The sequence below is a fragment of the Mustela erminea genome, chromosome 3, assembly GCF_009829155.1.
Source record: "Mustela erminea isolate mMusErm1 chromosome 3, mMusErm1.Pri, whole genome shotgun sequence".
Lineage (NCBI taxonomy): Eukaryota > Metazoa > Chordata > Mammalia > Carnivora > Mustelidae > Mustela > Mustela erminea.
Window position 1 is genome coordinate 40,787,962 of NC_045616.1, and position 72,089 is coordinate 40,860,050.

Below are 72,089 nucleotides of genomic sequence, written 5' to 3' on the forward strand. Positions count from 1 at the left end.
ACTCTAGGAAATAATTTGGGCATTGGATGGACAATTTCTTAAAGGTTAAACATAAATTGATCATACAACCCAGCAATTTGATTTCTACACATTCTCCAAGAAAAACAAGAATAAATATCCAAGAAAAGATGTGCAAGAGAATTTTTAGAGTAGGCATTTTTTTCTTTTTGGCTTTTTTTTTTTTTTTTTGAATGGCCAAAAGTGGAAACAATCTAAATGTCCAACTAATGAGTGGTTAGAAAAAATACACATACAGCATATGTATAGTCAGTAATAAAAAGGAACAAAAGAGTAATACATATTACATACTAACATGCACTGCAGCATGGATGAACCTCAAAAATATTATGCTGAATGGATGAAGAAAGATGCAAAAGATGACATGTTATCATTTCATTTGTAAGTCCAGTCCTGATCATGCCAGTTCATAAAGAGAGAAAGCAGAGCGTTGCTCCTCTAGGGCTGGAGGTGATATGAGAGTGGCTGCAAATAGGCCTTTTGAGGGGATGAAAATGTTCTAAAACTGAAATGAGATAATGGTTGCATGACCTTGTACATTTACTAAAATATCATGGAATGGTGGTGCCCTTAAAATGGGTGAATTTCACCCTATAGCAGGTATACTTCAATTAAACTGTATAAAAGAGGGTGTGTGTTAAATGTAATGAACTGCCTTTTAGTAGGTAGAACTAGGTAATGCTATTAATTTAATGGGAAATTTTTGTTCCCAACCTCTTAGCCAACTTTACTTCCCACATGAAAAATCACTAGGCAGATTTTTTCACTTTAAATATAAAGTTTTGAATATTAAAACATATCTATTAGTATCTGGTATAATTGATTTTAAAAAAATCTGGTATAATTGATTTTAAAAATCAGGTGGACAACTCTAGAGCTTCAAGCAAATTATCCCAAAGATAAATGATCATGTAAGGAAATTTTTGTTTGGTTGATGCTCAAAAAATTGAAGGAAAAAAATCATTTCATGTCAAATGTTAATAAATGCATGTAATTCTGATCATTTATGTTACGGCTTAGAGTCTATTGCATTTTTCTGTCCTCTCTTATTAGAGCAAGATGTTGAGAAGAGAATACAAGTTAAATGATGCATTAAAAACATGGAAACACAAATAATAGGATTAAATAATCAGTTTTCTCAATTCACTGTTAAACAGGTTTTTTTGAAAAGGTAGTAAAAAATTGGGGAATGCATGTGGTTGTATTACTGCACTAGTTTAGCCAGATCTTAGTCAGAGTATATTAAATGATTTTTTATTATTTTAAGTAAATTAATAATACCACTGTACTTTTGTAGTATAGGACACTGTTCTTAATTCAGAACTTCTTAGGACATAACCTTATGGTGCCATTTCCTATAGTGTTTGTTTTATTTTGAGATTTCTGTCATTTTTTGATTTTGGGGTAGGTTTAAGTTTCGACTGGATAAGAGGTGGACAAACTTTTTTTGTGAAAGTCCAGAGAGCAAACATTTCTGGCTTCCTGGACCCCGTGGTCTCTGCTGTAGCTACTTAACTTTTCCACTGATCATGGACAATATGTAAATATACACCCATGTGTGTGCTCCATTAAAATTTTATTTATAAAAACAGTTAGCAGATAAAGTTTGGCCTCTGAGTTGTGGTTTGCAGAACCTTGGGTTAAGTTAGAAACATAGGAAATAAGTAAAGAAATATTTACAAATATAGTTTTATTTTTTTAATGCCGAACTATAGCAAAGTAATACCACCCTCCCATTGTTATGGTTGTCCTAAACTGCCCACCAAATACACACACACACACACACACACATATGTATTTATATGTCTATGTAAGTTGAATAATTATTTAGCAAATTGGAGCATTCGAGAAGCACATTTCAGTTCTGAAGGAAAGAGAAGAGAACAAAGTATACCTTACAGAAATGTTGAGGAAAGGACATTTTTAATGCTCCTTCATAGGTTTAATGGCTTTAAGATCCCTGACCATCGAGAACTGATTAGCCGCTATTTTTGCTACTTTCCTTATATTAATGGATAACTTAAAGGACCCAATCATCATAACAAGGACCTCACCAGACCTTGTTCTTGGCGAGTAAGCAATAAAATTATCTCTATTTTGTGGAGGACATGATCCTGTATGTGGAAATCCCTAGAGATTCCACAGTAAAACTGTTAAAACTGATAAATTCTGTGATGAATAATTAACAAGTCAATTTGCCAATCATGTCAATCTCTTACTGATCCTCTTCCTCTGGAGAATCCTGACTAATACCATGGGTCCCTCGTATTACTGCATGTTTTCTGAGCAGAAACTGACAGTTTTTATTGAGTTCTTTTTTTTTAAGGATTACAAATAACAGTAAAATATAGAGTTAGTGCCTCCATCTGGAATAGCAGAGGGCAGATCTGTTTACTGTCTAGTATAATAGAGCTGCTCCAGTACAATAAAGCTAGTTTGCCCAGCTACAGGGTAAAGAGCATGTTCATTTGCAAATGTATATGAGAGGCTCAGGTTTCCTCTCCTGTAACACAATCCGCTCCATGAGCAGTATTTGCCTGATAATTATGGGATCATCACATCATTCTGTGGACTCAGAAAAACAGAGTAAGAAAATAATGGTACTCTGAGTATTGCTATTTCTATAAGCAATAAACTTGCTTTGTCTCTGACACAAGGATCTCTTGCATTCTTTCAGCATCCATGACACTGTACAAGGTTAATTTGTTAGTTTGGAAAATAGTGCAGGGGCGCCTGGGTGGCTCAGTGGGTTAAGCCGCTGCCTTCGGCTCAGGTCATGATCCCAAGGTCCTCGGATCGAGTCCCGCATCGGGTTCTCTGCTCATCGGGGAGCCTGCTTCCTCCTCTCTCTCTGCCTGCCTCTCTGCCTGCTTGTGATTTCTCTCTCTGTCAAATAAATAAATAAATAAAATCTTTAAAAAAAATAGTGCAAATAGCTCAGATGCTTCACAATTCTTGATATGACCTACATTTAATTGTTTTTATAACTGAACATAGCATATCATTTTATGCTATTGATAAATCTGAGGTAAATTCCCAATATAATAATAAATAAAAACTGAATATCATATCCTCTGAAAATAATGAGGACAGCTAATTTAAATTAGGTAAGGGTCTCATAGAATGTATTGTTGAGGGAGTGTGATATACATAATTTTTATAATATACATTGTTAAGCATATTCGAATATCTCAAGTAAAACAAAATTTAAGAAGCCAAATAAAATTACCCTTATAACAAAAGTTGAGCATATTAGAAGGTCAAAAGAGTTGTCATGCACTTGGATAAAACGTCTACCTTCTACCTTTTCTTTTGTAGTTGGGAAGTGAGGATAAACCTTTCATGAAATGTTCCTCCACATAGAAAGTATTGGTTTTTATTTTTTGCAGAGAGTTCCATTGCTCTATCGTGCCTCTCACAAAGTTCCTTTAATTTGATAAATGTGTTGTGTCTATTGCAAAATAGTTAAAATACCTGAAATCCTTTATCCTCTGATCTGTTCTGAATTTACAGAGGCTTCTAGAAAAATACTGCTCGAGGCTGGGACATGATGAATATTTCAGTGGAACTAAAGCTGTCAAAATAGAGAGGGAAATGCCTGTTGGATATGTAGAATAAATGAATGGAACTATGACAATTGAAAATTATAACTCACCCTTCTAAACAGATTGGTTCTGTTTTGGAAAACTTACTGGGGAATGGAAATGTCAAGGCTACAGTAAGTTTGGGAAATGACATGAATTAAAGTTATGAAATGAATTCAGTAACATATGGTAAAGAGAATATTAAACTTGAAAAGATAAATACTAATATCCATTATCATATTGGAAATTATGGCTGGCAGAGGGAAAATGGATCAGTCTATTTTCCATTTCAGATTTCATGGAAGGGGGTTTAAGCTTACAATTAGCTAGAAATAAGGAGAGAAAACTCTAGTTGTATAAAATGAGAATTCTGGCAGGTACCCATTGATCTTTGAATTTGACATTTATGTAGCACCTACTTTGTGTCAGCCACTGAGGATTAGAGAGCATTATTAGCATTGGAGATGCAAAGAAAAGTGGGACATAAGGATATCCTGGACGTGAAGGATAGATAAGAGTTATGTATCCTCTCTGTGTTAAGTACTAGATAACATTCAGCTTATCTTGCTAAGAAGACACAGGGAAGAAGGCTCTGACCAAGACTGAAGTAACAGGGATCTCCTGACCTGAGATTTTAGGGCAAGTGGAGCCCACATGAGCACAGTGTAGTTGAGGGCAGGGGGAGAGGGCAGAGAAAAGAGTAAAGACAGAATCCAAACTGAGCTCTGCGAATAGTTACTTATGATTACACTGAGGAGCACAAGTGACAATGAAGTAAAACTTGATCCAAAACTTGCTTCTGACCTTGACTTAGTTACTCAGCTTTATCTGGTGTCCCCTGTCTTGTCTGAAAAATGACGTGAGTAAATCAATTCTTTCACATTTTTTCCAAGTCCAATTATTTGTGATTCTTTGGATTTAAATTTTTTTTTTTTTCTTGAAACTCTCCTATGGCCCAAAACCCTGTCCTGAAAATGCTGCTAAGAAATGATTATCTCTGAAGTTAAAAACCTGTACAAAATCTTAAGGCTAGTGTATATAATTTCATCAGCTTTCCTGTATCTTTACTTAGTTTTCTCCATGAAGCCAGAACCTTGTGTTATCCAGGAACCATTTGATGAAACCTCTTTTGGATACACTTACTGAAAGGGGAACCTCTAAATCCTTAATCCTTTTGTTTTCTTCTGCCCACCAAAAGAATATCTGTTCTATTGCTTATATCAGTATTAAGTAATTAACTCATAATCACCAATTAATTCATAATCATCAATTAAGTATAATAATCATATGAAGAGGTTACTTTTTACGACTGCATTTTGGGGATTCCTAAATAAACCATGGTTTAACCTAGGCTGATATACTGTTAGTGGTGGAGTGAAGTCACAATAACAGAGGGTAGGAAAAAGATTGAAAATGTGAGAGGCTTTTAATGGTCTCCATTTAATGGGTCATGAAAACATCCTTCTCTCTACCTACAGTTAAGGCAAGTTCTGATGTTTTTAACATTTGAAAGACACAGGCATAACTCCATGGGGTTTGAGTTCAAACATAAGAATAAGAGATTAGAATAGGACAAAGAGTCCTAAGACTGGGCTTGTGTTGGCTCTCATACTCACCAGCTGTGTGTGCCTGCAATGAACTGAATGTTTGTATTTTCTGAAATTATGTTGATATCCTAATCCTAGTGTGATGGTATTTGAAGGTGGAACCTGTTGGGACATCAGGTAGTGAAGGTGTAGTCCTCACACATGGGATGAGCGCCTTCGTAAGAGGCCAGAGAGTGAGCCCGTCATCTTCCTGCTAGGGAAGAGACACAGAGAAGTCAGAGGTCTGCATTCTGGAGGAGGGCTCTCGCCAGAACCTGGATATGATGCAGGCATCCTGATCTCAGACCTCCAGCCTCCAGAACATGAGACATAATCTTCTGTGGATCAGCTTCCCAGTCTCTGGGACTTTGTTACAGCAGCCTGAACTAAGACAGTCCCTCAGCAGTCCACTTTCCTTCCAGATTCTGTTTCTTCTTCTTTGACAATATAAAATAAATCTTTACTTCTGTTGTAATAATCACATGAAGGAGTATATCTGAAAGCTCACTCTAAAGTTTATAGAAAAGTATAAATATAACTTATTTTTTTTTCTTTCAGGTAATAACAGACAAATATATCCAATCATTTAAAAAAGAACAAAACACACACAAAAAAACCAATACAGTACTGTATGAAGGACTATAGCTGAGAGGCTATTGTGCCAGAGGGAAAATTTTTCCCTGGGAGAAGTGTGCTTCGAATGATGAGATGAGCTATATAACCTCACTGAGGAAAGAAGAATCTGCCAGATTCTGTCACAAGGACAGCAAATAGGTGAAAAAAAGATGGCTTGGGAGGAGTTTATTTAAAGAAAAATAAACACTGCTTCTACTGAGGAGTAGCACATACAGGAAGTGGTGGAAAGGGGGGCGTGGGTGGGAGTGGGGAGTGTTAACATCGGGAGCCAGATACAGGACTGTGAAGGTCAAGTGAGATCATCCCCAGAGCTTATCCTGGCGAAAAAGTGATTGGCTCTTTAAAAGATACATGAATTGATGAGCAACTAGTATTTTTTCAACTGCCAGATTTTAAAGTGAGACCATTGAAAAATAATGAAATGGATTGAATATGTCAACCACATCCATTTTTTCCCAGAAGAACCAGTGTGCCCTCATAATGATGATCTCCTCCTCCAAGATTCATTTGTCATACTTATGCAAGGCATAAATAGTCACAGAGGACCTAAGGGAACAGGAACAGGCCATTGCCCCACACATCCTACAAAGCCTCAGTTAATTCCTGAAGATTATTTGGTAACCTGAGGACCACTCCTTCTCTGATGCTGTCATGACATATATTTACCCTCTCAAAACCTACACCATTAAAATAAGTCTAACGTCTTTTAGTCCTTTTGTGTTCTGAAGGCAACAAATACTTCATTTTACAAATTTACTTATGCCCATGTATGCTGTTACTCACAACTCACTCAGCCCATGTTGAATGGGACTTTTATAAAAAAGCCTATGGGATCTGTCCAAATTGCAATACAACAGACACTCTCATTAATGTCTGTAAGAAACTTTTTCCCTGTAAGGGATTTGGTAACATCCTCTCATGCCTTTTGGAGTTTCTGGGTAACCATGGTGACCATATGTGGTTCATTGGCTTCTGATGAAAGAAACTGCCTTCCTCAACCTCACACTGTATGGCATTAGAATGACAAGTGTTGATCATATGCTCCAAGCTCCTAGAATAGAGTCTCTCACAGGCCCCGAGCCTGTAACCCTCCATACCCAGATGTCTATTATGTCTTGGTTTATGCAGGCAGAATCTTGCGAGCTTGGCAAAATCACAGAGGCCTTCTTGCCTAAAGGAAATTGTGTCTGTGAGACAGAGTGAAACCTAGTTCCTCTGGTGTACCATACCCTCTCAGCAGGACGTAGGCTTTCCTATCCTCAGTCACTTGACAAATGTGTTGCTGGAGGAGGTCGTCCCTCTTTGCACCTCTTGGCTATCTGGGGAGCCCTCTGGAACAACAAAGTGAAATGTTTATGAATGGCAATGCAACCATTACAGGTGATGCACCTTCTTGGAGAGCTGCTGCTTTTCAGTTCTTAACTAGGATGTTCCTGAAAAAGGATGGAAGCCAAAGGTTAGCACAACTGCCTAAACTTGCAGCATTTATCTTAGCACAGGATGCCCTGGAAAACGGTAGGTCCCCTCCAAACATTTTTATAGACCCTCTGACTGTTATCGCTGGTCTGCACAAAATATCTAGCCAATGGAAGCAACAACAACTTTTTATACCCAAGGTTACCTCTTTTAGGGTAAAGAATTCTGGAGTCTCTTGCCTCACAGATTTTGAAAATAAAAATCAAAGGCATACATGTCTCCACACAGACTAAATCCCTAAGTCCTAACCAAGGCATTCCTTATTCCTTTCAGACTTTGGTTGTTACTGATAGTGACCAAAGCACTCATTTCATGTCTCAAAATTTACAATGCTGAGCTTTTGAACAAAAGATTTAGGGAGCCAGTGAAAACTCCACAGCATGATAGCCCTGGCTCTTATGAGCCATAAAACCCAAGCCATCACCCTCCCTAGTTACTCTGGACACCAACTGACCCTATATGCACGTTTTTGGACCTACTGGGGAGACTTCCTTGCATTCTTCCCCAAAAGCCTAATTATAGGAGTATTAAATTTTTCATACCCTCTTGAGGCAGAGTGGTATCCTAAGTCTGACTATCTGAATCAAATTTGGGGTCAGGTGGCCCATCTCTCCTCTGCAGAATGATAGCAATAGCTTACTTGGAATTTTCAGTATCCCTTCCAATTAAGATTGCCAGATGTGGCTAACTTTGAAATGAAGTGACTTGTGCAACTTTGAGATGTACGCAGCTAGTAGCTGGCATATTTCTCCCATACCTCACTTTCCTCTGTTATACAACTGTGTGGCTGTGTTTTACAGTTGGCTTAACCAGATATAAGACTTAGCAAGGACACCTGATCTGCATCAGACTATAAAAAGTGAGAAATCAACTATAAAATAAACTTACAGCTAAGCCATAGAGATTTGTTTGTCAGTCTGTTAGGGCACCTAGAGTAGATTACTTTAATATACAAGATGATGGTGTTTGTTGCCTTCTAGATTCATCATAATTTTTTTTTTCACATATTCTCCCTTTATTGCATGTTTGGACCAGCCTTAATGGTATTCCATCCTTTGTGTAGTCTGAACAGATAATCATTTTGCTGCTGGACCAGAAGAAACTTCTTCTTCTTTTTCTTTTTTTTTTTTAATTTTTTTATATTTTATAAACATATATTTTTATCCCCAGAGGTACAGGTCTGTGAATCACCAGGTTTACACACTTCACAGCACTCATCAAAGCACATACCCTCCCCAATGTCCATAACCCAATGTAGAAGAAACTTCTTAAAGGTCTTTTGTTAACAGCCATTGTGTGTGATTTCCTTGCTTTTGTTTCAGAATTAGAGTAGTCTTATAGCTTTGAGGAGTGGAAAATCATATTTGGTAGCTGAGATCCAGTACTTAGCTGTGGCCTGACCTTAGTGACAGACATTACATTAAGTTGATAATAGGAGATCTATATCTGTATCTACAGATACAGATATATATATGTATATATATATATATATATATACATATATATATACATGTTGTATCTATGAGATATATGAGATTATCTATGTATATATAAATAATGTCTACATACACAGGGTTTATATGAGATAGTGGTCACTGCCAATTTCAAAAACACTGACATTGCATTTCTCCTCATTATTATTGTTATATTGTTGTTATTTTTCCTTGTTTTTAATTAATCCCTGATCTAGAAATACCTTAGCAATAAAGGATTTGATGGACTAAATAATATGCTAAGAAGACCTTGATCGAATGGGATGTGGCTTTAGCCAACTAATGCTGAGACGGAACTGAAGAAGAAGCAACTTTTGATTTGGATTTCCTGCCTTGAGGTCAGGGTCACAGTCAACCTGAAATTAACATGACAGCCCTAGGTGGGAGTGGGAATGGAGTATTGCAACAAACCTAAGGGGCTCCGATGAAGAAGTACTAACCAGATAGTAATTTTTATAACTCATACTATAATTTCAATTGACATCTATAACCTTTATCTGTGTTTCTACATTTGTTTCTTATAATTAAGTAATTTACTACTATTACTGCTACTACTACTACTACTACTACTAATAATAATCTTCTGTTTACAGGAGAGCCATATGAAGCTCAGACAAGTTATATGACTTAGGTAAAACTCCTTAACTAGTGAAAAAAGGAGCTGGGTCTTCTGACTCAAGAAGCAGTACCTATCCTTTTGGTGACCCCTCCTTTCAGAGGAAAAAAATCTCCTTAAACATTTTTCTCGTGTGTTTTGTGTGACATATAAAAGATGAGTCCATTTTATTTAGAAAAGCATAATTTTCCAACAGCTTACTTCATTCTATTCCTCCTTTGTCTCGAACAGAATAGTAAAATCAGCATGTAAGCAGGGAATTGGAAATGGCAGGCTACGGGCCAAATCTCATTAGGGAGTATATTGAGATCAAGATAGCAGAATATGAGGAATCAATGACTTCTTCCTCAAAATATTTGACATATGTGATCTTCTACTCATTTCAGTTTTCAAATGTTGGGTATTTTATTTTTCCAAAAGATGACACAGGTTCTGCAGTGTAGGAAGATTTCAGTGTGGTTTGAGGTAATAAGAGGTGAAAATACTGTTTTGTGTGTGGTGTGTGGCACTGCATGGGAACTTGCTTATTATTCTGTCAGACTTGAAGTGCCTGGGTACCATGATATGGTGGAGGTGAACCTGGCATTGGTTCTCATTTCTGAGGACAATTAACACAACAGGTTTTTCGCTAGCCTGTTGTGTTCATAAATTAAGTAACTCTTCTTCTGCCACAGACATCAGCATCATAAGCTTAATGTTAGAACTGGTCCTCTCAGCTAGATGTCACTTTTCCACTTCTTCCTCTTAATTCCCTCATTATCAGTGAAACCACATCTTCATGTGGCGATTTCTTGCTGATGAAAACACAAGGATTTCTATTAACTGAAGCAAAATAAATGCCAACTAACCTATTACCATGATACTCAGACTATTCTGTCAATTCCTTCTTAACAGAAGTTGTTAGTGATATGAATAAAAAAACCAGAAGCAAGTAGTAATTTGTAATTACCAGGATTGGGTAATGAGGGGTGTTCAAATGTATGATTCCGAAGATGCTCTTTACTGAAGCAGCATGGGGACTTCATTTGTATTATCTTTTATTGACCAGTTATACCTAGGATGGTAGTTGAGGAGGTGAGACCAAAAAAGTGGATTTATAATGAGACTCTCATATATATTTGGCCATAAATCAGGAAATAAGCTTTAAAGGTTGAGTATAGAATAAAAATGAGAATAAAGTTTATCACTATCCTCTGAATCCTATATAAGGCAACTAGTTTGCTTAAATGATTGTTGTTAATTTTAATTTAACAGATGAGGTGTGTGGCTGACGGAAGAATAATGCTTGTCTTACGTGGAAACTATTACTCAGTGCGAGACATGCGAGAAAACACCCATATTGCTAGATCTCTGATTTCCCTAAATAAATCACAAATATAAAACTTTATGCAAAATTCACCTAACCAAGGTATTTACAATGGAGCTGAAAGAAACAAACAAACAAAAAAGGCTAAAAAGAAGGAAGACGGAAGGAAAGAAGAAAACAAGAAAAATTCTTCTTGCCCCGTTTTGGATTCCAAGCTTCCATTTTCCACCTCTGATCAGGTGAGTGTCCTAGATTTTTTTTTTTTTTTTTAATTTATTTTTTATTTTTTTTTTATTTCCAGCATAACAGTATTCATTATTTTTGCACCACACCCCGTGCTCCATGCAATCTGTGCCCTCTATAATACCCACCACCTGGTACCCCAACCTCCCACCCCCCGTCCCTTCAAAACCCTCAGATTGTTTTTCAGAGTCCATAGTCTCTCATGGTTCACCTCCCCTTCCAATTTCCCCCAACTCCCTTCTCCACTCTAAGTCCCCATGTCCTCCATGCTATTTGTTATGCTCCACAAATAAGTGAAACCATATGATAATTGACTCTCTCTGCTTGACTTATTTCACTCAGCATAATCTCTTCCAGTCCCGTCCATGTTGCTACAAAAGTTGGGTATTCATCCTTTCTGATGGAGGCATAATACTCTATCCCCAGGGGTACAGGTCTGTGAATCACCAGGTGTGAAGTGTGTCCTAGATTTTTAATTTTCCAAATAAAATGCATATATGTTTTCACTGATAATATACCATCAAAGATTCTTGAGAGGAAGTAAAGTAATAGTTTTCTGGGGTGCAAATTTGAAACATATATGTTGAAAATTTGTTTCGAGACTAAGTCAATCAGCAGACGATTAAACCACGCATACAGCAATGAAATATTTTTATCTCTAATTGTTGAAACATGTCGAAAAACTCCCCTTGACGTTACTGAACTTTTGTTCTGCATGTAAAATGTTCTGTAAATAAATTTAACAACCAATGATGGCTTTTAGCCATCAACAAAAACTTACGGAAGAAAATACATACAAGAATGAAATTTGTAAATTTTTATATTTATGAATGGCTCTGAATATACAGATCATAAAAGTCACTAGCCTAAAAGATAAGATTACCTAAAATGTCATTAGGATAATAAAAGTTCATTGCGGTTAAATGTGTGTGACAAGAGAGCACTGTTAAGACTACTGACAACACCCACTCACTTAAAAATGATTTTACTAATGTAGACTATGTGAATCATGTATGTAACCGACAATCTTAATGAAACTTCAGAATACTCTGAGACTATTATTTAGTATGTGGTCTAGGATCTTCCACTGTACTGTCCCTACATATATGGGGTATTCTATTTTGGGCTTTTGTGGTCAGTTGAGTACAGCAGTATTGTCATAGGACAGATCACATGATCTGGAAGAGTCTTATTCCAGGTTGTTATAAATCAAATTGAAAAACTAAGAGGTACTTTCTGAATACTTGTTTACTGGATTGCCTGCTCTCAAATCCATGACGGATGTCAGTGAAAAGGGGGTCAGGAGCTTAGAATCTAATTGTAGATCCAAGAGAACAATTTGAGGACAAGACAAATAGTGTAGAACCAGTATTCACTTGTTTCAACGGGAAGAAAGATCCGTGTGACTTGAATAATCAGTCAGACCTTCATGGGACACAGGACAAATCAAGTTTTAGAAGATGAGTAGAACTGCAGTGAGTAGAAAGAATCAGAAAGAGCCATCAATAAGGTTAGCCTATTCGCCATACCATGGGATGAATACCAGGCTCTTATTTAAAGAGAATTTGTAGTAGAAAGAATCAGAAAGAGCCATCAATAAGGTTAGCCTATTCGCCATACCATGGGATGAATACCAGGCTCTTATTTAAAGAGAATTTGTTCTTAGAACATCATTTAAGCATTAATTTACACCCGTGTAAATCACAGGTTTTCTTGGATAATGAGCTACCAGATGGTAAGGACAACTATTTTTGAGCATTTAGAAATTGACACACGCCCCAAAGGGCACACTTTTGATAGAGGAGAAACAATTATATATCCTGGCATTTTATTGTATAGTGTATATATCATTTGGGGTTCCCTAAAGAAAGAGAATCAATGGGATATATGTGTATACATACACCCAGAGATTTATTTCAAGGAATTAACCCTGTAATTGGGGAGCTGGCAAGTGTAGCAAATAGGGCAATCAAGTCCAAAATCTTTAGGGTAAGTCCATAGGCTGAAAATTCAATCAGGAGTTGATGTCGCAATTTTCATGTGAAATTTCTCCAGGGAAAATGTTTCCCCTCTTAAGGCATTTCAGCTGATTGGATGAGGACAACCACTAACGTTCTAAGCAAATGTTATCTCCTTTAAAGTTAAATCAATGGAGATGTTAAACACATCAACAAAATACTCCCAGAATATCACCTAGATTATTGTTTGTTTAAATAACTAGGTAATAGCGCTTTGCCAAGTGGATCCATAAATTAACCATCACAGCAGATATTCAGACCCCATATTCTGAAGTCCGACTTTGCTGAACTGAATCTGAATTCTATAAGTATGTGAAGTTGAGCTTCTCAGGCACTGCTTCCCAATTTTGTCTTGAAAATAGAATGATAATAGGTTAACCTATATCATGAGGAGGTTAATGCAAATTTGTTCATCTATATTAACCCTAGAGCAGTGCCTGGTGTGTAAACATTTTTAGTAAACATTAGCTATTACTGTGATTTGTATGGGCACAATCCTATGTGGGGATAACTTCATATCACTAGAATGTGATAGGTGATACCTTGCTTCAGACCCTTACCACTTTATGACCTTAGTAGAAAGTATTAATTGTATGGGGAAAGCAAAACAAAACAAAACACAACACAATACAACAAACCAACACACTAGGGATATAGATGAATGGAGAATTAATGCACTTCATTTTAATAAAAAATCCCTCTCTGGATTTTAAGAAAACTTTATATCAAGTTATTGTTTATTTATTCAGTGAGCTAGTTAATTAATTTAGCTCAGGAACCTTTGGCTATTACCATGATTTATGATCTACAGGGGAACAGTAGCCAAGTATCTGTAAACATCTGCACTTGAGCCATCTGTTTATGCCTAAGTACCTAAGCACCAGCTGTTAAATATGTCAGAAATTTACATTTATTTTAATTGTCTTAATATTTATAATTACCCAATCCACAAAATTACAGTTAAACAGAAGAACACATATATTTGGGGAAAAAAAAAAAACCTCTTTGGGACGCCTGTGTGGCTTAGTGGGTTAAGTGGCTGCCTTTGGCTCAGGTCGTGATCCCAGCATCCTGGGATCGAGTCCCACATCGGGCTCCTTGCTCGGCAGGGAGCCTGCTTCTCCCTCTGCCTCTGCCTGCCATTCTGTCTGCCTGTGCTCTCTCTCTCTCTCTGATTTAAAAAAAAAAAAACAAAAAAAAACTCTTTAAAAAAATGAAAATATTCATGAGTCATGGGCATTCCCAAATATACTTTGGAATTATGAGAATAACTCCTTAGCAGAATATGAGATATGAAATGTAAATTCATCTGAACACTAAAGCTTCATGACTGGTGATAATAATTGAATCCTATTTGAAGGAAAGAAACTTTAAATATTGACGGACATAAAATAATCAGAAATTTTCAATTTGAAATAAATACATTGATAGAAAACTTATAAAGAGAGAGAGAGAAAGAGAGAAAGATGCTTCATTTCTACTCCTAGATTAGAGGTTCTAGAGCCATAGACACAGGAGAGTGCTTGAGAATTTCTGTAGTAAAGAAAGAAAAGTTTTAAAGCCCATATTTATGAAATACATTTGACCACAGAGTTTGTCTCCCATTCACTCTAAGACTCTAGTTCATTGATTCTTAAGGTTTGGTGGAGGGTAGAGATAAAATGAAAACCTGCTATTTCTGTTTTAAACAAGCCTCCCAGGTAAATGCCCTGTTCTTTGAAGTTTGCAAAACATCTACCTATACCATGCTATACCATGAAACAGAAAATAGGAAAGCCAGAGCTATGAAAAGAAACTTATTATATAAGGTCTGTTGGGTTGACCTCATAGAAGAGAAAGAAAACTAACTCTTTGCATCAAATAATTTTATAGTCTCCCAGGAGAATTTCTGCCAAAATCTATTATACTACCCATGTGTAATTGTTGCTTCAATTTAAGAGATTAATTTATATTATGAAGATAACCTAATTAATCCATAAGTCCCCTAAAAAGAGCTGACTATCAAGCATCACCCTAGTGTGCCTCTTTGAAAAGACCAATAACCTTAACAGAATAATGCAGGGATAATTCACTTGTTACTGGTCTTCTTTTGCATTTTGGGCACATAAGAAGTTTAACCATATTACTCTCCAAGGTTCTAATTTGGAATCCTCCAAACCACGCCCAGACAAAATATATGAATGATAATTTTCCTTCACTTTATTCTGCTGTTGTATGGGTATATGAATGCAAATAGGTGTGTAGGCATATGAACACACTTTTATATATAATATCCCACGTACAAGGACTTTGATTAACAAGGATAAAGACTGAGTCAAAACTCTATGTAACTTATAAAATCCTACCTAACTTATAATATGTATATAAACAAATATATATATACACACGCACACACACAACTTACAAAAAGGTAATTATGTAAGGTGTTGGATGCGATAATTACCCTTATTGTGGTAATGATTTTGTAACATATATATATCATCAAGTTATCAAGTTGTACACCTTAAACTTATATAATTTATTATTTATCAATCATATCTCAATAAAGCTAGAGAAAAAAAGAGAGAGGGGAGGAAAAAAACCCAAAAAACAAAAAACAAACCAGGCCAGAAGTTAAGGCTTATCCACAAGCTCAGGGCCTAAGACTGAAGAAGGATGTCTAAGTTCCTTTCATTTAATCATTTAGGGAGAGAGGGCAGGTAGTGTGCTTGTTGGGTAGAAGAAAAGAGGTCCATTAAACACAATGGGTGGCACAGTTTTACAATATATATTTTTAAAAGGTTAAACTATAGAGGCTTAAAACACAGCTAGTGTGATGCAATTAACTAACATTACAATCCAGCAAGAACCTCAGATATCACATAGGCTAATCACTTTAATGTCTATTTGAGAAAAATGAAATACAAGGAAGCTGAAATACCACCTGTCTTTCTGGGGAGACTATCTGAATGTCTGCATTTAATATATCTATTTGATTTTAAACCAAGGTAGCCAGTTAATTGACTCTTCTCTAATTCTTATCCTGAAAATTTTATTATTTGTTTTTCCTATTTTTCTCCCTTTTATTCTGGCTTTACTTGTCATATATACTTCTATATATAAGGAAGTCAAAATTTTGGCACACTAAGATGGAATAAACATAACTGTAGCTTACAGAGTATTTTCAGAGCAGGCAGAATATAAAGAATAATTGAAGTACAAGGTAATAAGGCCTTGGGAATTTTATAGAAAGTGTTCTGAAGAGACAAAGGAGTGACTATTGATTTGTCTATGAAGTTGAGGTGATATCTGAGCGGAATGTCAGATGATGAATGGGGTATGATATAGGTAGTAAGGAAAAGCACAGTGTAAGAGGTTGTCCTGTGCCTTGAATAGTCAGGTGTAGAATCCAGGAAGCAGTGCAGAGGGAGACTTGAAATGCAGGATGTTGAAGAATCTTGCCCTCTCTGTGAACTTTTTTTGGAGTTCAGTCTGACAGTGAAAAGAAGGTTTAAGGGATTTTAAAAAAACTTATTTTGGGGCACCTGGGTGGTCCAGTGGGTTAAGCTTCTGCCGTTGGCTCAGGTCATGATCCCAAGGTCCTGGGATAGAGCCCCACCTTGGGCTCTCTGCTCAGCAGGGAGCCTGCTTCCCCCTTCTCTCTCTCTGCCTGCTGCTCTGCCTACTTGTGATCTCTGTCAAATAAATAAATAAAATCTTTTAAAAAAGAAAACAAAAACGTATTTTGCCACAAATGACTATATTTGATAAATGTTAATGACTACCAGGGCAGCCTTTTGGGTGTTTAGTTGACAATGTGGGGGTCACATGCTCTGAATAAATACAGGGAACAATGCCCAGATTTCTACTTCAATTGATTCTTTCCGGATGTTATATTTTAGATAAATAATGACTATAGAAATTTTTGGAAGTCTAAATTTAGTTAATACTTTGTACTGACTTCCCTATAATATACATAAATTTACAATGTATTTTAATTTACTCTTGTGTAATATAAAATAAAAATCAAGATTATGTTAATTCAAATATTTATCAAATATGTCAGAGTATAGATTATAATTATTCTCACATATTGCATAGCACTATATACTCCCTAATGCCTGAATAAAATTAATTCCATAAACAAAAGAACTGTATTACTGAAAGAAAAAATGGCTTTGACTTTGGACTTAGAGTAATCAGAAACACTGAATAACTTAAAAGGTCTGCAATGTTTTCGATCAGATTAAGATGAGAAAAACAAGGTTGCATCTGGGTGGCTCCCTTGGTTAAGTGTCCTTCGGCTCAGGTCATGATCCCAGGGTCATGGGATTGAGCTCCGTATCATGAATCTGGCTCCCTGCTCATCGGGGAGGCTGCTTCTCCCTTTCCTGCTGGCTGCGCTCTCTCTCACTCTCTTTCTCTCTCTCTTAAATAAATAAATAAATTATTTTTAAAAAAAGATTGGAAAAACAAGACAATATGCCTTCTGTCTACAGCGAAATAATCACCACTACATCATTAAAAGTAAGAATGATTTTTTTGTTACTGAAGTGCTTATACACATTTATGTCATTCATTTCTTTATTAATCAGTTACTAAAAACCACCTACATGCATTTGTTCTCAACACTTTCAATTAGAAATAATTGTTTTTCTCTTTAGGATTTTGAGACAGTTCATTATTTTCAGTGATTTTTAATGGGTGTTTTTCAAACTTGCAAAAGGGATTTAAAAGTGGTATATTCATCTATTTTAGGGATTTAAAAATGGTATGTTCACCTACAATTTAGGTGTATCAGAACAATATAGACAGGTCATTTTCACTATACTTTGCCCATCTCTTTTCCCTGTTTATTCCTTAGAACAAAGAGCCTTGTCAATCTCCAGTTACAAGTAAGCCTGACCAAGTCTGAAACCCTTATAATTAGTTATAATTAGCTCTGCAGGAGGGAGAATGAATTAGTCTAGTATGGTTAATGGTCTCTGTGCGGACAGTTAATAAGAATCGAAGGACTTGTCCCACTTACAAATTAAGATATTTAGAAAAATGAGTATATGTGAAGGTGATTGTGTGCATTTAGGTAACATTCTGTATCTTTCTTTAATGTAAATTCATCCCTGAGGAGTTTTTAATGGCTAGAAAGCCTACCAATAGAATCTTTTTAAAACTATAGCTACTATGTAACAATATAACTTATGGAATAGATGAAATATGCCAAATTATTCATGAATACCTAATTTTAGACTTCTGATCAAGGTCAAGTTATATTCACAGATATCAGATATAGAAAGGAGCTCTTGATGTGCAGTTTTGAAGGATATTTTCAGTCTTCTTTATTTTTGAACACCTTTTACCCAAATCAAATAGGAATTCATGTAGAAATAGTTAGAATTGCATGCTTTCCTTTCACGTGTAAATGTTCCAATTCTTTGCTTCAAGGCAAGAGCATTGTTAAAGCAGGACATAGTGAACAGATCTGGTCTAATTACAAGCCCTGTGATGTGGATATGTGGATATATACCACTTAGCACATACAAGGGACTCAGCATGCCGATTTACCATGTGATGGAACAGATGATTGCCAAGTGATCAAGGCAGAATTCAAAGGATTTTACAAAGGACCTGTAAGTTAAAAATAGTTACTTTTTCTCAGAGAAACTATTTTAAACATAAAGTACAAATGTCAGGGTTTTACAGTTTTCGGTGTACCTATCTTTCATTACCTTAGTTAAATTTACTCCTAAAAAATTAAGACAAAGTATAAATGTCATGAATTATCAATTTGAACTCAGCATAAGCCAAAGTGAATGACTTCTATTAAACAAAACTTGATCTGTAGTAACATTTGCATTGAAAGAACAGATTGTAGGTTAGGTAATCACACGGCCTCTTTTGACCAGAAATGCTCCCGCTTATATTCTTATTCTCATGGCTCGACAAGACAAGAAGGTATAAGATGACCACAATCAGTGTTCCATAGAAGTTAGTGAGGGGCTGAAGATATTGCCGTTTGGTGAAGGATCTCTCCTATTTGTGACACTGTTAATGCCAAATTGCCCCAAAGAATTGTGACAGAGCTAGATCCCTCCCCCCTGATTTTATTTCCCATAGTAAGGCCTTCCAAATTTCCCTCTCAGGACTCTTTCACTTCCAAAATTGTGGACATATTATAAATATATTTTCCATTTTCCCCCAGAAAATATATATTTTAATTTGTTTGACATAATTTGTTTTAAGATGGTCTGGCTGTTAATCTTCCTTCTGTCTTTGTCCCTGTAATACTCACTAATACTATTTTGAATGAGAACCAGTCTTATTATTTGGACCTGCACTCATAAATTTCCTCAGTGTGAGCCCTTAATTTCTAACTACTTGCTAGACATTTTCTGTGACCTTTAGTGCAAAATAGAAACTACTAGTGCAAAAAAAAAAAAAAAAAGAAAAAGAAACTACTAGTGCATTGAACCCGACATTCTGCATATACAGTTTATCTCCCCACTTATTAGGTCACCATTCTCTAGACCACTGAGGTTTAAAATCTAGAGTAATTTTAGATTATCCTTTCTTTAGTTCACCTTATATCAAAGGTATCATTGACTCCTATTGATACAACATTCTTCAGATTTAAGATCATAATATACTATTTCTGTTTTTTAGGTATCACTATCAACCCGTTTATTTCATTGTGATTTTTCCTGTGAAATTTTGATGTTATCTTAAATATTTTCTGTTTCTATCTGTATTTTCTCCAGTTTATCTTAGAAGCAACTCTAAAGATTTTAAAAATCAATTACTAGGGGCTCCTGGGTGGCTCAGTGGGTTAAGCCTATGCCTTCGGCTCAGGTCATGATCCCAGGGTCCTGGGACGGAGCCCCGCATTGGGCTCTCTGCTCAGCGGGAAGCCTGCTTCCCCCTCTCTCTCTGCCTGCCTCTCTGCCTACTTGTGATCTCTCTCTCTGTCAAAAAAAAAAAAAAAAAAAAAAACCTTAAAAAAATCAATTACTAGCTATTATTCTGCAAACATGTTAATAACTTTCTTTTTTCTAGAAAAGCATGGTCCTAAACTATCTCCCCCAATTTATCTTCAGGTAACTCTTTTATGAACCATTATAAAAGTTACATTTATTGGAGAAATTAGTATATGAAAAATGGGTTATATTTTAGATATGGATTATCAACAACTAATCTGTTTTGAAATGTATTTTTTGGTTTTTACCTAAAATCTGTCATTAAAATATTTTCAAATGATTTCTCCCCTATTGTTTTCAATTGGATGCCATTTCTTTTCAAATGAATGACAATAGTGAGAATAAGATCTCTAATACTCATATTCACATTGATCTTTTTATAATTTCCATATATTTGATACTGCAATAATAGAATATAGGGACTAAGAACATCCTTGCTGTATCACATTTCTTCCATAATAATAATGTGTCTGTGAGAACAGACATGAAATGTTATTTTATTAATATCTTAGAAAAGTTGTGAAAATTTTAGTATATTGATATATAATTTAAAAAAAACTTAAGAAAAAGCAATTTTGCTTCCCTGAAGCTTAATAAATCTGTTTCTTTGAGTTCCATATCAAACTTTGTTGGCACGTTTAGTGCCTAAAATTTTCATCTTTTATGTTCCTTACTGGTTTCTCTCAAACTCATTCTGCCAATTAAATTTCTAGGAATATTTTTTGGTATGATAAAAACTGCATTTCCAGGTATAATTAGCATATAAACTTATAATTTTTTGAATAAAATGAGTTTAAATGGTTATGGAACTTGTGAAATCATTATAAATATATCCATGCATTTCAAATATTTATTATATACATTATATACATTATATATATATATATATATATATATATATATATATATATAAATAAAATTTGGTGTCGATTTCTCAAAGCAGACTAATGAAAAACAAATTATCCTGGATGGCTCAGTGGGTTGAGTCTCTGCCTTTGGCTCAGATCATGGTCTCAGGGGTCCTGAGATTGAGCCCTACTTCAAGCTCTCTGTTCGGCAGGGAGCCTGCTTCCCCCTCTCTCTATCTGCCTGCCTCTCTGCTGACTTATGATCTCCGTGTGTCAAGTAAATAAATAAAATCTTTAAAAAAAATAAACCTATAAGTAAATAAAGGCTAAAATTGACCCAGAAATAAAGCTATGTGCATTTAATTAAATTACCAACTGTATGTTTTTTAAAAATGGATATTTAATTGTATCAATGTAATATTGAAGCAAGAAAATTATAAGGAACCTGAAAAACAGAAAATGGCAAAACTGAATTTCAAATATGTCCTCACTAATAAATGTTTACATTTCTCTTGGATTTTTTTTTCTCAGAAGATACATCAAAATATTCTTACTTTTAAACAACTGACGTTGGAGATATTATAGTGATATTTTAATCATAGTAACATAAATACCATAATGTAATGTGGTTTGTTTTCTCATTAGAACTATCCTTTTCAAGTTACTTAGCACTTTAAATAATTACGTGTTTCCTATTACTTTGAAAAGAAAAGTATTTCTAGGGATAACATCATACTTATAACAGAATACACAGCATTTGGAGAACAGAACGTTCTTTTTTTTTTTTTAAAGATTTATTTATTTATTTGATAGATAGAGATCACAAGTAGGCAGAGAGGAATGCAGAGAGAGAGAGAGAGAGAGGAAGGGAAGCAGGCTCCCTGGCCGGGCTCGATCCCAGGACCCTGGGATCATGACCTGAGCCGAAGGTGGAGGCTTTAACCCACTGGGCCACCCAGGCGCCCCCTCCCCCCCCTTTTTTTTTAAATAGATTTTATTTATTTATTTGAGAGAGAGACAGAGATAGTGAGAACACATGATTGAAGAGGGGAGGGAGAAGCAGGCTCCCCAGGGAGGCTGATGTGGGGTTCGATTCCAGGACCCTGGGATCACAACCTGAGCATAAGGCAGATGCTTAACTGACTGCACCACCCAAATGCCCCCAGAATGTTCATTTTATCAACATTAACATAAATGATACCTTTGCAACTCATAGCTTTTCTCTTTTAGGAAGTACATTATGTTGTTTTTTCCTAGCATAATAGGTATAAAGTTTTTGCTATTTTAATAACTCCTTATTCCACTTGAATTTAACTAAAAATTTAGCAACATAAGGCAATAAAAGATTGGGAATTATAATATTAAATTCTTCATATGAAAAGCTTTCAGCAAAAACTAATTAAAAGAAATAATTTCTCTAATCGGGTGTACTTTGTATAATATTTATTTTCAAAAGTTGACAAATTTATTTTTTCCTTTTTTTCTCCCTTACCGTCCATTAAAAATAGTAGAATGTCAAGCAAAGAGAGTCAACTATCACATGGTTTCACTTACTTGTGGAACATAAGGAATAACACGGAGGACATTGGGAGATGGAGAGGAGAAGTGAGTTGGGGGAAATCGTAGGGGGAGATGAACCAAGAGAGACTGTGGACTCTGAGAAACAAATTGAGGGTTTTGGAGTGGTGGGGGGTGGGGGGGGTTGTTGAGCCTGATGGTGGGTATTATGCAGGACATGAATTGCATGGAGCACTGGGTATGGTACATAAACAATCAATCTTGGAACACTGGAAAAATAAATAAATAAATAAAATCTATTTCCTTTAAAAAACAGGAGAATGATAATCCAATAATATTGTAAGTCAGCATAGCCTGAAAACACAAATGGCAAAACTGACATCAGAAAATAGCTTATAAGGGCACCTGGGTGGCTCAGTCAGTTGTCTGCCTTCAGCCTAGGTCATGATCTTGGGGTCCTGGGACTGAGCCCCACGTTGTGGTCAGTCTCCCTGCTCAGCAGAGAGTCTGCTTCGCTTTCTCCCTTTTCCCCACCCCACTACGCATTCTCTGTCTCTCTCTCAAATAAACAAATAAAATCTTTTCCAAAAAAAGAAAATAGCTTATAAAGTAAGTGGCATAAAGACAAAATTTCCCAAATTAATCATGTATATTCTTAAGCCTCCAGTGAAAACTCATTTGATATCAAGAAATCTATTTTTTTCTGTATATTCTCAGTTCTGTAGAGAACATTTTTCACTTTCACAATTTTAGTTCAGAGACTTTTAAGAAAATCTACTTGCTTTTTAAAATTGGTGAACAAGAAACACTGTCGTAGGACTTTGACATTTTCATGCTGATAAAAATAACATTGTGGCTTTCAGTTTATATTCAGAGACACTGACACGCTCTTTCTAAGGAAAAGTCTGTTGGATAACATTCTAAATATATTATGCATTTAAAGACTCTTCTAATACCTATATGCTAAAAGATGTCATACTGAAGTCACAAAGTCTGCACACATTAGAGAAAGAATAAGAAACACATAATATTGAATAAAACTGAAAAAAACTGGTAACAGGGTGGTGGGGTTATGGACATTGGGGAGGGTATGTGCTATGGTGAGTGCTGGGAAGTGTGTAAACCTGGGGATTCACAGACCTGTAACCCTGGGGCTAATAATACATTATATGTTTATAAAAAAATTAAAAAAATTAAAAGAAACTGGTAACAATACAATGAGTAATTTGATAAGTGAGGTACTTGCGTGTCTCAATTTGATGTTTCAGGTTTGTATGCTTTAGTCTCTGTGGGGAAGGGTGGTCAGGGAAGTCCCACACATGTCATGCTTCAGAGACAGAGATACTAAAAATTTTAAGGCAAATTCTGTAGTGCACTGGAACACTGCTTGGTGATCTACCTTTTCCATATAAAGACTGCAATGGTATCTCAAATCATGTTTGAGAGTTGTAGGCAGGAACCTTGAAATTAATCGATCATTCTTCTGGCAGCCCTTTCAGAGAGCAAAAATATGCTCTGGAGACTTTGACGCTGCCTTGGACATGATTCTAGAATGGCACATGAGACAGCAAGCACTGATTTCACTATGCTTTATTAACTTGGCAATATTATTAGTTTCTCATGAGAGAGTTTACGGAACAAAGGTGGACATAGGCTAAAGCAAGTTATTCACAGATGAAAAACAGGACAAGCAGAGTCACAACTTCTGGATGATCAGTTGTCATGGTCCCCAGAAAGACGCATATTTAAATACCTTACTCTATCAGAGCACGCTGCTATCCAGTCCTGCCCAGTGCGTGAGAGGATTCTAAAGGACCTAATGCTTGGTTTGTTAACCAACAAGTAACCAATAGAAAGTATGCAACAACTCTCCTACAGGAACTTGATGGGATTAAGGCAAGTACTAGTAACATCTCCTTTTAACAGATGGTAACACTCAAGTTCAGGGAGATTAAACGTGTTTGATAAAATTGCTACACAATGGTAGCAGAATTAAAATTCAAATATATGGTTTATGCTTTGGTACTCATTCTCTTTTTCTGACTCTTCCATGTGTTTTCCAACTGAGAAATTTTGGTTCTCCTTTAATACACACTATAAAAAAAGTAGAATTACCAAAACTTGAGTGCAAGAATATTCCAATTATTCAAATATTATTTTATTTTCCAGGGGTTTACATTGATTTTTAGTGAGGGTAATATCTGAAAAACCACGTATCAAAATAATTTTCCATTTGCCAACAGATGGACTTAACCAACTATGAAAACCGTTCTGTAATCCACTGTACCAAACTAGCTGTGATATTGTGCCCTGTTTGAAGCCATTCATTTTAATAATGTATTTGAAGGTTTATTATCACTTTGCTATTTCTGCCGAATAGATGAAGCATATTTATGGAGAATGACATGGTCAGAAAGGCACAAAGTTGAAGTGCTCAGACGATGACATTCGGTGGAGAAGGAAAAAAATACCTGAAAAACAATATAGTGAAAACGAAATTGGCAGTTGAAGCTGAAGGAAAAGGGAGGTTAAGATGAGAGGGTATTATGTTAAGCAAAATAAGTCAATCAGAGAAAGACAATTATCATATGCTCTCACTGATATGAGGAATGTGAGAAGCAAGGCAGAGAATCACAGGGGAAGAAAGGGAAAAATGAAACAAGATGAAGCCAGAAAGAGAGACAAACCATAAGAGACTCTTAATCTCGGGAAACAAACTGAGGTCTGCTGGAGGGGAGCGGGGTGGAGGGGAGCGGGGTAGAAGTGATTGGGTGGCTGGGTGATGGACACTGGGGAGGTACGCGTTATGGTGAGCGCCATGTGTTGTGTAAGATTGATGAATCACAGACCTGTACTCCTGAAACAAATAATACATTATATGTTAATTAAACAAAAGATGAGATTAGCATCTGGAACTGCATGGGTTTTTTTTGTTTTGTTTTGTCACTGATCATCATGAATCGCAAAGATCCTTTGACACTTGTCTGAGGAAAACAGCTATTTGGGGCTTTCAAATTGTCAACCAACTGTCTCAGGGAAAACATTACACACTAAATGAATACGCTGTTTTTATACACCATCTTCTGCTATATTAGCTCTTCTCACAGTCTACATAAATTTAAATGGGACATTACCAAGCTTCGACAAAGGAAATGGTCACCAAGCATACCAGGTATAAATGTCTGTTTGGGGCACAGGGGAATAGATGGGAAAAGTGACTGGGATCACCTAGTCTTGTGTATGAATGTGGACAGGTACTGGAGAGCAATAATTGTGATTCCAGAGAGTAACCAGAAGAAAACTCTCAAATTTAGCACCCCTTCACAGTTAGGCATGGGTGAGGGTGTGTGGTGTGTTGTTACATTCCAGGAGAGTGTCAGGTGGTAGAAGGGAGGACTTTCTTGGTCCAAAGACCAAGGATAGACACTAGCTCATAAAGATACTGTAATTTGTTTCCTTCTTTTTTTCTTTTTAACTAAAATTTACAGCTTCCCGTAGTCTTTTAAGAGGATATGCTTGTCTAGTTCAACATGATGTATATTACTGATTCAAAAGGAACTATGTACATAAAAAATAAATGGTTTTGAAATTGAAATTATTCTTCTGAAACATTTTTTTTTTTTAGATTTTTTTAAAATGTATTTATTTGACAGAAAGAGAGAGATAGCAAGAGAGGGAACACAAGCCAGGAAAGTGGGAGAGGGAGAAGCAGGCTTCCCGCTGAGCTGGGAGCCTGATGTGGGGCTCAATCCCAGGACCCTGGGATCATGACCCAAACCGAAGGCAGATACTTAACAACAGAGCCAACCAGGTGCCCCTTGAAACGTGTTTTAATGTGTACATTTTTAATTAAGTGGAAATACACAATGATACCTTGTAAATTCACTTGTAAAAAACGATTCAGGGGCATCTAGATAGCTCTGTCATTTAAGTGATAAATTCTTGATTTCAGTGCAGGTCATAATCTCAGGGTTGTGAGATCAAGATCTGTGTTGGGCTCCTACTCTCAGCACCGAGTCTGCCCCAGATGCCCCCTCCTTCTCCCTCTGCCCCTCCCTACTGTTCTCTCTCACTCTAAATAAATATATAAATTCTTAAAATATATATTTAAAAAAGATTCAAACAATTCCTTGGTTTTCTACTTATCAAATTTCAAACTGTATGCTTCACTTAAAAGTCAACGTACAAAGTATCTTCAGTGAACTACAGTTTGAATAAAGGTCTTTCCTAAAAGAAAACACACTAACAAATTTCAATTTATAAAACGCACTAAACTCTAAAAAAAAAAAAAAACCTGTTTTTGTTACTATAACAATGATTAGAAGTAGACAGACACGAATATGATAAGAGTGTAATCCAAGATACAGTAACCAGAAACAAAGAGTCAAAAGACACTGTGAAGAGTCATAGAGTCCATGCATAATGTGTCAGAATAACAAAGAACTCCACCAAAACTAGAGGATTCAGAGAGCAGTCATGAGACTGAGACCGAAGTGGGTTTGTGAAGGGCTAAAACCCAATGCACTTAGATGTCTGTCTATAGACTCAGTAGTAGGTGAATCAAAGCTCCTAAATGTGTTAAAATTGTCCACACAAAAACATACCATGGATAATTTAAGACAGATTTCAGAAAAGATAAGATAAGATATGGCCTATCGGAGGAATAGTCCTATACTTTTTTCATCCCATGTAATCATTCAATGACCACTTATAATCTCGCCATATTCAGGCACCTTGCAAAAAATTGAATATATAAGATAAATAATGTATGTTACTGCTTTCAAAAGACTTATTGACCTATAAGAAATTGTTCAGTCTTGAAAACAATGCAGTGATGAATATGTTGGGAATGGTGAGATAGTAAGGACCTGCTATAAGGATGCTCCAAACAGCTGATGAAAAAGAACAGAACAGACATGATTGTAGATATTTATATTTTTTTCTTTTTTAAATGATGAGAGGATTCCCACCACCTAGTTAAGTAACATACATCACCTCTCATATTTATCTTTTTTTAACAGATATTTAGGTATTTCTATAGCCTCAGTTTTCTGATATGACCAAACATAGATCAATCCAGTGTCACTACTTCCAGGAATCCTGAAATAAAATACTTGACCTTTCGTTGTTCGTTTGCAAATGAGACTGAAAGGGTTAGTCTAAATGGAGCCCTTTTCTCTAACTAGGCAAAAAAGCAGGGGACAGTGAACTAATAAGTTCATAGATATGCATTGTTCATGATGCTTCCTTTGTCTGATTAACACTTCAGATAGACAAATTTCGAATTTGGTTAGAAGTGTTAATTACTTATAGTATTAATGTAGTACACATCAGTATATTGATATGGTGCAGTTTCTGAAATAATTCATGTTCATGAGTCTTTAGGAATGTCCTTCCGGTTCTCTCGCAGGAGAGACCCTTGTGACAGCAGGACATACGTGAAGAAGTTAACAGAAGAATAAAAATATGACACTAGAGTCCTTTCTAACATCTTCTTCCAGCTGAGTAATTCCCATTTCAGTCCATTTCCCATAACTTTCCTTTTCCTTTTATATCCCCAAATTTATTAAATATTTTTAACATCTGGCCATTAGAAGCAATCTTGTACAAAATTCAAAGAAAAGGAAGAAAAGTGATAATTTCAAGTCAAAGCTAATGTCAGTTTCTAGGAAAAGTAGTTTGGAATTATTAAAAATATTGTAATTTCTTGTGAGTTTAATGTGTGACAACACATTATATTATATATATATATATACTGTATATATTCTATAATATTAAACCATTATTTTTATTAAATTTAGCTCATATTTTTAAATGAAGTTTTGTATATATGAAAACTATAATTGATTTTACACCTTATTACTTAATATATTTCCAAATACTTAAATGTTGTTTTTATCAGATAATCTCTCTATATATTTAATCAAATTATTCTCAACTGAAGTAGTATTTACACTAGTACAATAAACACTTATAATACATCCTAACAAACCAAGTAAGTATTTGTATATCTCTAAAATAGAAATACGGCTAAATAACATTTATTCTAAATTGCTTCATTATGTCCTTTGAAATTTTCACTGGACACATTTTATCACTCTTTCTGTCTCCTCCATAAATGCTATGACAAAATTTTTAAAACCAAACCAAACCAAGCTAAAACCAAAACCAAACCTCTTGCCCATCAAGGGGTTTTCCTAATAGATTTTGAAACTTTTAATGAATTATTCTCTATTAGGTAGAATTACCTCAAGACAGTAACTGATTTTTTTTTAAAAAGATTTTATTTATTTATTTGACAGACAGAGATTACAAGTAAGAATAGAGGCAGGCAGAGAGAGAGGAGGAAGCAGGCTCCCCGCTGAGCAGGGAGCCTGATGTGGGGCTTGATCCCAGGACTCCAAGATCATGACCTGAGCTGAAGGCAGAGGCTTAACCCACTGAGCCACCCAGGCACCCCTAGACAGCAACTAATTTTTAAGTAATGGTAAGATTGCTTTATCCTTCCTCGTACTCGTAAATTATTTTCTTGTTCGTTTTTGGTTTTGTTTTTACATTTTTCTTGTTTAAATTCCAGTGATGTCCTCATGTGGGTGAGATATCTCAATGATATCCTTTCCCTCTTCTAAATGAGGGATAAGAAGTGTTTATACCTCACCCATGGATATACACACTTCCAAAGAGCAAACACAGTATCAATTACACTACTTCTTTTCTAAACAGTGAAAGATTGTTTCCCATCTTCATGTACCTAACTCCCATCCCAATCCTAGGAAGTAGGTGATTTACTTTTAAATTTGTGTGCGTATCACTTTAGGTCCCAAGGCAAATCATACACTGACCTCCTGGACAATTTCATGAAGCACTCTTGCCAGCAGGATTTTTTTTTTTCTTTATCTTGCCCCAAGATATGTACAATGTACCAACTGTGTGCCACAGGTTCCTTCTGCCTTACATGACATGGTACATTGACTAATGACTACATTTGTTGCTTATTTCAGCTAAGTATTCTAATCTGGAAAAATAGAACAGAGAACATAAAAATTTGTCCTTTTTGGATCAAGGGCAGCACATGCCTGGTTCCCTTCTACGTTCTCAAATAGAAATCAGGACATCTCCATTTATATCATGCTTCCAAAACATTCATTGTGTAAGTTTTCTCTGTTCTGCCCCTTTAATCTGCAAATGATTCAATATAATGGCATGTGGTATATCTCCATTTTTTCTTTATTCTTTGGGATAGCCTGGTAAACATTCTTATAAAATTTATTCCGTATTTCTTCTTATATTTGAAAGCCACCAAGGACCCTTCAATACATTGTTATGTGAATAGATGATGCCTAGCATAATATACAGTAGATTTATTTTTTATTAATCCTGCATCTTAATACATGCTTATAGCTTTGTGCATTACCATAGCTCACAGAAATGCAAAAACATTCAGGTAAGTGTTCCTGAACCTAATGTGCGATTGTGTGATCATTCACGAATATTTGTTTAACTCTTCCATCATCCTTCCAAGTAAATGCCACACTGAACATTTAGTATGTTTGGATGTGCAATGTCTCACACAAGGAAACACTTTCACTTAGCCATAATTTGGCAATAACTTACTGTGAGGTTTTTAAGATAGCATTAGAGTATCAGTTGCACATGTCTTTGGGATGTTATGAGCCACCGGGTGCTATTACATGGCGATGCCTGGTTCAGCGGCTCTGAGCATTTATGTCTTACTACAGAGAAAGAATACAGCTGAGATCCTTGCTTCATCCTCGTTGAAGTAAAACTGTAAATCTCTGTGACATTGGGCACCTGGGTGGCTCAATGGGTTAAGCCTCTGCCCTCGGCTCAGGTCATGATCTCAGGGTTCTGGGATCGAGCCCCACATCAGTCTCTGCTCAGCAGGAAGCCTGCTTCTTCCTCTCTCTGCCTGCCTCTCTGCCTACTTGTGATCTCTCTCTCTCTCTCTGTCAAATAAATAAATAAAATCTTAAAAAAAAATCTCTGTTACATTAAATTTAACCTGAAAGTTTAAAGGCCCAATGATAAAATATTCCAAGGTTAAGAATGACAAGTGTCAAACAGCGAGAGGGACAAAATTCACATTTACATTTTTTTTCCTTTACGACTTTCCATCTTCCTTACAGGCTTCCAAAAATGAATTCGGTAGCCCAACTTTTTCCTGGCCTTAAAAGCTATCCAAGTTGGGGCGCCTGGGTGGCTCAGTGGGTTAAAGCCTCTGCCTTCCGCTCAGGTCATGATCCCAGGGTCCTAGGATCAAGCCCGGCATTGCACTGGGCTCTCTGCTCAGCAGGGAGCCTGCTTCCTCTTCTCTCTCTGCCTGCCTCTCTGACTACTTGGGATCTCTGTCTGTCAGGTAAATAAATAAAATCATTAAAAACAAACAAACAAATAAACAACAACAAAAAAAAACCTATCCAAGTGGTTAGGTAATCTACGTAAAAGGTCTGAAATTAGAACTGATTTTTCATTACCATAGTTCAGGTTTTCTTTACATAAACATCTTCTAATCCTCTTTGGAATACAACATGGTGTGGTTCTTCTAAAACAGCTGGCCTATATCTCAGCAGAGTTGACAGTAGAGAATAAATAGCAGCATACCTCCAATCAGCTCACTTAATTCTCCCAAGAAATACGAAAGGTGCTTTGAGAGTGAAAAGTAAGAATGGAGCCCTAAACAGCCATTCACATAAAATCGAGATCTGTATGAAGGAAGCTAACTGGTAGAGCAGTACCAGGTTGATCTGGAACCCTCTCCCAAAAGAACATCTCAACCATGTGGTCGGTTCACATACTGTCTTACAAGTTAAATGCAGTTTATCCCAGTGTCTAGAATATAATGCAGAGTAATGGTCAAACCATGTATCTGGGCTGATACAGTTTGTGGCAAGACACTGAAGCATGAAAAATGTACTAAAGAAGGATTACTACTTAATGACGACTTTAGGGAGACAGATCAGCTCATCTTCCTTTTCTAATAAACCATCATTACCGCATTCCTTTACCTGTATTTGTTTTGTACGGTATAGAAGGAAAGGTATCTTGACATCTACTTTTTTTTTTCTTAAATCTCTTACCCTTTAGCTACTATAGACATTATTTGGTGTTTATTATTTTTACCTTGGCAGAGACATGTCTCTGAGCCGAGTTTGGGTTGAATTCATGAAGTATTTATCCCAAGTTTTCAGTGCTTTTTGTGTTGGATTGTTTCATTGTCTTGTATATTTCTATTTTCTTCTACCCTGAAGCCTGTGACATAATCACACCCACTACCATAAGACATGCAGAGCACCAATGCAGGAAGGGATAGGACTGCTATCCTCTGCCCCACTATAATTAAGGTGACAGTGTGACAAACTTCATCTAGTGAAGTCTGAGTAAATGTAACACTAAGGCTACTGAGTAGAAGCTTCAGAAAGCACTAGAAATTTCTGCCAAATATTTTATGTTCCATATGATGCCTGGTCTATCACCTTAGAACCTGGAATGCAAAGAAACATGGGGAAAAGGCACTACTGCTGGTTGACACACAGTCATTTACAAGTAACAAATAAGAAAGAATGTGTAATTAAAAGCTATTGGGATATTGAGTTGTTACTAATCGAACTAATAAACATAGTACGCTCATCTAAGAAACGCGGATTAAAAGGAAATATTTTGGCAGTTGGTAAAGTTGAATCCGTTTTAGTTGATATATCAATGTAAAGTGGCGGGCGCCTGGGTGGCTCAGTGGGTTAAGCCGCTGCCTTCAGCTCAGGTCATGATCTCAGGGTCCTGGGATCGAGTCCCGCATCGGGTTCTCTGCTCCGCGGGGAGCCTTCTTCCTCCTCTCTCTCTCTCTGCCTGCCTCTCTGCCTACTTGTGATCTCTCTGTGTCAAATGAATAAATAAAATCTTTAAAAAAAAATGTAAAATGGCAAAATGCTACTTAAAATATTAGAAACGTTTTAATTTATTTTAAAAAAAACATATTAAAACAAACCAGGAAGATATCACCAGGCAATCTACAATTGCTAAAGAAAGTTGTGTTCCTTGCCTATCGGTTGAGGTAACTTGAGACAAAGGTATAAATCTGATCATTTCATGAGCAGTCCTGAGCATCCAAGGACAAAACTCTCTCTCCTTCCATGGAAACTCTCTCAAGCCAAGAATATATTTTCTCTCCTGTCATTTAGACATGGCCAGACAATGAGGGAGATATCCTGTTTTGTTTTTTTTTTTCTGCCATGAGCCCCCAAATAGTCTCCCTTCCTTCTTCCAGAAGACATCAGCTTCTTGGAAACCAGTGTTTTCAAGGGCACCTGCCTCTGTTTCTCCTTCTGCTGCCAACCTCAAGCCATGTATCCCTTCACTTGCAGGCACAGACTGACTGCTGCACGGGCCTGACCTCTTCACATTCATTCTTCATCTTCTCATCATTCTCGGTGACTTTGAATCCATCAAGGGCCCACGCAAAACTCTGGCCTCTCTCTGCTTTTGGACTTCATCACCTCTCCCTAATGGTTTCCCTACATTCACGTGTCTTACCCTAGCAGATGCACCCTGAATTCTGCATTACTGCAGAGTCTCCGAAATCCCATTTTCAAATATGCCATTCTCTGACTGCCATTTGCTCTGTCACCAGCCCACTGTTCCTGGTACTCCTGGGATAATAATTCTTTGTATCTTCACAGGTTCCATTGAACTGAGTTCTTGACCCTTCTAATCTCTCCTTAGTCTTCCTGTTTCCTCCATCTTTACCCCTCCTAACTCAACTTTGACTGTTAGTTATCAATTAACAATCATGATACATAAATCACCTTTAACATTTGTTCTTTCTCTCTGTCACAATACCTTGTAAAATCCCAAGTTCTAAGATTTGAATCATATATGCCTTTGTGCCTAAACCTAAAGACTGAATATATGATTTGAAAGATGTTTCTTTAAATCGACCCCCTCAAACTAATTCTATATAGAAATAATTCCTTCAGCAATCCAATGCTCCAGATTCTGATATAACTATGAGATGTTTATTTTTCGAATATCCCAAAATTTGTCTCTCACTGCCATCCAATTTGCTTCACTAGCCATAATGATCTCTTTTATGTTCATTTTCAGCCATTTTAGCCAAGCCATTTTGTGTGTTCTAGCCTTAAATTTGCTGTTCTCACCACTTATTTGTAAAGTCAGCTTCTTCTTACTCTTTAAGCATTAAATCAATGTTATCTTTTCAAACCCTACCCCCTCTCCTACCCCCTTATCTAAAAACGACTACCTATTATGCCCTCCCTCCCAAGTGTTTTCTTTTCTGTGCTTATTAAAATAATTCTCTCAAGAATTTTTATCTGTATTTTTTATTCCATTCTAGACAGTAAGAAAGAGGGGAATATGATTTTTTGTTTTCTACTTTATCTCCAGACCTGATATGCCCGACGTACAAGAAGCATACAATAAATATTTGTTGAATGAATGAATGAGTGAATGAACAAATGATAAATTAAGCAAATTACGTGAAATTACTTTGCTTCAGGTGTCACAACATAAAACAAGATGGTTGTCTGGGGCGCCTGGGCGGCTCAGTCTGTTAAGTATCTGCTTTCAGTTCAGGTCATGATCTCAGGATTCTGGGATGGAGCCCTGAGTCTGGCTCCCTGCTCCTCCCGGAGCCTGCTTCTTCCTCTCCTTCTGCCCGTTCCTCCTGCTCTCATGCTCTCTCTCTAGTAAATAAAATCTTGGGAAAAAAAAAAAAAAAAGATGGTTGTACCACATGATATGCGAAGTCTCTCCTATCATTCTAGTCACATCTCCACCTCCTTCGCTTGGTTTGATGTGGCTGAGTTCACTTGTTCCCTGATGTGCATTTTTAAGCTCACTTGGCTGTTTCTTCAGAAAGAAGAGGCTATAAGGCTGGATCTTGAGATGACTACATCTTTTTGTCTTTTTTTTTAATGTTTTATTTTTGTTTTGCTTTAACGTTTTATTTGCTTTGACACCAAAAAAGTAGCCTATCCACCAAGAAGCAAGAAGTGATCAGGAGTCCAAGAGCCCTCTTTGTGGAAGAAGTTGCCTTACAAGAAATGTGATGAGAGCACCTGGGTGGCTCAGTGGGTTAAGCCTCTGCCTTCGGCTCAGGTCATGATCCCAGGGTCTTGGGATCTAGTCAGTCCCTCATCGGGCTGTCTGCTCAGGAGGGAAACTGCTTCCCCTCTCTCTCTGCCTGTCTCTCAGCCTAGTTGTGATCCTCTCATTCTGTCAAATAAATAAATATAATCTTAAAAAAAAGAAATGTGATGAATACCTCTAGCACACTAAACGAGCAACCAAATCTCTCATGAATTCAGGGTGTCTCTCCACAGAAATTCTACCTCTCAGATGCTTTTTATTAACCCATTCACCCTTGAGAAGTCTTTTCTCTGTGCATTTGTTCCCTTTGCTAGTTCTATGCTTCTATTTATATCCATCTATCATAAACAATTGGATTCACCCTACCTCCAGCCCCGGGCCTCCACTGCAATGTCCTTCGTAGCTACCCAGACATATTTCTAAAAGGTGAATAGTACATACTTTAGGTTTCACTGGGAATAATGAGAAGATAAATTTTGAGTTTTCCTGAAAGATTTTTAAAATGCATTTTCCTGACTTTTCTAATTATAGGTCACAATAGTAAGTAATATACAATTTGGTTAAGCGGTTCTATTCTGAGAGCACAATTTTCTCTAAGTTTTCCATATGTATCGACAAAAAGCTTTTGAGAGGAATGTGTGGAAAGATAATTGTGGTAGTGCAGACTAGAGATCAATTATTTATATTACTTTGGGCAGAAGCAGGTCAGATGTGAATTAGACTCATTATTTTTCCTTATTCCCTCAGGCCCCCGCCAGTAAGTCCTCATTGATTCCTTCTCAGTATGTGTGCCTTCCCCTAAATACTGCATACACATTTTCAAGTCACAAGTGCTTCATTTAATTATTTGCTCAACTATTACCTTTAGTAAATCCGGTGTATGAAAAAAATATATCTACAAAACAAATAAATCAAAGAATGCTTATCCTAAGACTTTCTGAACTAAGGTCCATCAGAGAATTAAGGCCTAATGCTCTGAGGCATACACTGTATGTAATGAATTCACTTCTCTCTTATGCATCCAAAGTGGTCCAAGTTCTAAAACATCCTTAAAATAAGTGAGAAAGTCACTGCTTACATTATTTCCTGGTATTCTGGTTCAGATTAGGAGAAATCCTGACTGAGAAAGTTGTACATTACAATGCAGAGAAAGACCTAGTAGCTAAAATATATGAATAAAGCAGAGCCTACGTATGAAAAATAATACAGAAAGTAAGATACTAAATAAAAATGTTTCAAGATTTAGCGCCAAGAATGTGATAGGAACAAAGCATAGAAAGGTCCCCATTAAAAGAACAGCTTCAGCTCCACTATAAACTATTGCTAGTATGTGGGAAGGTTACTACAATTTTATAAGGTCTGTTTTTCTTTTTATAGAGAATCTTCAATTCTCAGATGTTTTATGTGAAATTTCATGGTTTTGAATCTTTGTGATTAATTTTTAAACTTCTAATCTATGAAACAGGAAAACACAACACTTGTTGGGATAGAATTCCCCCTAGGCAGGGTGCCTGGGTGGCTCAGTGGGTTAAAGCCTCTGCCTTCGGCTCAGGTCATGATCTCAGGGTCCTGGGATCGAGTCCCACATCGGGCTCTCTGCTCAGCGGGGAGCCTGTTTCCTCCTCTTTCTCTGCCTGCCTCTCTACCTACTTGTGATCTCTGTCTGTCAAATAAATAAATAAAATATTAAAAAAAAAAAAAAAGAATTCCCCTAGGCTGCCAGCGAGTGAAGACCTCTGCATTATAAAACTTTTCTGAATAGTAAGCTCTCAGGGAACATTTAAAACTATTATCTGTTACCAAAAATTTTTTATTTAAACTGTTCTAATTGGGCAAAATACCTGAACTCTCAATGATATGTCATTAATTAGGTACATGCAAAACATGATATTCTGTAAACTTTTCAGAAGGAACAGCATTATAAAATGACAAAATTTTACTTTTCCTCTTTATAACTTTAATTTGTCGAAGAGTTTCCCATAACAAGTTCTTGCTTGGTGTGCCTGTTTATCCTGACGAGGAGTTTGTGTCATGCGTTTGCTTTTATTTTGATCTTTTATGAAGCTTTTTATTCAACTGTTCTGTTAACTAACTGTTCTAATGAATGAGTTCCTGCTACAGTTCTATCTACAAGAAATTTTATCACGAAAGATTTCCACTAGAGTTTCACCTTATCCCCTGAGAGGGCCCCGCTCTCCCTCACCACCACTTAGTTCTCCAATTTAGGGAACCTCCTGACACTCTCTGAACCACCACCCCTTTTATGCCTCCAACTTTGTACATGCTGTGCTCTGCCTGATACAGTCTATGTTTTGTCTGCCAGCCCAACTCCCTAGTCATCCTTGAAAACATAGCCTAGAATCTTCCTCCTTTAAGAAGCTTTCTTTCTCCCAACCCTCTTGCCTCTAAAACTGTAACCACTCCAGAATTTACCCAAGTAACAGGTTATATATTTCCAATGCTACTGTCACTGAGCTGTTCAACATGGCACTTCATCTGAAGTCCGATTTCCCTCTGAGCTAATGAGCTCCTGGCCTGGCGTGGGGCTGTATTTTATTCATGTGTCTGCTCTCACATTCTCACATCTAGTCTGCTCCACTGGTAGTTGGTCAAGGCTAGATGAAGTTAATTAGGTGCTGAATATTTCCTCATAGATGCCTTCTATTAGTTTTATATTGAATAAGAGATACACACATTTAACATTTCAAAAACTATAAAAAATAAAGGTGCCTGGGTGGCTCAGTGGGTTAAAGCCTCTGCCTTCAGCTCAGGTCATGATCTCAGGGTCCTGGGATCAAGCCCCACATCAGGCTCTCTGCTCAGCCTGGAGCCTGCCTTCCCCCTCTCTCTCTGCCTAACTTGTGATCTCTGTCAAATAAATAAATAAAATCTTTAAAAAATCTAAAATAAAAACTATGAAGAATAATGTAGAAAATTTGAAATCCTAAACATCACCACAACAAACACCAACTTCTGTCCCATGTTATTTTTGCAGTTTTTGTTCATTGAGGAATAATCACAGTGACAGAAATGCATTAGAGCAAATGGATTTGCAGAAGTATAAAGAATCATGAAATTCTCCTAACCATTCACTGGAAGTATCAGTGTTCATACTACTGATCCTTAGATGGTTTTTGATCTAACTCTTCAGCGTACTTGAGCGACAATGGGCTCTAGACTCAGGGGTTCAGGGGTTCTTAACTTCCTACATCTTGCGGGGTGGGGAAAGGATGAGTGGAGATGGCTATAGCCCCTTTTTCCAAGGCAGACAATCAGTGGTCTTGCATCACACCTTTTCAGGGTTTTTTTTTTTTTTTGAGCAAGAGAATGTGTAAATCCCAAAGGCTCAGGTTGTTGACAATTGCAGCTGCTGCCCAGCTTGAAAAAACCAGGCAGTCCAGCTAGGGCTGTGAGGGGGGAGGATGGGGGGCTTCAAGAGGCCTCTGAAGCCTCTCTCCATATCACTCCCTCAGGAGTCCCAGGGAAGAGATAGAAGCAGACCCTGGGAGAAATAGTGAGGTCAAGGCGATTACAGCTTCTAATACCATATTACAAAGGAAAGGAGCAGACTGATAGCTGAGACCTTTAGAGAATATTTGTTCCCATTCATTCTCTCTCTTTTTCTCTTTCCATTGAGTGGAGAACGTGGGTGGGCAGCCTGAGTTGAAAACAGAGGTCCTGGGTGGCTGCTTTTTCTCAGAATCCTATTTCTCCATAGTGAAATTTAAGTTGGAGTGGAGTTTTCTTGACAATTGTGTGAGGAATTCAAACACAGAAAAGGAAAAAGTCACATAACTCTCCATAAAGCTCCTAATGGCACCTCTGTAATCACTTGTTTTCTGCAAGATCCAGAATCGGGATGGTCGTCGGTCACCCACCCTGACTGGGTGATTAGCTAAGTGGTCCATGTGTGTATTTGTACTTTCCAGATTCAGCTGTGCAAGGAACACAAAACCTCTTCCCCCCGCCCCCCCCAACCCCACTTCACTCTCCTTGGGAGGCAGAGTGTACGCGTGTTCATGTGCGTATCCCACTTGTGCCTGTTTAGCAAAGGGGCCTGGAAGAATCGACCCCTCTTGCAACTCAGTCCCCACTCTAAAGGAAACATCCCTCCAGCAAGAGGTGTCTCTGATCTGTCCCCAGCTGAGGTGTCCTCTCCATGCTGAGAAAGACTATCTGTATGCTAGTCTGTCCAGAGAGCTGATGCGTTGGTTTTGGGGAGCAAGAGCTGACTTCCTTCTGGTGCAGGGCATTTTCCCTGGGGTGTGCGAGGAGTGTTGATGTGTTCACGCGTGAGTGAGTGTGTGTGTGTATGTGTGTGCACATGCATAAGAGAGAGAAAAGGAGAGAGTGGGGAAGGGAGAGAGAGACAGAGGGAGGGAGAGAATAAGAAGAGAAAGAGGAAGGGAGGAGGGAAAAGTGGGAGGGAGCTTCCTCGCGCCCTGCACTGGGCAGGTGGCGCCTGCAGCTTGAGAAAACAGCAGCCTCCACCCCCTCAGCCCGGCGATTGGCGGGTTTTTGTTATTGCCCAGCCAGGAAGGGGGAAGGACAAGGGACATCCTCCCGCCCAATTGCGCAAAGGCGGCTCATCTGAAAAGCAAGCTTATCCCTAGAGAGACAGCAAGGTGCAGCCCTGGCTGTAGGCGTGCGAGCAGCACGAGAGGGCCGATCTCAGAGGACGCGCGGGGGCTGGGCTGCGGAGGACCCCCCCCCCCCCCACTTCACTTCCGAGACCCTGCGGCTTGGCTGCTCGCAAGGGAGTCCCGGTTCCACGCTCCACCAGCATTTCACAGATTTTCTCCCCTCGGCTCTATCTCGGCCACCTTCCTATCTAGAGAAGCTGCGGGAGCTGGGGGCCCCCCCGAGATGCGCTGCTCCCGGAAGCGGTGGGCAATCCGCAGGCTGAGTCCGCTCCGGATCTTTCATCAAGGGAAAGAAACAGCGAGAACTGCGGCACGGAGGGAAATCCTACTGGTGGGGCCCTCCGGGGTATGACGGAAAGTCCAGCCGTAACTACGGTAGACTGAGGGGTGGGGCAGTCTGAGGCCTGTTCCTATGAGCTGTCGGTCAGGGTCCCGAATTCAAAGACAAAGGCTGCTGAGAATGTATGTGATTCTCTGCACTTTTCCCGGGAAGGGCTCAGCTTCCCCAGTGCAGGGGTATTAAGAGTTGTGTGGCCACCCAGGGCTCGCCATGCCACGCAAGTCCCTGCAGAAATGTCCACGAAAACCTGTGCTTTTGTTCCTCCAGTCCATGCAGAACTCAACGGAAATGTCTTATTGACCATCCTGGCACCCTTCCTTCTTTCTCTGTCCTTTCACTCCAGTGAGAATCCAGCTAAAGTTAAAGCCCGGCAAGAAGAGATCTCGTGCTTGCCTCCTCCCTTCAGCTATTTCCTGGCTACTGGAGATGGATGTTCGGAGTCAGAAATGCCCTTTCTTGGAGTAGAGATGTTTACGGCAAGGGTTTGGGGGGGGGGTACCCGCAGAAACTGGGTACAGCACACAAAGAAGTTTAATCGACTCTCTCCTGTGTTTGTCCAGATGATGTCTTTAGTTTAATAAACGTCATCTCTGTGATTTTGAGCTTTACCCAGGAGGTGGCTATGGTTTTGTGTTGTTGACAAAGCACAGAACTATTTCTGAGGATGTGAACCTGGTTCACTTGGTAGATAGTAACTGGAAATCCTACTTCTCTTCTAGGAGAAAGTTTACACTGGAAAAAAAAAATAGGTGTAGGTGTTTGAATGTAAATTTGCCCTTTATTTTGCAGACTTTATGTTACTCATCTATCTTTACAATATGTAAAATAAATTGCATTTATAACTTATCTCAATCATTAATCAAGATAAACTATGTATTATGCTACTTAAAATTCTTTTTACCTTCATGAAGCTAACATTTTTTTCTGTTCTATCTCAGAGATGATGGACTCTGTTTGAACTGATTAAGTGTTCTTCAATCTTTACACTATCTAGAAGTTTGCAAAATCAATTCTTCTTTGGTTTTGGACATACAGTGAGTTTCTTTAATAATGCATAATGAATTTCACAGGATGTCATGGGTATCTTGTGCTAGACCAAAATATTAAACAGTGGCTTATACTTTAAACATGCATATATTAATAAAAGCTCAATTTAATGATGTTCAGTGAATGATGAAAATCTATAATCGTAGCCATTATATGATCGGCATGTCTAGGGATCCACACGTGAGTTTTGAATACACTATCTTTATAATGACAGAATAAAATTTTCAATGAAGTATTTATATTTCGCATATTACTTTTTTCTGTACTTAATTATCTCATAGAGAGTATTTAAAGTCATATATTCTTATTGGTTTATATTAAAAGATACATTTTCTAATGGGAATTTTTTTTTACCATATTAGCTGTATAGGAAAATGAATTAAAGCTAAAAAAAAGCTAATATTAGGGTATACTTGCAAAAATTTTAAGTTGGTCTTTTTATGGGAACAGAAACTCGCATTTCTGCCATTCTTTTACACTCATGAAGTGTTTCCTGACGACTGCCAATGTGCGGACCTCTCTGACAAAAATCCCTCCTCTTAAAGGGAGAGATTGGAAAATAAAACAGCAATGAAATAGGTACTAGGAGATTTTTTTTTTTTTTTTTTTTTTATGTAATGGGGGTTTGGAAAAAGGAGAGTTTACCTATTTCATTCTGCTGGAAAGTTTTCCTGGGCTAATAATAAAGAAACAAAATGACGCTCTCTGAATAGACTGAATTTTGACATAAAAATTATAAAAAAGGGAAAAGGCAGAGAGGGTAGGTGAAGAAAGTGAAGGCTCTGTTCAGGAACCAGTTTGGATGGAACATTATTGATGTGACAGGAAGTAGAAGACACATGTCCAGAAGTACTGAAGATAGGTGGAAGTTAGTTGGACACACCCGTTTTTCACTCCTCCCCCCCCATAACTTTATGTAAACTCTCCCTAAGAAGTACATTCTCTTCATGCTCTTCCTAGAAGACCAGAAAGCTTGCATAATATCAAAAGCATCAAATAGTACATGACCCAGAGGCACACCTGGAGTAGGTGAACCATTTGGCAGAGCATCTGTGATGAAGGGAGCGTTGATCCCTTCGAAATGCAAAGATCAGAGATAGGGAGAATATCTGGTCGTTTCCTTAATGTTACTTGGTGATAAAAAGAAAAATGCTAAGAGTCCAGATCTTTCTTTCTCTTTTAACATATCAAGAAGAAAGAATTAAACTTGCATTATTCACACTTTCCACCTTCATGTACAAAAATTTCTTCATTTTAGCTTCCTTGTTCTAGATAGTAAATGTCCATAGCAAGGACAACATAGTCAAAATGACCCGTAAATGGGAAATGCCACACAGAAAAAAGAAAAGACTGAGGATCTCAGGCCATACCTCTTTAGGGGATGAGGGAAAAGATGATGTTGTAAAGACATAAGATTTCTAGGAGGAGAGTCTTGTCTAGGATAAACTACACTGGCCCCTAAAGTGGTAAGGATAGATGTCATTCAGCACTTACTGCAACAGGGAAAAGGGCCAAGCAGGAACTGAACTCAAATCCTCAAAACAAAAGGCAGGAGACCTTCTAAAGCCTGCGGGTACTAAAGAAAGACAATGAAGGGTGTTGGCGTGAGGGGTGGTCCATGTGACTAGGCCACCTGGATTTGTTAATTGGTGCATTAGCGCATATCCGAGGAGAAACAGTATGCTATTTATAGGACAGGAGGCAGTGGTTAGGTTGCAAGGTGCCCACTGAAGCTGGGCCCTTATCCTCCTATAAGGACTGGGACCCAGAGGGAGACTCACCTCCCTGAGTGCATTTCAGAGAGATTGTTCTTGGACCCTTGAAGAAACCATCTGGGTGGTATTTTACATTTCAAAGGTCAGAGGAAAGGTTTATAAGTGCTAGCTTCCTAGAGTGACTTCTCCAATAAGTGCTTCAGGGGCCTATCAGAAAGGTTTGGGCTGAAACGAAGAGTAAATTCTGATAGCACTGAGATTTCTCAGGAAGGCCTTCAAAAGGTGCTGGAGTCATCCTAGGCCCCTGAGAGAAGCATGTGAGAATTTGGTCAAGACTGAGAATACATGGGTTGAGCAGGCATCATTACATCCTCAGAGATCGCAGTTCGCAGCCCAAAGCCTTTTAAGCACAGGCAGGTAACAGAGTTCTACAATTACGAATTAATAAAGTGGACTTAATGATAAGTTCATCTGTAGGCCCTATGTGTCAATACAGCGAAAAAAACCTTAATATTAATGCATTCCAGCACAAGTCATATTAGGAGATATTATTCATTAGTATCTATATTAGTTCAGATTTTATTCATTGCTTACTGTAGGCATCACCCTAGTTTGAATCAACAGGACATTTTAAAAGCATATTTTAAGAAACCCATTGATTATTAATATTTCTTTGAGTTTTATTTTAGTAGTTGGCAGAAGTAATGGTCATTGTCTTCTTTACAGTTATAATCAATGTGAAATATCATAAAAACTGCATAGTATTTTCTTTCTGTGGCTGGCATAGAGCTAAAGTTCTATTGACACATAGATTACAACTGTGTGCTAGTTTAGGGAAATCTTTTATTATAATTTAAGCATACCATAGAATACTTTAGAGAAGATTAATATTCTGTTCCTACTATCAAGAGGAACCAATTTAAACCTAATTAATTAGCTATAAGTGGTCTTATCATTCTTCTAATAATGTGGGCTTCCCAAAATTAATGAAATAAACCTTCATAAAGGATAAAGCTAAACTGACAATCCCTTGACAACAGGAAATATGTGTTAGAGGTCTTTTTTCTTTCTTTCTTCTTCCTAGGGCTTAGAAGACTGTCCTGCACTTAGTATATACTCAGTAATCATTTATCAACTAATACGCATGTATATCAACTACTATACATGGAAACATTTTATTTTAAAAATTGCTAGAGAATATCTGTAGATTTCTTGTGATAGTTTGTATGTATTTGTCTAAGTTATTGGAGGGCAGAGACGGTTTTTTAGCTATCTACTAAATATATAGAAATAGAATGGAAGGAAATTGCAAAATCCACTACTAATCCGTAACTGGAAAAATAACATCCAAAACATGTGCATTCCTTCCTTTCTTTCGCACTTTTCTCAATAAACTTGGAGTGTGTGGTGGATGCACTGTTATTCTTTTTGATTTTTGTTTACATTCTTAAATTCACTAGCTCTGCTGCTAGCATTAGGCAGATGATTTCATAATGCCAATTTTTACTGGACCTCTTGGCTGCAATTTGTTGTCTGATCACTCTCCTTTTCAAAGTTGCCATTCATTTGGTTTCTGTGACTGTTCCTTCTCTCCAGCCTTTTTTTTTTTTTCCATGAGCTTGATTTCTTCCTTAAATATTGTCACTCTCCAACATATCATTTTTCACCTTCTGACAGGTAGGGGATTCTCTTACTTTTCCCCAACTGAAATTGTTAAATTCTGCTCACTCAAGAAAAAAATAAATAAAAACCTTAACACCTAGCCCAGTTTACTTGCGACTGGGTGAATTCCCCAGGCTTCCACACTCTCTGTACACTCTTTGCTTGGTGGATCTCACCTCCTCTCAAGGTTTTCAGGTGCTAATGACTATTCAGGTCTATGGCTTCGGGCCCAATTTCTTCTCTGAATTAAAAATTCTTAATCTCAATATTTTAAAACTAAACACATTTATTTTCTGCAGATGGTTCTCGTCTTGGTTTTGGGTTTTCTAAAAACCACGTTTAGGTATTTGGTAGCGCCCCTCCCTCGTCTTCTCACCAGCCCTCATCCCATCGGTCAGACACCAAATCCTGAAGATTCTATACTTGACATCGTTCTTGGATCTGTTCTCCATAATCTTTAGTTCTGGTTCACACTGTCATCATCTATTCTGGGGGGCCATGGTCACTGAGCCACTCACCTGCAATCCTCAACAACTCCTTTGAATATTTCTTTAAAACAAATGTTTGACTCCTTTCCTACTTCAGTTCCTACCACTCTTTACCGCAGATGTCATGAGTGTTTCTCCGCATGGGATGCAATGTCACTTCTATACTTTATCCAACATTCCCCTTCCCTTCCTTTACTCTTGCTTAAGGACTCAGCTCAGGCACAATTTCCTCGTCCCTCTTGCCTGACAGTGGCTTGTTTTAAGTGTCATTCTTCAGTGCTTCCAAATGCACCTGCAAATATCTCACTGTTCATGCCTATTCTTGGATAATGAATTCTTTGAGGGTATAAAATACCACTGTCATCCTCTTACCAAAACAGAGCCTAATATCTAATCAATATGTTTTGGTCAAATAAATACTAAATGAGGGAATAAAGAAGAAGCTTTGCTTGAGTTTATGTGATGAATGATACTACTCCTTCTTAAGAGACAGCATGGCAAAACACTGGGTCTGACAATCGGGAAATTGTATTGTTCCATGATTAAAAAAAACAAAAGAAAGAAAGAAAAAAGGATAAAGAAGAAGGAAGAATGGAAGCAAAGAAGAGGGAAGGGAGGAGAAAGAGACAACAGAGAAAGAAACAAAGACTGTGTACGAAAACCTAGACATGAAATGTAATATATCTGTTCCTCAGTTGCTCTCACTGGTAAAAAGAGAGGTTGAACCCCATTATCTGATTTGTCCCTTACAAGCTTAAAATCCTCAGTTAACCAGAAATGAAAATTTGCAGTTTTCCAGCTCATTTTATATTTTTTCTTAACATGGTAACTTTACTGTTTTGGTTGGAGATCTTGAATTCCACAAGATACATTTTGAATCACATTCAAGTGAAAAAACAAAAAGATATTTGAAAATAATTTTAAAGTGATTTCTTAGTGGTTGTATTTTTGAAATTATCCTTATCATGATTCATAATTTGTCCTTGTGAATAATCAAAGGTTGATTACAGACTGGAACATTCTTCTTCTTCTTCTTCTTTTTTTTTTTTTTTTGAGCATTCATTTTGAAACTATACTTTTTGTTGTAGCTGTTCTTTGTTGTTGTTTTGAAAAGAAATTGTTTATACATGGCCTCAGACAGCTGCCACAATCAAAATTTGATGCCACCTTTAGAAGAAAAGACTTTAATTCCATGTTCCCTTAAAGGTATATCATGGTTTTGTAAGTGCTGGACACTTGCCCATCTCACCTCTTAATATTCCTGGCTTACAGGAATATTGAGAGTTACATGGGACTCTGGAGGGGCATTTCCATGGCTCCTTAGGCTTTGCAGGTCAGGTTAAGAAGGTTTAGTGGAGTATGTGCCCACTCTAGATTTGGAATGGGAACTATTTGAAGCTGCTTTAAGGCCATCTATGCTTGACAGAATCTCCTTCCTCTCTCATGCATTTTGTGATGAGAGTTAAGAAAACATGCCTAAGCAGAGAGCATGGCACCAGGCCAGAAGGCTTGGGATGATCAGCCTTACCCTATCTGTGAGCAATATCTCTTGGTGATGGACAGATAATCAATTGACACAAAATGTGACAAATACTGGACTAATAACATGTACAAAGTTGGAGTTCATAAAAAGGAGCATCCTCTCTCACTTACTCTTTCTTATCTTTTTTTCTCTGTAACATTTAAATATGCTGGAAGTCTACTGAAGGAAATTCATGTGCACCCCATAACCAAATTACTACAAGTCAAATTAGGAATTCTTTGTGCAAATTGTAAGGTCTAAATATCATTTTTTTAAAGCTTTTATTTATTTATTTGAAAGACAGAGATCACAAGTAGGCAGAGAGGCAGGCAGAGAGAGGGGGAAGCAGGCTCCCTGCTGAGCAGAGAGCCCAATGCGGGGCTCGATCCCAGGACCCTGAGATCATGACCTGAGCCAAAGGCAGAGGCTTTAGCCCACTGAGCCACCCAGGTGCCCCTAAAGATCATTTTAAGCATAGATTTTATTATCTAAACTTATGGGGAGTGAAGAATGAGTGTTGGCTAACACTGGATCCTCTCAGAGACCCTGTCTAAAGCATCTGTAATGGCCTCCTTCTTTTTCATCCTCTATTACATACACTTATTTTTGTCATCACTGACTTACAAATTTTGATTTTCCAATGCATTTCTCCCTCCTCAGAAGCTAAGTCCACACACAAAAGATTTGTTTCATCATGTTAATAGTCATTAAATGAGCAAATAAAAGAATGGATGCTAAAATATAATGATGCTTCTGAACCGTTCACTAGAAATTTTAGATGGTTTGTTTTTATTTCATTTGTTACCTTTGTAGCAGAACTGGGATAGCTGGCAATAACTGATAATGCTAATGACAATTACTCGCAAGTATACTGTTACCCTTTCGATGGCAGAGATGGAATTCAATGCTTTTCTACCCGCTTTATGGATTTTATAAAGTCAGTTCCAAAAGCAGTGCAAAGATAACTTGTCTTTATGTCTACTCTGTCCATAAAGCAGCCCCAGACCACGCCCAGCAATGTGATCACTCTTTCCTTCATACCCTACATGCAACTGTTGTTGAATAATCCATTTGGCAGTGCTCATGGCTTCTTTATAACATTGCTTTTGTTATAGTTGTAAAATGTTATTTAACTTTTTATGTTGTTGTTTTCCTCAATCACATTTTAAACTCTTCGAAGGCAGTAGCTATTTCTTACTCTTACTTAGCACAGTCCATGTAACAGGCACTTAATAAATGTTTATCTTATTCGATATACCATGGCATACAACATTTATTATCTAAATCATTGATTCAATCTCAATTATGACTTTGCCTTTAAATGCAGATTAAAGTGCATATCACTTTTACTCAGATGCCATTTCTTTCAATACAGTTAAGTAGTAAAAGAGAACTCATTAGAATTTTATTATACCTTCATTACAACTGAAAGATCTTTTCTTAATTTAATTTAAGAAGTCTGTAACAAATGCTCTTCAAATCACCAAACCTTCTTGGTAGATAATGTGTTACTATTACCATTAAAAGAACCTGAGGAAAATATATACTACAATATAAGAGAAAATAATAAACATGGTATATAAGAACTATATGATAAGACAGCATTCCTTTTCCTATATGAAGGCAACAAATATTTCTATATGAGTAAATGTATATCAGACAAAATCTATTTGATTAGTTCAAATATCTTTACAACCAACATAGATTTATGTGGACATTATGGAAATTATATTTGTGTATATGCACTATACTCATATATATGAAGATGATATGCATATGTAATTATGTATATATATATGTATATGTTATATATATAGACATACACTCTTAAATTATATATGTAATTATGTGATGATACACTATAAATTTCAGTAGCCTAGGTATTGATCAACCTATCAGAATCTGAGAAGCAATTCATTTTTGCATATTGCCTCATCTAAAGAAATTCAGCAATTGGAATATTTTCCTAAGAATATTTAAAAATTTGTTTGAAAAAATCATAGTAATGATAGTTATGAGTCCTAGTAATAAACTTTATCGACGTGCATCATATATATGTAGTTTAGGAATAAAACTAATTAGTTCAATACTATAACAAACTAATATAACAAAATACATAAGGAAGATTTTAATAACTTAGAAACCAAGACTTATCATGCAGGTTTCTGCAAATGTCTTTGTTTTAAAATAACTATAGGAGATTAGAGTCTTATATCAGCTAAAGGAAATAAATTCTGTAACTAATCGACTCATTATAGAATCAGAGACACCTTGCCGGGTACTCTTCCTCTGAGGGCTAGATAAACAACCTGAATTGTTTGGTATCTGAAAATCTGATCAATACATTGTCATGTAACTCTGATTATAAGAGGAGAATGACAAAAAACCTGAGTCATAATGGAAAGTTTCAGTCTCACATGACCACAAATGAACAGAGAAGTACACTGCTACAAAAGGTCCTCCTATACTCTGAATTAGTTGAGATAGGGACAAGGCTTTTCTTTTTCCCTTGTGGCAGGTGGAGAAGGCTTAGAGCAGGGCCCTAAACTGGTTACCACTGGGGGTCTGCCAAGCAGTTACTTGGGTCGCTGCATGGAGAACTGTGCCTGTTCCAAACGTGCTGACACTCAGGAAGAAGGAGACCAGCAGCACTAAACAAACCACAGAACTGACGGAACAAGGGGAGGCAAGGATGTTAGACTTTCACTGAGCAGACAGACCGCGTGCCCTCCTTGCATAAGCCATGCAAAGGGACTAATAAAAGCACGATATTTTTTACTTAATGAAACCAGAACGCAGAGATCATAAATACAGGGCGGCTTGCATTCTGCTATGTCTTATGCCCACTCTCCCCTACCCACCTCCCCTACCCACTCATTGGACGGTTTAGCCCGGCACACTGTGGCTATCTCAACCCTTTATTCCCCATCAGCAATCTGATTTTTTGGCTCTCTCATTTCTAGTGCTTGCTGTTTCTAACTTATATGCTGTATCTGTTGTGTGGTGTTGTGTTGGTGTTGGTTGGTGTCTGTTTCTAACTTATATGTTGTGTCTGTTGTGTTGTTTTCTCTGATCCGCATTTCTCTTTTCATCTCATTCTGTTGGTTTAACATCTTTTTGCTTATATTTCATTAGGTTTAGGTTCATATTAAATGCTTTGCTAATGAGAGGGACTCAGGGGATGTGTGTGTGTGTGTGTGTGTGTGTGTGTGTGTGTGTGTGTGTGTTTTCAATGGCTTCTTCTAAGTCCAGTTTTTCGCCTCTCTTTTTCAAGTTCCTTTCCTCCCTCACTTGCTTTTTCCCTTCCTTCCTTACACTCACATAATGGTGGCAGAGATGCTATACCACTTCTCTCCCTCTTCCTCATGCTTGGGAGTTGCTATCATTTGGTGGGAACTTACTCATTTTATAATTCTGACTCCCTTGTCATCTCTTCCATTCCTTCAGTGAATATTTATCAAGCGCTGGCTGCATCCCTGGCAGGGTTCTAGGTACAGATGATGTGGGATATACTGGGTAACCAGAGAGGACTTTTTTCTGTCTTTTGAGCAGGGATCAGAATGACAAGAATGACTGCCCATAGGACAATCTTGAGAAGAAAAACAAGGGCTTCGTGCTGGGCCGGGGGCGGGGGTGATTGGAACATTTTAAGGGGTGAAAAGATAGAAATAGAAATGGGCTACCATGAATAAGAGGGATTGGGAAATTAGGTTCAGGTTGTGCACATTTTTATACACCAGAATATGAATCTACTAGGGCTGTCATAACAAAATACTACAGATTAGGCAACTTAAACAACAGAAATTTAGGAGGCTAAAAGGTTCTGGAGGCTAGAAATCCAGGGTCAAGATGTTGGCAAGTCTGATTTTTCTTGAGGTTTCTCTCCTCAGCTTTCAGATGACTTTTTCTCTGGGTACACACCCCAGGTGTTTCTTCTTATAATGACTGTTGTCTGATTATACTAAGGCCCTATGCTGATGATGTCATTTAAACTTAATTACTTTTTAAAGTCTTTAATTTCAAATATATCCACATTCTAAGCTTTGGGGGTTAGGGCTTCAACATATAAATTTTGGAGGGTCACAATTTAGTTCATAACAACCAGGATTAATGAGTTAGATTTAATTCTAAGTGTCACGGGAGGTCATGGTAGGATTTCATATGGAGTGAATGGCTTTTTATATGTGATTTGTTCCTCCTCTATTATGAGTTGGAGTTTGGAAGCATTATGTTTACTTTTCTGATATGCCAGGTGTGGGCATTCAGGGAGTGTACAGCTGTTAATGGGCATTCAACAGGGAGTGTACAGCTGTTAATGGAGGAACTGGAGTTTAAATCTCTCTTCTGAGCTTGTGTTAAAGAGAATCTCCAGAGTTCACATCACCAAATCTAAAATATATTTTAATCACATGGAGTGGGAATTCTGCAACTTAGCTTAGAATCCCAAAGCTCTGATTCTTCAGTATAATTTATTGGATGGTCTCCCCTTAGAAGCTGATGCCATGCCCCTATCCAGCAGATGGAAAGTAAGAAAGCTTTCTTTGGAGTGGGGGGTGAAGGACAGGTGACTTTGGGCTTTCAGTGGGGGAGAACCCCTCCTCCCCAGCACTCCTGCTCCCTTACAGACTCCTATAGTTTCTGTGCTCCAAATTGATTGCTTAGAATGGTGATCTGGCCAGAGCCATGATGACTGGGCTCCCTCCACTTTTCTTCCAGTTTGAAGAGACAATATGGATAGGTAGTGTCTCCTGGAATGTTTTCCTGCTTCAACTGAAATCCCATTGTTATGATTTCCTTTATACTTTTCTGTTTTGGATGCAGTCTCCGGCTTTCCGTGTGCCACATTGGACACGTGGGAATGCTCGTGAATGTTCTCAGGATTTTCTAACCACACTCTCCGATGCCTGCTTTTTTTCTGACCAAATTGGTACACAGACATGTCAGAATTTTCACAGGATTTTTTTTGCACCTTTTTGCAACTTTTAAAATTTTATGGCAAAATGTTGTATCTATTTTCCTGACAGATTAATAAAAAAATTATTATTACTATTATTCGTAGAAATTTTAGTTACTAATTAATTATTATTAGTAGTAATAATAATGATATTATATTATTATTTTCTTCCATATTGACAGAAGCAAAATCAGTGATCAGGGTTAAATTCACCCTGAGGTTGAAGAATATCTTACACGATACACTCATTCCTGCAGTGGCTTCATGTTTCGTTTTGTATTTGATTCAGTTACACAGTAGCCCCTTCCTCTCCTTAATGTTAGATTGACTTCAATCAGTATTTTTTAATTAAACAATGTTCCTGCCACTGGATTTGTGTTTTTTAATCAAGAACACGAAGCAGAGCAATTAGTTGCTTGAAATTATGAACAAACTAAACCATATAGTTCTCGGCAGACATTGATTCTATTCCGACTCTTTTACATTCTAAATGAAGAAGGGAACTCATAAAAGGCTGCTATGAACAGAGCAGGCAGAGATAACAGGGGCTCAGACACACTAAAGCTAATTACCTACAGTAAGTGATTTGAAGCAAGGCCAATAAGAGACTGGGGAGTAAGCATATTAAAGCCACTGTAATAGAAGACATGAAATGAGACAAAAGAAATGAGGGATGGAAACATAATGCGTGGAAAGAAAGTCACACAAGAGATTACGGAAATTATACGGCTATTGTGTTTTATTCTAGGGAAAGTGAATGACATTCACTGGCAATGATTTTGAATCTGGTTCTTGTAAGAGAGCCCAGACTTGTCTGCGGTCAATGCCACACCGGTTAACTCTTTTTTGTCTTCCCAGTCCCACCTTCTTTCCTTACCCCTTCCCCTCGTGATGTAAATGACTGGGCACATGGCAGAAAATTATAGGCAGGTGACAATTCAAAGAGCGTAGATGCTGTGGGGCTATGCTTCTCTAGATGACGGCACAATTTTCCAATGTCATTCTCATCCTCTTCATCAGTTACCAAACTGCTGGGTTTATACAGTAACAATTCTTCAGTTGATGGAAGGATGTGCTATCGAAACACATTTTTCCAACTTTACTGCTAGTTCCAGAAAGTCTGGCCTTCAGTTGGCTGAATATGTATAAATTGGTGGAAAGTCATTTTTTTCCCTCATTATTATATACTTATAAATGTGAATAATATGCTTTATTACTCCCATGATAAGGCTGCAATGGGCCACATGGGTGGGATGAAATGGAACATAAGTCAGGCAGCATTCTGGATCTGTGTACTTTCTCCCTAGATACAAAGACAGTGCTATAATCCACAAGATTTTAATGAATACATACTTGACTAATAAAGTCTAGTCTTTTAATTGCTAAAGCTAAGAAAAAAGGAGAGAAAGGAGAGAGACTAGGAAATTACTCCAACAGGCAATAAAGCATCAGAGTTTTAGAGACATTATATTCTTATCGCATAGTTTTTAATCTGCCATGCCGTGATCTGATTCAGTCATTTTAGCAAAAACTATAAATCTTAAAGTTGTATGAGTACTGGCATATTTCAAATTTTAGGGATTATAATAGGGGCACAAACAATCTTTTCAGATTCAAAAAGCGAAAGTACATTAGATAGGGTTTATTTTTCAAGAACAAAATCTACTCTTGCTGATTTAAGCAGAAAGGGAAGTATTACAGAGTACTGAATGATGTGAAGAATGATCAGCCTAGCTGATAAAACAGACTTCAGGCTAAGCTTCCAGAAACATTTCTCAAATGACCCCACAGACCTGTACAGTCAAGGCAGCTACTGCCTCTGTGATGAAGAAGACGCTGCCCCCTCCAGGACGTGGCTGGCTGGGCCATAAGACACACCAGGAAAATGGCCCTTATGTGCTGCTGCTCCTCCCACTTCCTTCATGTCTAAATTCTAGTTTCCTAGGAATGCATCCAAAGGAACCCCAAAAATATAGGAGTCAGGGAGATACGATGTATCGATTTCTAGTCTGTGCAGTACAAGAGACATACCAAAAAAGTTAGACTATCTAATAAAGGTGTGAGTCAAGTACCTGTAATTTTGATTATGGGTTTTATATCAAGATGCCTTTAATGTCTTGCCACTCCAGGGGCACCTGGATGGCTCAGTCATTAAGCATCTGCCTTCAGTTCAGGTCATGATCCCAGAGTCCTGGGATCTGCGTACTTTCTCCCTAGATACAAAGACAGTGCTATAATCCACAAGATTTTAATGAATACATACTTGACTAATAAAGCCCACATCGGGCTCCCTGATCAGCCGGAAGCCTGCTTCTCCCTCTCCCACTCCCCCCGCTTCTGTTCCCTCTCTTGCTATGTCTCTCTGTGTCAAATAAATAAATAAAATCTTTAAAAAAAATTTTTCTTGGCACTCCAAAGGCTTCAAAATGCCTTCTCAGTTATCAATGCATTTGCTGATCACCACAAGATAATAATGGTTATAGGCCACGTGTCTGATTCTCATTTGTCTTCATACTTCACAATACTCCATAGAAATACTTCTAAGGCATCTGTGCAGCTTTAATTATTGCATTTCAATGATTACTTTTCAATGTAAATATACCCCGTGTTATTTAAGAGTCTCTGATGAATGGACATTTATTGAGTTCCCACTTGTCTTCTACTGTAAACAATACAACAGCAAATATCTTTGAACATAATCCTTATATGCTATTACTTTTCTCTTTTGCTCTATCAAAGGATAGTGGCTAGTCATTTCTTAATAACCATTTCACCTTCCTCTTTAGTAATAAACTCCTTACATTTCAGTTGAGTATATTTCTTTCTTTCTTTCTTTTTTAGATTTTATTTATTTGACAGAGAGAGAGAGAGAGAAAGAGAGAGAGCACAAACAGGAGGACTGGCAAGAGAAGAAGAGGGAGAAGCAGCCTTCCCACTGAGCAGGACCCTGGGATCATGACCTGAGCTGAAGGCAGAGGCTTAACCCACTGAGCCACCCAGGAGCCCCGAACGTATTTATTTCTTATAGTTAAAAATGGCTAAGTGATGATTATAAGCATATTTTCTAGAAAATGTCCTTAAATGAAGGTGATAAGCCCTTTGATGCCTTTTCTTTTGCATACTAATTGAAGTGTAGATGTGGTGGCTGGAACTCAAACATTCACCTGAGTCATGAGAGGTAAGCCGGGGGCTAAGGAAGGCATGAGCAGACATCAGAACCTGATGACTGTGGGGTGTCCTCATCACATTACATATTTTTATTTCTAGGCCTGGTTTATGGGAGATAGAGACATCTCTTTTGTTCCATCACTGGTATATTAGATGTTCTGTTAATGGTAGCCAAATGTATAAATTTTCATTTTAATTGACAAATTATGTTTTACCTTTGTAGATTTTATCTTTTCATCAATAATGAATAAAAACATACTTTCCCCACATTTTCACACTTTAACATTTTCCAATAATGGATGAAAAGCATTTATGTTGATTTAGTTTGAATTCTCTTAATATTAATATTGTATTTGAGCATGTTTCCATGTATATTTGGCCATGTGACCTTTTTTTTCCGTGAATTATTCTACCGTATTGAGTTGTCCTTTTTTCTTAAAATGTGAGAACTTTTTGTAACTTATCAATAACATTTTCTCTCTTTGCTGTCATACTGCTTTGTTTCGTTTTGTTTTTAATGATTGTACTTATTTATTTGACAGACAGAGATCACAAGTAGGCAGAGAGGCAGGCAGAGGGGAGGGGGAGCAGGCTCCCTGCTGAGCAGAGAGCCCGATGCGGGGTTCAATCCCAGGACCCTAAGGATCATGACCTGAGCCGAAGGCAGAGGCTTAACCCACTTAGCCACCCAAGTGCCCCTGTCATAATGTTTTAGTAAAATTTCTAAAACATTTAACAGTAACAGTAACTCCAGGTTACTTTTCTAAATATATAGTTCTAAATTTCTTTTTATTGAAATTTTTTTTCAGGGTTCCTTAATTGAGCATAGTTTTTTGGTAAATTATCTTCATTATTAAAACAAGATTCTTCTAAGGCTATTTTAAGTTTCTTTTTTAAAAATAAGACATGACAGGTAATCTTGTGAAATACTTTTAAAATTTTAAAAAGAAGAGCCAGATCAAATATTCTTACCCAGGCCAAGTTTCTAAAGTTGCGGTCCACGTACCCTAGCAGGAAGCTATGGCAGATGCAATGGTGGAGTGACTAGGTAAACACAGAACCCAAGAGACTGGTGCCGGCAGGAATGCGTGCATTACCAATCTCCATTCTAATTCCCACAGCAAAGCAGTTTTCCTTTCAGTGGTGCTTGGCTATGTATCTGGGTAAACTTAGAGAAGTACAAGTTCTAGAATATGATGATTATAGTGGTTGTGTCACATGGAGTTGTTTTATAATTTATAAGAACATATAAATTAAATGTTTTCTATAATCCAAGCAATTCCTATTATTTTAGTGTTAAGTCAAATGTTTTATAGAATCAAGTGATTGTTATGCTGCTTATGATTTCTTCCAAATGCAGAACTCCTGACTAGGCTCAGTTCTAGAGGACCAATACTTACACAAAGGTATCTAACACTGTGTTAGTAGATTCAAAGTTAGTCTGATGTTATTAGATCTTTGTGAGATATGACTGTACCTACAACAGGTATAAAATTGTTATTGCTTAGTGCCATAACCTTTAATTTTGAATCCCAGTAAGTTAATTAACTTTTCTGCATCTGCATTCTCTCCATGCCCTCCAGTAATCCCTACCTTACATGTAAGGAAGAATAAATACATTAAGATATGTGGAGGCACTTAATTCACTTTCTGGAACATATGGATTCTCAATGCATATAAGATTCATGGATTTTTTTATGTGATGCTATTGGGAAGATGATTTGAGTTTGTATAAATATAAATATAAACAGATAAAAAATATATGTACACACATATATGTACATATATGTGTGTGTGTGTGTGTGTGTGTGTGTGTGTGTGTGTATCACATTCCCCACTCTACAGGAGTAGTTCTCAGCCAAGAAAAGTTACCCAGGTGCCCCACTACTGTCATTTCTTAGAATAGGCCAGGAATTTTGCTAAACATCATACAATGCACAGGACAGCCCCCACAGCAGGGAATGATCTAGCTCAAAATGTCAATAGTGCCTTGCTCTAGAGGAACCTGCCATCTAAAATATCTAGGCATGTTCCTGACTAGATTGGGAACAAAACTGAAAACATCACCCAACAAACTTGTTACATTCTCTCCTCGACCATGGTTTGAGGGAGATGCTTTCTGTACTTTTTGTGGAGGCCGCTGGGAGCGTTTCTACAGGAGCTGGGAAGTCTCGGGCCACTCACCCGTAGCCACAGCAGCATCAACTGCAGAATAGGGGTACCTAGCTTGGTGGGTATTGACCGGTTTAAGGCAGCCTGGCTCCAGTTGCATGACGACCTCCTCTCTCCACCATACGGCTTTCAGCTGTCAACCAAGCCCTAATGTTATCTGTACCGGACAGGGCAAAATTACCAACGGAGCGCTGATGAGCCGCAAAGAACGTAGCCGTCCTGTAATAAATATGCCACGGAAGAAAATGACTGACTGTCGGTGTTTGAGTGAGGAAGTAGGTGGATAGGGTACCTATTCACTTGATTTGTGTGGCAAGGGAGGTAATTTTTATGATTTATTTAAGGCAGAAAATTTCACATCCTTTTTAATAAAGCAGGATGTACAATGAAGAAAATGTATTTTTATGAGGGCACTTTGGGAGTCGGTTGGCATTTCTTTTATTTTTCTATCAGGGTTTTTGCAAGTTTCTCTTTCGATGCTTCCATAAATCAATAGTTGACTTACGAAATGCAGATTCTGCATACTCTGTAAAGTCACAAAAGCCTTCTATAAGGTAATTATAATTGATTAATGTGAGCATAACTTCAATATCCTCAAAATCTGCATGTTTTAAATGGTAATTTTTAAGTGTAAATATCTCTAAGCTTATATATATCAAATAAATTGTAAGCTTTTGTATAGAAATAGTAATTCATCTGCATATTCCACTCCATGTATTGATGCAATATATAATTCCTACATAAATCCATTTAAGCAGTGCCAAAAAAAACCTGTGCAAACAAAATTAAAATATTATCGTGAAACCTCAGCTTCTGCCTGTCCGAATAACTGCTTTTTATGTATTCTAAAATAATATGGGTTTGATAAAATTACAGAGTTCATTATAATGTATTATTATATCGCATATATTTTCTTAAGTTATCACAAGTTTAAAAATTAAAATTAGGCAGAGTAAAACTATTTGATAGCAGTATGTCAAACTTCTTTAAATCTCTTTTAACCTATGCTGCTAAAAATGTAGCAGTGTATAAAAAGAACAAAAAAAGGCATATTTTGCCAAGTTTCCAAAGATAGATTCTATCTAATACTGACTATAACAGTCATGCACATTAGTATTAATCTATTAGCCCAAGGCTTAAAAGAATTTGGGCATTACAGTTCTAATAACATAGAAAAATGAGCAAATTTACCTGACCATTTTGATCACAATGAACCACTGTCCTGTTATTATACCAAAAACAAAGAACAAATATTGTGAAATGTTTATGCTACCTAGAGCAATCTATGCATCTAATACAATCCCTATCAAAATACCATGAACTTTTTTCAAAGAAATGGAATAATCCTAAAGTTTATATGGAACCAGGAAAGACCCCAAATAGCCAGAGGAATGTTGAAAAAAGAAAACCAAAGTTGGTGGCATCACAGTCCCAGACTTCAAGCTTTATTACAAAGCTGTCATCATCAAGACAGCGTGGTACTGGCACAAAAATAGACACATAGATCAATGGAACAGAATAGAGAGCCCAGAAGTGGAACCCTCAACTCTATGGTCAACTAATCTTTGACAAAGCAGAAAAGATTGTCCAATGGAAAAAAGACAGAAAAAAAGACCAACAAATGGTGTTGGGAAAATTGGACAGCCACATGCAGAAGAATGAAACTGGACCGTTTCCTTACACCACACACAAAAATAGACACCAAATGGATGAAAGACCTCAATGTGAGACAGGAATCTATCAAAATCCTTGAGGAGGGGTCACCTGGGTGGCTCAGTGGGTTAAAGCCTCTGCCTTCGGCTCAGGTCATGATCCCAGGGTCCTGGGATCGAGCCCCACATCGGGCTCTCTGCTCAGCGGGGAGTTGCTTCCCCCTTCTCTCTCTGCCTGCCTCTCTGCCTACTTGTGATCTCTGTCAAATAAATAAATAAAATCTTAAAAAAAAATAAGAAAAAAAGAAAGCTTTAGGGGAACGTGGGTGGCTCAGTGGTTAAAGCCTCTGCCTTAGGCTAGGGTCATGGTCCCAGGGTCCTGGGATGGAGTTCTGCCTTGGGCTCTCTGCTCCATGGAGAGCTTGCTTCTCCCCCCTTCCTCTGTCTCCCTATCTCCCTCTTTCTCTCTCTCTTTCATGAATAATAAAATTCTTAAAAAAAAAAACTTTAAAAATTTTCAATACAAATTCACATTTATTTCTCTAGAATTATGTGCTCCTAATGATCAAGTATAAATTTGGAAAACCTTTAGGGGTTATTAAGAATTGCTACTCTTTGTTTATTAACATATTTTATTTGTTTCAGCGGTACAGGTCTGTGATTCATCAGTCTTACTCAATTCACAGCACTCCTCAGTGTCCATCCCTGCCACCCGCTCCCCTCCAGCAACCCTCAGTTTGTTTTCTGAGATTAAGAGTCTCTTACGGTTTGTCTCCCTCTCTGGTTTCATCTTGTTTCATTTTTCCCTCCCTGCTCTATGATTCTCTGTATTTTTTCTCAAATTCCTATCAGTGAGATCATATGATAATTGTCTTCCTCTGATTGACTTATTTCACTTACCCTAATACCCTTTAGTTCCATTCATGTCATCGCAAATTGCAAGATTTCATTTCTTTTGATGGCTGAATAGTATTCCATTGTGTATATATACCACATCTTCTTTATCCATTCATCTGTTGATGAACATCTAGATTCTTTCCATAGTTTGGCTCATGTGGACATTGATGCTGTAACATTTGGGTGCACATGCCCCTTCAGATCACTACATTTGTATCTTTGGAGTAAATACCTAGTAGTGTAATTGCTGGGTCGTAGGGTAGTTCTATTTTCAACTTTTTAAGGAACTTCCATACTGTTTTCCAGAGTGGCTGCACCAGCTTGCCTTCCCACCAACAGTGTAGGAGGGTTCCCCTTTCTTCACATCCTTGCCAGCACCTGTCGTTTCCTGACTGGTTAATTTTAGCCATTCTGACTGGTGTGAGGTGGTATCTCATTGTGGTTTTGATTTGTATTTCCCTGATGCTGAGTGACAGTGAGCACTTTTTCATGTGTCTGTTGGCCATGTGGATGTCTTCTTTGCAGAAATGTCTGTTTATGCCCTCTGCCCATATCTTGATTGGATTATTTGTTCTTTGGGTGTTGAATTTGATTAGTTCTTTCTAGATTTTGGATACTAGCCCTTTATCTGATATGTGATTTGCAAATATCTTCTCCCTTTCTGTTGGTTGTCTTTTGGTTTTGTTGACTGTTTCCTTTGCTGTGCAAAAGCATTTGATCTTGATGAAGTCCCAATGGCTCATCATTTTTGCCATTGCTTCCCTTGCCTTTGGTGATGTTTCTAGGAGGAAGTATTGCGGCTGAGGTCAAAGAGGTAGCTTCCCATGTTCTCCTCAAGGATTTTGAATGATTATTTTTTTTTTAAGATTTTCTATTTATTTGACAGAGAGAGAGAGATCACAAGTAGGCAGAGAGGCAGGCAGAGAGAGAAGGGGGAAGCAACTCCCCGCTGAGCAGAGAGCCCGATGTGGGGCTCGATCCCAGGACCCTGGGATCATGACCTGAGCCGAAGGCAGAGGCTTTAACCCACTGAGCCACCCAGCCGCCCCAAAGCTTTCTTGAAAATGAGTGACAGTGGAGCACTTTGGTGGCTCAGTTGGTTAAGCATCTGCCTTTGGCTCAGACCATGATCCCAGAGTCCTGGGATCAAGCACCATGTTGGGCTCTCTGCTCAGCGGGAGACTGCTTCTTCCTCCCCCTGCCGCTCCTCCCCACCCTGGCTTGTACTCTCTCTTTCACTGCCAAATAAATAAATAAAATCTTTAAAGAAAAAAAGAAAAGAAACCTCATTTAAAATGGAGTCCCGGAGCCCACTCACTAATAACATAACCAGAAGGAAGAAAAAGAAAGAAAAAGAGCTCTCCCTGCCCTAGCAACAATGTACTAACCACCACTTGTTGCCAATGAGAAATACCCGTAACCTTGAAATGTTATTCTCCTCCACTGAACTTTTGTTCAAAGGAATCCTCCCCAATTTCCTCCTAAACCTTAACAAAAGCTGACCTTCCCTTTGTCTCTTCAGACCTGCCTGCAGTTTTTCATAGTTTGCTTGTCCTGAATTGCCGTTCCCCTGTTATGCCCCAATAAACTCCTTTCGCTAATAAAATAAATGGGTTTTTTATTTTTATGGTTGACACATTCAGAAGGTTTAACTTCAAGTAGGTTTTTTGTTTGCTTTTGTTTTTTACCTTGCAAGGAGAAAAATGCTAAAAATTTGACTACGTGCTTGAAATAGAAAGAGAGGAGAGGAAACGGGACAGAGAAAACAGTTATAGAGTAAATAAATATATCTACTTGTATCTTATTTTCCTTAAACAAAGGAACTTAGAAATCCCATAGGGGAGGGAAAAATAGAGCATATATGAAATCGAGTAAATAACTTCTGTCATGACTTTATTATTTCTTTCAATTTTCCTATAAAAAGGTATCTTACTTGCAATAGATATTTTTGGGATTAAAACTTCAATGATAAAAAAGTATTAGGAAATATAGTTTCAAATAAGGAGTGCCACACTATATCCTTTAATAAAAGAAGTTCTCTACTAAAATAAACTATCTTCCTTTACCAACAAAGATAATAATTCTTTAGTGGAGTTTAATAACAGCAGATAAAAACATGATGCTTACATATCACCTACCCTACCCTCCAATTAAAGTAATGTTAGCAGTACAGAAAGTTCTATACAATTTTTTTTAAAAAGTATGCTTATACTTGATATGTGAGTCACATTTTTGTTTTCAATCTTAGACTCTAAGCTAACATATATACTGAGTTATATGTAACCTAAAGGTTCAGGGAGCTTTTTGTTTCTGACATTTTCATAATATCAACTTGAAAAAATATTTTGTTAAAATCTGTGACCTCCAGAATGAACAATCTTTTAATGTTGCAAAAAAAAAAAAAAAAACAAATAAAAATAGCCTTTGATCTTTGTAAAGCTTTCCTTTAGTCATAAAATAATGGGATTTGCAGTTCCTGAAATGATTCAGAGTTCATCCTGATATAAACTTTTAGAATTAACAGAAAGAGAAAACAATACACCAGCTATAAAACAAGGTACCATAATGGTAAATCCTTGTTGCACATTTCTGTTATTAAGATTTTGCAAATGACATCTAGGAAAATGGAGCTTAAAATCACTCTTCAGCTACACTATCATATTAAACTGGTTTGTGAGCTATTAGGCCATTGTTGTACTTGGTATTAATATAGATTCTTTGGCTTTGCTTTCCCATTACCACTGTGATATAAAATAAGATGGAGACAAAAAGTTAGATATTGGTAATGTAAAGCGAGTTCCAAGCTGATTAGGATAAAAACTTTAATAAATCCTTTGTTTGAATTTCAGTACACTGTTTTGCTGTTAACTGTAAAAAAACAAAAACAAAAAGCCCTTCAAGCTATTTTTAGTCTTCTTAATAAATATTATCCTGTGGAATTTGGAAGTGAAAGAGCCAGTGTTAAGGGAAAGTGACATCATTAACCCTATAATAAAACCAGACATTTGAATATGTTTTTGGACATTATAGAACTGAGTGAAATGTTCAAATTTTCTCTTTGAAAGTTACTACTTACCACCTATGCCAAGTATCTATCTTTATAGGTAACAACTGCATTGGGTATTATTTGTCTGGGTAAATAAGATTGCTAAAGATTTCAGAGGGTAGGCACCGGATTTCATTATTTCTCCCAGAGTAAGTAAAATTATGTGTAAGAAGTGGTAATTTTGCTAATGCATATACAATGTTTAAAAAAAAAAAAAACATAGTTTGCAGGTTTTCTCCTTTTCGTGTGTTCTGAGTGGTTTTTTTTTTTTTTTTTTTTTTTTTTTCAGCTGATGCTGATTCTGCTCTGAGATTTCAGTTTAGGTTGTCAGTCGGTATGCTTTGGTTCTCCTCCCGGGGGACTCTCCACATGACTTGCAGTTCTCACTATATGTGTAAATTCCAAAAATGGAACCTTCCAAAAATTAAAGGTGGAAGCTTCTGAGCTATAGAAGCCAGCCTTCAAAAGTTACACAGCGATATTTCTGCCACATTGTATTGATGAAAACAATTCACAGGACAAACCCAGATTCTAAAAGAGGGTAAATAGACTCAACACTCAATGAGAGTAATAGTAAATAAAGACTTTCCAGCCATTTTTAAGGTTCTCCATAAAATTTCTGCCCATAATTTTCCCTACAAAAACAAAAATTGGTAAGTGGTTATCAAAAGAACTTCTCTCTCTTTTTAAGCAGGAAGTTCACAAAGTCATGGATACTTGATGTTACCATATTTTGGCAATGCTAACATGTGATTTTTTTCCCCATAAATCAAGAAACACCTTATGATTGAGAGCATTTAACACTTTTAGTGGCAGCATACTTTTTTTCTTTATAAGGGTTTAAATAGTGACGTAGATTCGACAAAATACCACAATTTGGGGATTTTCGGTATCTACTTAGCATTAATTATGCTCTTCTTAACCTATGAAAGCTTAGGATTTCACTTTATTCCATGCCCAATGTTATTACACTTAAATGTGAGTATTGAGTCTGCTACAAAATACCTTTGACAGATGGAAAAAGAATCTATGAGCCGACCAACCATGTATGTCAGGAGTTAATCAGAATAGTCTAGGCTATTCTGCCTCAAGCAATCCCCAAATGCATGGCTTAGTAAACTGAAAGGTAAACCACATACTACAAGAGTATGAAAGGTATACTACATACTACAAGAGTATGATGGTATACTACATACTACAAGAACAATGCAGATTTGTAGGGAGCTTTGTTTCAGGCAGTCATACAGGTAAACTCATGCTGATCAGACAGTTAACATCTCAGAGTGTCATCATATGTGCATGTGACCTTCCATTATCAGAGCAAGAAAACAGTTTGGTAAATCAGGTATTGGCTTATTTTTCTTTTTTGTTTTCAGTTGGTCCTAAACTTCTCTTATATCATTTATTCATCCTAGTAAATAAACATAGCACCACACAAATTGAAGGTGAGTTTGGTATTTGGAGAAACAGGAATATACTGGCATTGCTTCTGTCCAGTGTGTTTTAAGAGGACATTAGGAATTCTTCTGTTGAAAAAAAAAATTGCTGCAGAAGCCGATTATCTATGTTCAAATGTCCATTCTTAGGTTATTTATTTCAGGGTATTAAGAATGGATCTCTCATTTTAACTTAAGTATGCAATTATACAGTGAATGCTGAATACCTTGAATCATTAAGAGTTTGGTATGAAAAAAGATGTTTGGGGATTTTTTACAGATGAAGTTAGTAAAATATAACTAGAGAGTGAAATATCAGTCAAGTCAGGCTTCAGTAGTATGTTTTATAAAGGAATTCTGGGCAACTCAGGTAGGGATATTGGCACTAGGCTTCTCAGAGTGACTGAGGTACCATACTACTGAGTATGCTGAATAAGTGATGGCAGGGTTTTAAAACAAACCTGACTTTACATGACTTACCCCAAAAATAACACCTAAAGGGGAAAAAAAAGTAGTGAGAATCGCTGGTGTTGTTCTCCTGACATTTTAAATTCTTTGCCCTTGGAGCTTATAGGTGGTTCTTAATTTCTCCCCTACCTTGTGAACTAATTAGGGCTGATCTGTGAGCATGGGATCTGTTCAGGCACACAGGGTTCTGGATGAAGTTTTTCCATGTTTGATTTAATTTTCTGTTGTCACCATCGTTAAAGTCTTCATTTTTTTTTTTTTTTAAATAAGAGATACCACACTTTAACTTTTCATTGATCCCCACAACTTAGATAGCTGGCCCTGTAAATAGTTCTGAACAATTAATTGTGAGTAGAAGGAATATGTGTCCCTTCTGGGTTAGTACCTTTAACGTCATGGAAAATTTTGTCCAGTTTTCTTCTTCCACAGCAAATGATCCAGGTTTTTCTATCAGACTGAGTCCAAGAGTGAGTTTCATGCTGAACAGAGTTATCAAGTGAAAATGGTCGTGCCGTACGTAGGAGAAAGAAGCTTGCAGTAGATTACAAATACTGACACAATTCACATTGTTCCATGTATTTGCCCCTTATGAATATGCTCTCATAGTCTTTTACACTAAAAGTGGGGTCTATTTTTCCACTTCTTGAATTTAGTCTTTCTTGTAACTTGCTTTGGCCAATTAACTGTGGTGGAAATAATGCCTAATCCGAGCCCAAATCTCAAGAGGCCATCCATGCTTTCTCCCTTTCTTGGAACTCTGAAAGCTCTCATGTCAACCAGCAGGGGCTAGTTTGCTGGAGAACGAGACCATAAGGAGCAGAGACGAACCGTCCCAGTTGAGATGGCACGTGTGTCTAAGAGCCAAGACACGTGCTTCAAAGCTACCACCTGATAACCCACAGCTGACCACTGATGCAGGAGTGATCCCATCTGAGAACAGATACCCTGTAGAACTATCCATGTGACCTACTGGCTTTTGAGCTTTTTGTATTATTTGGAAAAATAGCTGATTCAAAGATTTGAAAGATGTTTCCTACCACAGCATACTGACCATACTGGAAAACTATTTTTTAAGCACTTACTATATGCTGCAGACACTATTCTAAATTCTTTATATATTATCACATTTGAATCTCAAAACAATTATAATATTCTATTATTAGTCTCATTTTACTGATAAGTAACAGAAAACAATTCATCCAAGGGTTGCAATATATAGTACAACAGAATGCAAAACATGTAATTTCACATTTGGGCCCATTTTTGCAATCACTGCCTTATTTTACTCAAGGTCACAACAATTGCTAATGGGAGAGTTAGTCATATGTTAACACAGATTATTGGACATCAATATGCATGTTTCTTAGTCACTAAATCTGAAGTGGGGCCTGAAAATTTGCACGTCTAACAAGCTGCTAGAATATGGTAATATTGTTGAACTGGGGACCATATGTTGCAACCACTGCTCTTGGCTTTGACCTTGACTGGTTAGAATGTGTTACAGTAAAATTCAGAGCATTTCTCTTGAAATTTATTGCTCTTAATATTTTTTGCATTAAGTAAATTAAAACATGGTTTGATATTTCCAAGAAACATTATATTCACTTCTATTTGTCAGTTGTAAATGAACCACAGAATTCTTACTTAAGATGGGAAATTTTGTGGCAAAATCTTAAAGTAGAACTAGTCAAACTCTGGTTATTCTTTTGCTTCAGAGATGCCTAGAAAAATTGCAGTTATAGGTAGAGTGAGAAGATTAAGGACTAGAATTTTTAATATTCAATTTCACCATATTTTCAGGCTCTTTTGGTTTTAAAAAGTAGTAGTTCATGTAAATCTAGATTGCTCTGGTAATTGAAAAAAAAAGAAAACTGCAACTTAATTGGTTTCCACAAAGGCTGTATAAAAACAGACATTCTATGCTGATGTTAACCACAGGAGGTCACGGTGAAAGATAGCCCACTGATGTTCTGATTACCACTATGAGTCTGTACAGGCATTACTGATGAATGGTTATTGTTGTGTATTCACTCACAACTGCACTGCACTCCATTATGAAAAGTTTAAAGGGCAGTTTCATCATTATAAGTGACATGAACAGCCAGACAACCCTGGGGAAAACATAGCTAAATAGTGGATTAAAGAGTTTATTTAAGTGGAAGAAATAGTCCATTATTAATTAGAGAAATGAATATTTAACCCTGAAAGCCTGGGCTTTCTGCCACTTACACATGGGCTTATGGCTATCCTGGCAACAACATCAGTACAAGGCCAGTTTGTATAAACCATCCATTTGAAAGACTGAGGAAAACAAATGTACTCTTTTCACCCAAATCATCAAATTGTAGATTGGCATCCTAGCCATCTTCTATGGAAGTTATTGATTCTAGTGGTATCACAGCTGTTACCTTTCTTGTAAGTAAAGAACCAGCTGTCACTTTCATTGGAATCAAATTATCTGGCAAACACTGATGTTGAATACAAAGTTAATGTGTGTCTCCCAGTCCAATTTGTGAAGCATCTGATAGAGAAGGGATTTGCCTCAGCACAATAAAGGCCATCTATGAAAAAAATGACAGCTAACATCAATGGTGAAAAACTAAAAGCTTTTCCTAAGATCAGAAATGAGGCATGGATGCCCATTTTTACCACTTTTTCAATTGAGTACTGGAAGTCCTGGCCAGAGCTCTTAGTCAAGAGAAAGAAACAAAAGGCATTCAAGTCAGAAAGAGAGAAGTAAAATGATCTCTGTCTGCAGATTACATGATCATATGTGTAGAAAGGTCTAAGAATTTAACAAAAGATGTTGGCAGAAATAAACTGGTCAAGTTATAGGATACAAAGCCAACATAAAAGAATCACTTGCATTTCTACACACTAACAATGAACTATACAAAAAACAAAGTAAGAAAACAGTCCCATTTATAAGAGCATCAAAAAAATACTTAGAAATAAACTTATCCAAGGAGGTGAAACATTTGGACAGTGAAAACTACAAAGCATTAATGAAAGAAAATGGTTTGTTTTAGATCTCTAAGAAAACTTAAAGAGATGTGAACTATATTTACCATATATCCTTAAGTAGGTGAGCATTGAAATAATTTTGGAATAAACAAAACAAGTGCCCACCTTTATGCCATTTATGGTAAATCCATTTGCTGCCATTTGCTGAGTATGCAACAAGTGCTGGGTTTTGAGCTTGACACTTTATGATTATCCTTTAGCCTCACAATTGGCTTTAAGTTAAATATTTTCTTCCCTTATTAAGCAAATCCCAAATGTGTACTCATAAACAGATCCTCTCATAGCACATTCTCTATTCCATTACAGGTATCTGCAAACTGTGTATTTGTATTAATGGTAACTAAGTCCAAGGATCAAACTGGTAATGTTGATAATTCGATAAATAACATATTTATTGGAGATACCTCCATGTGCTGTCAAAGCATTAATAACATGTAAAATGAAAAGAACCCATGATGTAAATAGTAATTTAATTGGAGCTACATTTCACCAATTGGAGCTTATTTCACCAATCACGTGGGAGTAACTGTATAAGACAGTACTTAGATTTCTATTTCTACCTGCCATATATTTCTTCACTTCTTCCTTAACAATGGAATCAGAATCTGGTTTTGTTCAATTATCTAGCCCAAAAGGAGAGTAACCCTGTCCAAAATGTAGAGGTAAATATACTTTAATGAAAACTAATCATAGAAATCCCACACCTCTCATAAATGATTAATTTAGAATGTGATACAGTTCTGTTCAATGGGCTGTGAAGGAATGCCAGCTCTGACGTTTCTTGGCAGGGTTTCTTTGATTTTTAAAGATTTAATTGGAATAGACAGCATTCTTCCCCCTCCCACCTCCTGGCGAACATTATTATATTTTTTCTGTGACAAATGGAACTGCTTCTCCCATCTTCTGATAACAGGGTAGTTGGAAAGGGGACAAGACCAATTCACTGAAGATGGCAGAGAGAAAAAAGAGAATAGCCAAGGTTCTAGGTATTTTTTTCAAACTTTTGATATAACCATTTATAATGTTTTACTATCTCAGGTTGTCCTCAGTATAAAAATAAAAATATTAATTAAGTGTATTAGATCTAAGCTTTTTCCTGCCTACAGCTGAGGGGCATCCTATCTGTTACAGTATGCAAAGTATGAAGTATACACAGACTCTACTGAATTAGGAAATTTGTTTTATCTATTACAAAATTTGTTTCATCTTTGTGATCTCTCAGGATTCTGAGACCAGCAGTACTTCATTTGTTTAATAAATAATTTATCTTACCACTTGGTTCTCAAATTCAAATTATAATCATTGAAATATATTAAATATACTTCATAGATGCAGATTCCCCAGAATATGTATGATTTATTTCCAACAATACCTTGAAAATTCAGGTTACTTTTTTCTGAGATTTCTCTGGCCATCATCTCTCTAGTTTCATATCCCAATCAAAGAAGATTCTACAAAAGTAAACAAGAATCTAAAGACTATTTTGAATTTCAGTAGACATAGAAATAACTTCAGATTTATCTGGTCTCAAGTCATTGCAGGATAAATAAGAGAAAACAATTGCAAATCCAATAAGACAAAAACCTGGAACAACACAAAGTAGATGAAATTGATTTGTAACATCGAAGAAAGTGGCATAAAAACACCTATGTGGAAACTTACTTGGCCCTTAATAATCTAGTCCTTTCTTTTTTTTTCCCCCCAAACTTTTGCTTCCTTACCCCATGCGAAGTATTCCCTGGTCTTTCTCTAGTGTTTGCTTTAGACAAGAATTTCTTCCCATTTTCTCATCAAAACCAAAGTTTTCACTCAGCTGAGATATTTCTCTTCAATCCAGCACCTTCTTTCTAGAATGTTCATTTACCAGACTTCAATCTGACCAGCTTCTACTACTTCAATTCTCACAGGAGATACTGTTTTCTTCTTGATGCTTTTTCTGACCTACTACAACCTGTTAAGGTACTTCCCTATTTAGGGTGCACCTAATATTTTTCCCATTATGGCATTATTCTATTATATTGGATTTGACTATTAAATAGACTGGGAACTCCAGGAGAAGAATGTGTGCTTGATTTGTTCACCATCTTATAGCCAGCGTGCAACACAGTGCCTAGGTATTAGCAGAAACTTCATAAACACCTGTAGTTTGAATGAATACATAATAACTACTCTGAGTAATGATGCTAACATTCTAGAGCTTATTATAGAATGAGAAGGCATTACACAAAAATAATGGAATTGGAAGCTCTGAGAAGAAAACAAACTCAGACTCACTGGCAGATCACCGAATATTTTCAGGATGTGGTATCCTACAGGGTTGTAAGTTTAGTTTTATAAACACCAAAAGTTATTGAATACATTATTTTTAGCTTTCTAATATGTATGAGATACCATGCTAGGCACTGGTTAGATCATAATGAAAAAGATCTTGGCTTCTCTGCCTTTAAGAACCTTGCAGTCTATGGAATGAGTAAAATCTGAATAATGTGTTTCTGAGTAAGACTTTTTAAAATATTTGTAGTTACCTTCATTCCCTAGACTCCTTTTTTCTCCCCTAGTTCTCTTTTATTAACAACTTATCCAATGAGTTCATGTTTAGACCACAGCGTAGGAGAACTTATGTTAATATCTTCATGGCCTATTTGGTTTGGTAAAATCCAAGTGGGTTCCACCCTGAATTGTTGACTTTGGAGTAGCATTTTATTTATTTATCTTTTTTTTTAAATTTTTAATTTTTTATAAACATATATTTTTATCCCCAGGGGTACAGGTCTGTGAATCACCAGGTTTACACACTTCACAGCACTCACCAAAGCACATACCCTCCCCAATGTCCATAATCCCACCCCCTTCTCCCAAACCCCCTTCCCCCAGCAACCCTCAGTTTGTTTTGTGAGATTAAGAGTCACTTATTTATTTATCTTTTTAAAGGTTTTATTTATTTGACAGAGATCACAAGTAGGCAGAGAGACAGGCAGAGAGAGAGGGGAAATCAGGCTCCCTGCTGAGCAGAGAACTCAATGCAGGGCTCGATCTCAGGACCCTGGGATTATGACCTGAGCCGAAGTCAGAGGCTTTAACCCACTGAGCCACCCAGGTGCCCCTGAAGTAGCTTTTTAAAAAAGAGATAATGAAAGTGGTGAAGAAACATATTGAACCTTAATTAAAGGGTGGTTCTAAGTCCAATGTGAAGATGATCAAACTTTTAAAATAAAAACAGGTTGTCTGAAGTGGTGGAACAATAATGTAATTGAATTGCTCTTGGTGTAAATATGCTGAATGTTCACGTAGAATTAGCCCTGGCCCCACACTTGATTACTGTGAAAATATCACACCTATATGCTTTATTGGTAAATAAATATAATGTAAGGTTGAACTAAGTTACAACTTCATAGACTGATAATTTGTATTATGAATGCTATTTTTTAGCACAGGTGAAGCAACAAATAATTACAAATCCTAGTTAATACAAGGTGAAAGAATAAGAAATATTTCCATATTATATACCAATGTCCAATTTCTTGCTAATGAGACTTAAATCCTGCCTTCATATTTGTTATAGAGACTGAGCTCTTCATGTCCATATTATTGGAAAGGCAGGTACTTCAACTAGGGCAACATTATGCAAAAACAAACAAACAAACAAAATACTCATGCTTCAGAAATTAGAGAACAAATCTAGATTTTCCTATTTTACTGCAAAAAAATCTTTAGAATAATTTACTAAATTAGGGGCACCTGGCTCAGTTTTAAGCATCTGTCTTCGGCTCAGGTCATGATTCCAGGGTCCTGGAATCGAGACCCACATTAGGCTCCCTGCTTGGCAGGAAGCCTGCTTCTCCCTCTCCCACTTCCCCTGCTTTTACTGTATCTCTCTGTCAAATGAATAAATAAAATCTTAAAAAAAATAATTTACTAGATTAAAAAGACCATTTGTAATAATAGAAATATATGTCACTCATTGTTTTACTATACTAAATTGCTATTATTAATAACTACATTTATTTCTCTTTTCAAGCTTTTACCTTTTAAAAAATAACATGTTTTTCTGAAAATCTTAATTGCTGTCTCTCTCTATATCTATATATTTATATAGGTATCTATATACAGTTTAGTCATACATGTACAAAGCTTATTTTTTCCCCTTTGGCTTAAGATTTTATTATGCTGACTCTTAGAATGCCTATTAATTAGAACAAATACCATTTTCTATTAATTTATTTTTTTAACAGATTTCAGATGGTATTTTCCACGAGAAAAAATAGACAACTGAAAAAGACCCATAGGTGACCCAGGTATTAGCATATACAGGTTAGAACTTTAACTGAAATTACCTACCATGTTTACCAAAAAGGTCGGGGGGTGGAATCTTCAGAAGAACAAATAAAACGACTGCCAAGTTTGTTAGATTGCACCATGGAAAGCTCCTCAAAGAGCCTTATATGCCCTCCAGAGTTTATTGTCGCACTTGAATATGGACTGGTTGAACAAAGACAATGGTGATTCCCTTTTGTTTGCCTAATTATAAATGTAGAAGCATGGGTAGAGGAGTCTGCTACTATAGACACTACATAGTGCCACAGTGGAGCATCTTGTGCTCCTGTTAGGTGTAGGAAGAGCATGTGGCCAAGCTGTCTTTATGCAATCTGTTCTGATTTTGTTATAAGCGTTCAGCAGTAGGAACTACTGCAGGCAGGAGTCAAAAAGGTTCGTCTGAGTATTATTCATAGCTCATATCAGGAAAATATAAAGTGTTGAGTTTTCTACAGGGCCTCCAAATAGTGCAACAATATTCTGATGACATTAGTTTGCATTGTGTTGAAGATTGCTATGGGTTTCACTACCTTTCTTTTTTGTTATTTATTTTATTTTCATGGGAATAAATATTTCTCTTCAGTACTTGTCTTGAGGAAAGTTATGAAAATTATGAAGAAAATTCCATATATACAATATATTACAATGCACTATTCATATATAAGGATTTATATGATATTTTTTATTTTCTATTTTAAAAGATTTATTTTAAAGGTGATCTTTATCACACTATTGGGAGATCAGTAACCACTTCTTTATGCAGAAAATAACTAAAAATTATTATCTTAATTAAAAAAAATTTTTTTTGTATTGTCACAGATTATGTTAAAGGAATGATCGCTATACCCCATTGGGAAAAGATATGTATATGTGAAATTGCATCAGCTCCGATATTAGGAAGACCTAGACTAAATCTAACTTTCTATCACTTTTAATTCAAATAGTTGATAATTTGTCTGGAGTAGTTGTTTAAACATATCTTGCGCTGGTTACTGTGTATGCAATACACAGATAAGGCTATCTCGAGATGAAATTTAACACAGTGTCTTAAAAAAAGCAAACAGTACAGTGCTTTAACAGTGCACAGGAATTCTTATTACCAGCAGAGCTTTTTCCTAAACTGGTT

The 72,089-nt window shown here is 37.0% G+C and overlaps 1 protein-coding gene across 1 annotated transcript; it reads left to right on the top strand.

Annotated features, from left to right (window-relative positions):
- The first annotated feature begins 7,173 nt into the window (after window positions 1-7,173).
- LOC116587186 lies at window positions 7,174-40,651 on the top strand. Its single transcript, XM_032337911.1, has 4 exons — window positions 7,174-7,339; window positions 38,464-38,593; window positions 38,915-39,404; window positions 39,666-40,651. Exons 1-4 carry the CDS (start codon window positions 7,174-7,176, stop codon window positions 39,696-39,698), a joined length of 819 nt encoding a protein of 272 aa, XP_032193802.1. The 3' UTR covers window positions 39,699-40,651.
- The last annotated feature ends 31,438 nt before the right edge of the window (window positions 40,652-72,089 follow it).

Excerpts from the sequence above, each read along its gene's own strand:
- LOC116587186 (XM_032337911.1), top strand. The coding sequence starts at position 7,174 with ATGTTTATGAATGGCAATGCAACCATTACAGGTGATGCACCTTCTTGG. Across the intron at positions 7,340-38,463 it reads ACAGGATGCCCTGGAAAACG|CAAAGGGGCCTGGAAGAATC; the intron begins GTAGGTCCCCTC and ends GTGCCTGTTTAG. Across the intron at positions 38,594-38,914 it reads CATGCTGAGAAAGACTATCT|CCCGGCGATTGGCGGGTTTT; the intron begins GTATGCTAGTCT and ends CCACCCCCTCAG.